The sequence below is a fragment of the Saccostrea echinata genome, unplaced genomic scaffold (genome assembly GCF_033153115.1).
Source record: "Saccostrea echinata isolate AGI-Se365-2 ecotype Australia unplaced genomic scaffold, CSIRO_AGI_Sech_v1 ptg000029l, whole genome shotgun sequence".
Taxonomy (NCBI): Eukaryota; Metazoa; Mollusca; class Bivalvia; order Ostreida; family Ostreidae; genus Saccostrea; species Saccostrea echinata.
This window is the reverse complement of record NW_026889778.1, coordinates 42,955,071-43,027,159: the sequence shown is the minus strand read 5'-3', so window position 1 is coordinate 43,027,159 and position 72,089 is coordinate 42,955,071. Positions and strand designations below refer to the sequence as shown.

General features: G+C 33.6%; 3 protein-coding genes and 1 long non-coding RNA gene across 4 annotated transcripts; 1 reads left to right on the top strand and 3 right to left on the bottom strand.

Annotated features, from left to right (window-relative positions):
* Positions 1-1,201: 1,201 nt before the first annotated feature.
* On the bottom strand, positions 1,202-7,118 carry LOC133194853 (uncharacterized). Its single transcript, XR_009722192.1, has 4 exons — positions 6,947-7,118; positions 6,711-6,821; positions 5,239-5,333; positions 1,202-1,298 (listed from the first exon to the last, which is right to left on the bottom strand). It is a non-coding gene; the product is annotated as an uncharacterized LOC133194853 (long non-coding RNA).
* Positions 7,119-26,129: 19,011 nt separating this feature from the next.
* LOC133195353 (uncharacterized) lies at positions 26,130-37,271 on the bottom strand. The gene is made up of 18 exons (XM_061331196.1): positions 36,435-37,271; positions 34,316-34,395; positions 33,171-33,276; positions 32,730-32,804; positions 32,010-32,098; positions 31,789-31,862; positions 31,460-31,620; positions 31,059-31,117; positions 30,856-30,933; positions 30,485-30,545; positions 30,280-30,367; positions 29,792-29,970; positions 28,450-28,626; positions 28,129-28,183; positions 27,916-28,034; positions 27,752-27,832; positions 26,520-26,654; positions 26,130-26,312 (listed from the first exon to the last, which is right to left on the bottom strand). The coding sequence occupies exons 1-18, from the start codon at positions 37,269-37,271 to the stop codon at positions 26,130-26,132; spliced, it is 2,637 nt and encodes an 878-aa protein (XP_061187180.1).
* A 7,122-nt stretch (positions 37,272-44,393) lies between these two features.
* LOC133195974 (universal stress protein in QAH/OAS sulfhydrylase 3'region-like) lies at positions 44,394-51,770 on the bottom strand. Its single transcript, XM_061331962.1, has 4 exons — positions 51,176-51,770; positions 50,847-50,927; positions 46,861-46,967; positions 44,394-44,686 (listed from the first exon to the last, which is right to left on the bottom strand). Exons 1-4 carry the CDS (start codon positions 51,279-51,281, stop codon positions 44,477-44,479), a joined length of 504 nt encoding a protein of 167 aa, XP_061187946.1. The 5' UTR covers positions 51,282-51,770; the 3' UTR covers positions 44,394-44,476.
* An 8,754-nt stretch (positions 51,771-60,524) lies between these two features.
* LOC133195352 (uncharacterized) lies at positions 60,525-63,566 on the top strand. Its single transcript, XM_061331195.1, has 5 exons — positions 60,525-60,531; positions 60,830-60,913; positions 61,160-61,273; positions 61,560-61,664; positions 62,392-63,566. Exons 1-5 carry the CDS (start codon positions 60,525-60,527, stop codon positions 63,564-63,566), a joined length of 1,485 nt encoding a protein of 494 aa, XP_061187179.1.
* The last annotated feature ends 8,523 nt before the right edge of the window (positions 63,567-72,089 follow it).

The window sequence follows — 72,089 nt, the reverse complement described above, 5'->3', positions numbered from 1 at the left end:
TCTTAAAAATGGCACCATTCAACCACAAATACTATGCCAGTGGAACTGTGATATCAATCAACTGCTTATGACACTGTTAATTGGCAGAGAAATTATTTTTTTTTTATTTGGGACAAGCAATCTGTTTCAAACATTTTATGCCTGCAAATTGGTACATGTACTTCATGAAATGCTTGAAGGATGCTAAAGGCTACTGAAATTCCAAGCCAGATGAAATTCAAAAGGATTGATACAAAAGTCATTTGAAGTTTTCTATTCTTAGTGATGAGTGTTTTTCAGGATGCCCTCTGATATCAAAGCTACAACTGGTCACTGTCCTTTGTTAGTTACACATGCAGACATCTTATTAAGGCAGTGATATAAGTAGCTCGAAGTGGATGCTTTATTGTTTTCCTCAGATTTATAACCTGGATTGATCTCTGACACAGTAATTTAAAGCCTTGTCTTTTCACTGTCACAAAGTACTGAAATAAAAATAATTTTGATTAAAATATTTTTTTTAATTCATATCATTAAATTTTTAAGCTACAGAAATTCAAATTAATTACCTATTAGTAAAGAGAAATCTTTAATTGATTAGCAAGCCTTTGCATTGTCAGATCCTTTTCTGAAAGGACCATTTACCTTTAACAATGTCAGGACAGGTGAGGCAACTGGCTGGTCTTCATGCTGGAAGTGTGTGTTAACTCTGTAATCTTTTTAAACAAAACCATCCAGTGATGTCCTAAGATTGCCAGATGAGCAGACATATACCTGTATTTAAGAAAGATTCTGTAACATGACATAGAATTTTTGCACAGCTTGACACACAACTGATGGTAACTTAGGTGCCTGCAAAATAATAAATCTGGCACATATTTATTTGATACAAATCAGAACAAAATTTGTCCTTTTACAGAACAAATTATTTTCATTATAAAGAAAACAGAAATGCATATGTACTGTGTTAATACATATAACCTGTATTATTGGATATTTTCACCCCATTCTAATTTTTAAAATATTCACTCTTTCACCCTTGAAAACAATTTTGCCCTTTTCAAATTTGATCAGACACATTTGTGTTTAAAAGATATATGCTGCCTTCTTTGAATTTGTCCCGTTTTAAATTCACCTACTTGTAAGGAGGGCAGAATGAGAAAAATAAAACTGGGGCGAAAAATTTCCAGAACAAAGTACCATTACTTGCCTGCCTGTTGTACTATAACTCCTCCAGCCTTACAATATTCTATAATCATTGCTTTCATGCGATACCCCTCAGTGGATTGATGGTCTCTTTTCCAAATTATATGCACTTTCTAAAAAGAATGAATTTGTCAATTTTTTAGTATTACAAGTTAATAAAGACAGTAAAACAATGTTATCAACATTTATATGCAAATGAACCTCTGTATAAATCACTAATAAATGATCGACAACTTGTATGGAATATATTGAATACCCTTAATTTTGCATTTGGAAACTCAGCATTAAGGCCAAACAAAAAAATATGTGTGGTTCCGGTTACACCTCCAAAAAAATAGGGTAGGTAGGGTTTTTTTTTTTTTTTTTTTTTTTTTTTTTGTACAAAATGATTTTCTAAATTTTTCTAAATAATACCTATTTCTTTTCGTTAGCATATGTGAACTATTTTATGTGTAGAGTGTTAGATATGTTTTCTCTTAAGCATATGGATTAGATATGTGCTTTAATGTGTGAATAAAATGTCTTGGGTATTTAAACAGTTGTTTGCTGATTCTATTCATTCAAGTTCATACTCATCTAGAAAATACAATGTTTGAAGAAAATCAGCATGAGCAAATTGAATTATTTAACTGTAATTTGGATATTATATTTTCTTTTTTTAGAATGTTAAGTGTTTACGAAGATGATATGTGCTATCCTTGTTTTTAAAGGATGATATTAATTTCAGAATTGTATATTATAAGTAAAATTAATGGATATCTTAAGCATTATACATTAAATCTTATTATAAATATAGATCATGATTTCTCTATCGGAATCTGCTGCGGAAGTCTTTATACAGGTATATAAAATCTAAAATTGTACATTATAGAATGCGAAAAAACAGAAATATTTTGTGAAGAGCCGAGTATATAACTCATAACTAATACCCCATTCATACGACGAAAATTTGCTTATGTGTGCAAATTTACAGATGAGTAAATTTACACACATAAGTAAAAGTTAATTTGCTATGCGTTCAGACGAGATTTATGTACCATAAGTAAATCCTCAAATTGTCATTTAAAATAAGGAGATGGACCGCTTCAGATTTGTGAATTTTCACAGAAAAAATTACTATTTGGGTATAGGATTAACTTACTATTTAGGTATAGGATTAAATTTTGGATGTTCCTCAAAGAAAGTAGAAGAAAAATCCGATCCAAAAATTGGTACGACAGAACCGTTCTTTATGACTTAAAGGACGAAGATTGGTATAAGAATTTTCGAATGTTTAAGGAAAATTTCATAAAATTTCATAAAATTTTGTGAGAAGTTGTGAAATGCTTTTGACCCGACCCAAAGACTGTAGAAGAGCCGTTGGATGTAAAGAAGAAGGTGGCTGTTACCATCTACTGGTTAGCGTCTTCAGCGGAATAAGGGACGTACGATTGGAAATCATTTGGTGTTGGGAAATCTACCATGTATGATTGCAAACATCAAGTTTACGAGGCCATTATGGAACATATGCTAATAAGATCATTATAATGACCATAGAGTAATTTTCCGTCGGTTGCCATGTTGGGCGCTAACAAGGCCAGATTCCTTCATAATTCAACCAATTTAAACTTCTCATACTGGACAATGAGGCGAAGATAACACAGTTTTTCTTACGAATATATGTTAACAAAGTTCATAGGTTTAGTAATTCAAAGATTTTTGCCCTTATATTTCTGCTCAAATACCAGTTTGATCTCCAAGATGGCGACCAAGGGAAATAACTCGAATTGAAAATGTGTCATATGAAATCTATTTATTTACCAAATGCTGACTTGAAACGAGGTTGTTGAAATCCTTGTAACATAAACTTATCTGTCAGTAGCCTGCCTCAGTTTAAAACTGAGAAAGGATGAAGAAAGTCATCAAGGGCTAAACTATGGTGGAGCGATTGATGGCACGCATATTCCTATCATAGCTCCTAAGCATTCACACGGAGACTACTTGAACAGGAAAGGATTCTACTCATTGAATCTGCAGGGTGTTTGCGACCACAGCTTTATCTTTAGATTTGCCCGCGTTTTTGCATATTCGAAAATTTATTTCAGAGGAGATAATGGTTCCTTGTTTCCAGAGTGGAGAAAGCAGTTTGGAGAAATTACTATGCTAGTAGTACTTCTCGGCGACACAGCGTATACCCTTTGAAGACTTGGCTTTTGAAGCCATACACCAACAGATCTACCCTTACAGTAACTCGGTTCACTTTCAATTTTTGTTTACTTAGCGCAAGACTGACCCTTGAAAATCCGCGTATTTTTAGAGCTTTACTTTCTAGCAGCCATGTTTACCGACTGATATTTTACATGCCAATGCATATACAACCATAACAACACTTAAAACGGAGATTGATGCAATACACATGACGAAAAACTTACATAAGTAAATTTGCTGCATGTTCATAAGACAAATTTTACACACGGGAGCAAATATTTTGCGACAACGTGTATGCAAAAGTTAATTTACACCTTGTCCTGACCAGGTGCAAATTTACTCAAGTGTGCATAATTTGCATATGAGCAAATCAGTTCATACGACAAAAATTGCACATGTAAGTAAATTTACATATGTGTAAAATATACTGAGGTATGCAAATCGTGTCGTATGAATGGGGTATAATAAATGTTTATTTTGAATTCAGTCTTTTCCAACTATGGTTCAGAAAAGAAATGTTTTATTTGTGGATGAACAGAGTGAAGGAGAAAATAAGTGGCATTTCGATGTGGCGTTAAATATACTAGTCAACATTTGCAGGGGGCACCCTAGTTATGAATATGAAACAAATATTTTTATATCAAAAATAATGAAAACACAATCTTTTCTTTTTGTAAAAAATAAAGTCCAAAGTGAACATCCTTTTTTTAAAATCAGTGTTATAAATGAAATTAATTAATTACTTTTATCCAGAACAGTTCTTATTTTACTTAATAATAAATTCTGAACTATAAACTAGAAAACGGACATGAGAGTTCTGCTAAGAGCTGTCGGAGGAAAAGAATGTGACACCTACACTTTGTACAGTAATGTTTAAAACAAAATAAATCACCTAAGCAAGATGACAAAGAATCATTCAAATTTGTCAGAAGTACAAATATTTAATATTATTAAAATTTTAAATCCTTTCATGAAACCTTTTTGCCTCATTGAAGACTTCATACTTCCAAGCTCATTTCTCATATATATTGGTGTTTTGCAAGTTGACTTTATTCATGTAAAATCAGCAGTCTTCTTTTTCACTTTTCCTCATGAACTGTTTTTTTTTCTACTTTCGGTTTAAAAGAAATGATCCTGATATAAATTATTTAATAGTTTACAAGTTAATCTATCTTACACATTGGGCCAATTCTTGCTAATCAATGCAATCAAATAAATGTTATCTCATGTTATCTTCCCCCTAACTCCAAAAAACGTTACCTGGCCAGCTGTCTGTGTGCTTTCAAGCGAGAAGTGATTTCCTATCCTGACTTCACACCTTTCCGTGCATTAAATAATAAAGGGGCTAATCAGCATGCACTTGTTATAAACCAGCTGTAAACAGAGCAACTAACTGAATCTCACCACTCTTGGGCATATTTATTTAATTTTGGCAACCAAAAAACAAATAAACAAAAAAACATGGCGCTGGTAAAAGGTATACTGCCACGCCATGCTAGCTTGCTTTAGATTTAACACCATCAAACACTTGCACTACGTGTTGAAACGATTTTTGCATGGAGGCCGCCATTGCTGGAACTAAAACTAATACCAAAGTGGATGATGGAAATTGCGGAAAATTCCGGAAATAAATATGAATATTGCCGAAAAAAAGTTTAGGGTCGGGGATCTAAAATAGGGACGGTCAGGTAATGGGAACCACACATATTTTTTTATTTGGCCTAATAATATTCCATACATGATTGAGCTGTCACCTGATGAACCTTTAATTCTTTTCTATTTTTATTTTTGATATGCTTTATATGTATATGAATTATAAGAGTAAATGTAAGTCCAAAAACTTATTTTGTGACATCAATTTCATACCTGTATTTGAGTTGCCTTTTTGAGGATACACCGGATAGATTATTCAAAGTCGATGTACATGTAGTCTTAGATGCTGCAGTTCTCTTGTACTTTAGCTATAAAATAAATCTTAATGTATACAATTGTGTAAGATGAAAGAATATTTCAAACACTGCATGAAACAGACCAAAACTTTAACCAAAATATCCTCTATAACATGCTCTCTAAACTGAAGAATATGGTCATATAATTGCAGTCATATGATTTTGTTCAATGATAAATGCAGAGAGAATTTGCAGAATATATAAAGAAAGTTTTATCGTTGGGATTGGGAAATAAGCAGGTCTAGTACAATCTCTTAATTTAGCTATATAGCTTGAAATAGCTATTTAGCTTTATTAAGCTATTCAAAATAGCTTGATTTGGCTATTTATATGCAGTTTTTCACAAATATTATTTTGGTAAGAAATAGACAAAAAGTTGCATGTATTTGACTATTCATATATGTGCTATGGGCTATTGAAACAACAAGCAAAATCAAAGATAGCTCCAACTTTGCAACTTTTGATTACTTTTAAGCAAAAGATAAATTTCTATTATTTGAGTAACTGTCCACTACCTTGTGTGCATTGAGGCATGGATAAGTATGATTGCTTCTCATTGAATGTACTGAATTAATCAATTATCTTGTTGACCATAATTGGCCTCCTTTATAAATTCATTGAAGAAGTACCTGTATCAATTGCATATGTAGCCCAAAAACTTTTAGAACTTTGAGTACAAAGTCTCTTTTGTTTCTATTTTCCTAATTATCTCCCCTTGTTTAAGGGTCACAACCCTAGTTTTAGTATAAACAGAAGCCCTTGGCCCAAGGATACCCTGTGACAAATTTGACAATAATTGGCCGAAGGGTTCTTGAGTTATGGCCCATATTCTAAAAAGTTTACGCACACCGCACAAATGGCCATACATGTAGCATTAGCTCTTTGGGCCTTTGGCTCAGAAGAGCTTAAAAAATGAACCTCTTACATTGACTTTTGGTCAATATTTTTTTTTTTTACAGTTTTTTGTATAGTTTTTTGATGAACAATGTACAGTATTTTCACCCAAATTCCTGTATTTTGAGGACTGCTGTACAGTATTTGGGCCTAAAAATTATCACATGTATGCAAGGAGATTTTAATGAGTGAGTTTTAAATGCATCAATTTCAGAAGAGTTCAACACATGTTCAAGGTTGAGTATCATCACTGCACCAAGGTGCGACTTTTTGTGCATGCTGAGAAAAGTATACACTTAAGAAAAGTGTGATAAAATAGCTAAATTAAGCTATTCTGAACAGCTTAATAAAGCTATATATATAGCTAAATCAAAAGATTGTACTGGACCCGATAAGTGCTTTCAAACATTGAATACTTGAAAAACTAGACCTAACTGACATGCAACAGCTAAATTTTTGTTGATAAATGAAGCGAATTCTGAACAAATTATTTACCCAAACAAAGGTGATGCTGTCACAAGATGACGTTCGTACCCATCTGACACTTACACTACTCCTCCTTAATCAGCTGGTAATAACATCATTATCCTCGAATTCAAGAAAAATCTGTTAATAAATTAGTTGGAATGATGATAACAAAACTATTCTAATCAGATACAAATGTATAATATAAGACTTCTATTTCACCCAAGAATACCCAAGAAGCAGGTGACATTCTCTCACTTGTTTACCTGTACTTCGATCGAAATTCTCCTCCTACTTGCTCGCACCCAAGCTTTTACGACCCTCAATTTATCCATCGTAAGTCGGAGAACCCTTCGGCTTTGTACAACTGCTTAAACTTTCCTTATACGCTTTGTGTAAACCATAAACATGCATAACCCAATACACATCTCCATGTGTGAGGTACCTGGAAGTTAATATTATCGAAAAATTTCGCGAGTCACGTGACGAGACTTACAGACCCTAACCAGCCCGAATTTGCTTGGTTCCAATGAAAATTTGAGGAAGGGAGCATTCATTATTTGTTGTTGTCAGAAATGCGAATAGGTGATATCACCTATTCGAATAGGTGATATCACTCATTCAAATTGAATAGGTGATATCACTTATTCGAATAGGTGATATCACTTATTCGAATAGGTGATATCACCTATTCAGCACGAATAGGTGATATCACCTATTCAAATAGGTGATATCACCTATTCATTTCGAATAGGTGATATCACCTATTCGAATAAGTGATATCACCTATTCGAATAAGTGATATCACCTATTCGAATAAGTGATATCACCTATTCGAATAGGTGATATCACCTATTCAATTTGAATGAGTGATATCACCTATTCGAATAGGTGATATCACCTATTCGAATAGGTGATATCACTTATTCAAATAGGTGATATCACTTTTTGGCAGTAAATACCAAAACGGCGCCTCATAGTTTTCGGCATTTACCACTTTCCTTATGTGACGTCACACATTTCACGGTAAGGTAGTTCTGAACACTGATTTTATAGCACAGTAACCAAGATATCCCTCTGACCAATTTTCCTATTTTTCTGTTATACAATCAAAAATTTTTCCGCATATTATGTTACCCTGCGTTTCTTTTTCCTTTCAGTATATTTAATTTACGTTATACATGTATGTACATGTAGAATCTACATATTGCCTTATGAAAAATTACCTTGCAATTGTAATTATTGACAAACTAAATATCTTTTTCTATTTTGTTTTGTTTGTGGGTTTTTCGATAAAGTTTCCACAGACAGTAAAGCATTTGGGGAAAAAAATCAACAGATAGTGCATGGAAGGGGTTTGGGTGGTGTCATAAATTAAATGTTTCTCTTAGATAAAACAAAGCCTGACTTTTCAATTCAGTCCTTTGTCAAGAACACAGAAAAAAAAATTCATTCAATAAATTTAATTACGTTTAATTGAAAGCAAACTTACTTACAAATACTTTCAATTACTTTGAAAAAAGTATATATAGATACAGTATTACTCATTTCAATTACCCCATCTCTGGGTATAGTCCTGGAGCCTGTTTACCCCTGGTCCTTTTCTATATAAATGGCTGCAGAGGCAGCATCAGTCATTAAGAAGTCTGAACGTAGACAGGTTTGAAAAGAAGTAGAGAACTTCTTTTTTAGAGTACTTTTTTTCTCACGACCCCCAACATGGACGTCGACGGAATGGGAATTTTTAAAATCGACAGTCCAAAACCATTAAGGGCTGTTTGGGACCGTTGAAAGGTAAATAAAGTATTAAGAATAAGAGTAAAATATATTGCAAATTATCTGATACCATTCTTAAAGCGGGGGAAAGCATAAAATACAAGAAATAATAGCCGAGGAGAGCGACAAAAAAGCGGCGGCGTAAATCGAAGGTTTTTACAACGCTTGGATCTGTAGCTCTCTGCTTTATCTGTCCGAATTTTCTGAAGCAGAGAGCTACAGTTCTGCAACTATAATATTCAGAGAAAATAGAGAAGTATAGGGTTGAAGTCATAGCACAAGTGAAATGAAAACAGGGGTATTGGGAGATACGAGGTGCAGTAACCCTGAATACTGGTGAGATACCGAGTACTCTTAGAACTTGGTTTTTGAACACGGTGCAAGGTGCCCAGCCTGCTCTACATTATCCTATTGAGAAGAACCTCAGCTTGTGGCACCGTTGTATAAAAGAAATTAGATCCATGGACAAGTGATATAACCCAGTAGAAGAACAATAATCAACGTAAATGATATTGATTCCAAGTATCAATTAAAAGCACAAGCAGAAGAAGAGAAAAATTTTACACTGTATTTATATTTGTGTCATGTTCTAAAGTTTGAATTTACCGGGTGGGAGTTAATACAAAATTTAGAACAAGATAAAATTTTGTAAATTACTCCCACCCGGTAAATTCAAAATTTAGAACATGACATTTGTCTAAATTGAGACCCTTTATCCCTTGAAAAGCACCCTTAGGATAGTCGCTACATAAATACCCGGGAAAAATGAGAGCATTGATGTCAATAAGTGGCAGGAAGCTAAGGAAAAAAGCAATTCAAGGATACAAAAACTATAGATTGCAAAGACGTAAACTCCAAAAATATATACTACCAGGAGATAGACAATAAGGTCGATCATAACTGCAAGTAAAAAAAAGAGACTTTATAAATGAGCTTGTTTGGGAAGCTGAGTTGGCAGCCCATAGAGATTTGAAGACGTATATAACATCACAAAAATTCTGAGAAAAAGATCTGCATTGCATGGTAAAGCCAACCCGGGCAAAAAGAAAAACATTGAGAAAGTAAGATCTGTAGAGGAACAACTAAGTAGATGAAACGAACCCATCAAAGAGTACTACATAGACCGAACTTTGAGGACCAATGGACTTTTGCGAGAAGCGCTGACTTTTACAATCGACGGCTTACTTTTACACTAGGACAGTATATGGAAGCTCTTTTGCGATATAAATATTAAGCTTAACAGTTAATTAAACGATAATAATGGGTCATTTCAAAGCACATATTACGCTGTCTAGGAAGGGAACGGCAACCACCCTACCCTAAACCCCCTCTCTTCCCACATTGACCAACTCTTGCTTAGTTTTCCTTCCGGAATGCATTTTCTTCCTTATTTGATTCCTTTAGAAAATGAGATTGAAGGAAGATACTAACCCTCACAAATAAATAATTTAAGCTATGTTATTCTGCCTCCCATCATCTCTTGCATTGATTGCATACCAGTTAATCATGTAAGTGCAACAAAATACCTATAACCACTATTAAGGTTTTCTTATCTATTATCAATTCCGTACCTCCGTACATAAGGTAGGTTTAAATGTCATAGTAAGGCGTCGACTGTAAAAGTCAGTGCTTCTTGCAAAAGTCCAATAACAATAAACCAGGGAATTACCTGAATGCATAAATAGAAGGAAGAAGCGAGAAGTAAGTGACAACAGCTACTAGAATATCTTTTCAATATGGAAAACAGCAGGGATTGACAAAATGCTTATTTAGGCATCCAGGGCTTGAGGACAAGAAAAAAAGGAAATACATGTATATATACAAACTATGAGAAGCAGTGAGAATCTAAATAGTGGAGGAAGGGACTGGTTGTCAAACTACATATATCAAACAAGGGAGATCATAATCTCTGCAAAACATGGAGAGGCATCATTTTGCTTTATGGAGCAAGCAAGACATTCAAGAGTGTTATATATGGACAAGAGGTAATAGACAAAGTATTTAGAGACTAACTAACCAGATTTAGATAGATCAGAATCAGAAAAGTTTTATGGAAACCATAAAGACATTATGGAATCTAGTTAAGATCTAAAACTTGATAAAGACATTGTACGAAGTCAAAATTACAAATATTTATAAAAGAGCTCTGACTGACAGAATCATTTATTATACATACTGGAGTTAAGTATTTTCTGCAAGATTACCCGAACAAAAATACTATAGTTAACTATAGTTTACTATAATTAACTATAGTTTGCTAAAGGTAACTATAGTTTGCTATAGTTACATGTAACTATAGTATCAAAGTTTTTTTTCACTATAGTAAATCAAAGTATTTTTACTATGGATTTCTGATTGTTATATTTTTTGTTTTTCTTTTCATACATATTTTATATTAAATAAAACTATTCTTTGTATATTCACATATTATTTTCAAATTTTATATCACTATTACCGAATTTAAGAGTTTAAGAGATTTTAAGCTCTGAAATCTCAAAAAAAAAAGTTCCAGAATAAAGTTTCATAGTAAATCAAAGCATCATAGTTTTTACTTTAGTTTACTTAACTATAGTAAACTATTGTTAACTATAGTTAACTATTGTAATTTTTTTTAGGGTATCCACTTTAACAAACACTATTCCTGATTCATGTAGTTGTCGGCTGGGTAACGAGACAACCCTTTACAAAAGTTCAAGAGAAATTCAGATAACTGCTTCTTCATTAAAAATGGAATTCGGAAATTTTTTTATTGTAATTGGGCATCAAAAATGACTTTAAAATCACTCTGATTCTACACACAAGTACTCTGAAGGTGATATTGAAAGAATGCTGGAGTTCATCATTGACAACATTTATGTGGTCTTCGGAGACCAGGTCTTCCAACAAAATGTTGGAACTCCGATGGACACTAGTTGTGCTCCTTTTTCAGCCGACCTGTTTTTATATTCCTATGAAGCAGAACTTATCAATAAAATAAACACTTGCTGTGGCCTTTTGTGGAGTAAACTTTATCTTTACCTTTAAAGTAATATGTGAAAAAGATAGTGGAGTTTGAGTCCCATATGGGACATCTTTGGTGGCAATGGCAACCTCATGTCAAGAAGTACTTGAAGAGGTGTAGAATTACTTGTTTGGTAACAGCAAAAGTATCTTGTATTGCTCCAGGCAGCTGTAACTGCTTTGAAGATTAGATCCTATGAGTACTATAAAAGATCAACAATCGTATGTCGGACCTTATGTTGATTGAATGCTTCAAATATTTTTAAAATGGTAGATAAAAAATTGAATATGCTTTATATGCAATGTAAGAAATAACGCCATTTTGAAAATCATGGCGGCCATTTTGAAAATGCCCGAAACTTGAATGGCCAACGATATTTTCTATTCAGGTACATGTACTAGATACGGAACCTTCGTGCCAAATTTGTTGCTTGTCTCACGAGTGATTTATTTTTCAAATATCCGCTCCACTATAATTCAGTATGCCTCATATGTCAATGCGGTGTCATTTTTTTTTAAATAGTCAAGTTAAAACCAGTTCAAATATAAACGTTATAAAATTCTTATTAATGAAGGAATATGCCATAAAATTGAATTTTAATTAATTGTATGTGGTTTTACGTCCCATTTGAGAATTTTCACTCATAAAGAAACGTCATCATATGCATATACCGGTGAAGGGCTTCAAATTTAGACCTATGTTCAGCACTTAGGTCCATTGAGCAGCGAAGGTTCTTTATCGTGCCAACGCCTACGTACCGTGACACGGGACCTAGGTTTTTAAGGTCTAATCCGATAGACCCGTGACTTTCATTTATAGTGCCGGGCAGTTGGTGAAGGAACAGTCACTACCTATGTTAACATCTTTGGTTTGACGCGGCGCGGCGAACGAGAATCGAACCCGGCTCTCCCGATTATGACGCGAACGCCCTACCACTAGGCTACCGTGACCGGTCCATAAAATTGGAATAAAAGTAAATTCTAGTCCACATTTCGTGGGATAAAAATGATAGTTTCTCAAATGAAATAAATAACAACTTTTATTCCATAAAATTGGAATAAAAGTTGTTATTTATTTCATTTGAGAAACTATCATTTTTATCCAAACGGAATTTGGACTAGAGTTTACTTTTCACGATATTTTAAATTTAAATTTAAACCGATTAGTGATAGAAAATTTTGGACTGCGCCATCTTTTTACATCAGCCACTGAATTTATTTCATTTAGATAGGATAAATATGTGTAATTCCGCAATGTCTTATCTAAAACTATCTAAAACTGTTGGAAGTTTTATTTACTTCTAAAGTTTTATTAATTTATGGCAGTGGGTTATTACAAAACAACACTTGTCTACGGAGTTTTGGGACAACCCTCGTACATCCCGTTGCAATAAAATGCTTAAACTTTAGTACATATATTTTTACATGTAGAATACAGGCGCGGATCCAGGAATTGAAGTTAGGGGGGCGCAGAAAGTAGGCAGGGGGTCTGGGGGCCGCCTTGAGGCTCCTGGATTCTAGAGATTTTGTAGGGTAAAATGAGATTTACCAAGTAGACATTTTTACATTTTTTTGACGAAACTATGATTTAAGCTAACTTTGACAGTTTTGGGGAGGGGGGGGGGCGCCCCCCCTTAAATCCGCCACTGGGATATATCCGATAACGGGTTACTTTTTTCCTGCAGTTGTCTGTTTTTTACGGAATCTTGTGGATAGAACAAATCCTCAGAAATTGCTATCGCAAATTATTTTTAAACTTTTAATTCAGGCATTCTGAATGCATAGAATTTTTATAAAATTCCTTAGCGTTTTAAGTTGCGTTTATGTCGTGAAAAATTTTCATATGCTGCTTACTTCGGAAGCGTAAAGGTATCTACACTTGTTGTGTTATACTTTTGTACATTGTGTTACTTTTTATTGTCTTATCAACATATAATTTGTTATGGCCTCTTATCTTCATTTATATGTTGTAGATCTATTGTATCTGGGTATATTGAAATAATTGAAAGCGTCTTTTTTATTGCTAAAAGTTCTATCGACTTAACAAAATATTGATTTGAGCAATATTGATTTAAGCATGAGATATAAAGATACCGATGTAGTTATACGACGCACAACAATAAAAAAATATATAATTATGCATAATAGTTGAATTGATATAAATATGCTGGTATTTCTATGGGAAAGGTTTGAAAATTTTGTTCTAGAATTATCTTCGCGAGCACTGGGATTCTAATGAAATGTCATATCACTTGGATTTATATTTAACGGCACATGTACAATGAGTAAAGTGTCAAATATTTGTTAATAACATGGAGAGCTTTTTCAAAAAGCTCGGCCGTCTTTAGCAACAACCTTGAACAGTAAACTGGCATACACTTATTAGGCCGTATTATTCTTGAGCGTTTCTTCATCAACTTTTTACTGACATTAGCCCTACAATGTGAAAGTTCAACCAGATGCTCGGCTTTTTCTACAACTTCGACTCTGCTGCTAGTCAGACTTTACGGAGAAAGCCGGGTGATTAGATAAACAAAGAAAAAGAATAAATACAAGCTGAAAAGCTGACGAGCAATAAAATCATTTCTGTTTACAATAAAAATATAGAAACGCCTTTTGGTAATTGCTATAATAAATTAAAGTGTTATTTAGATTTATTTACATTTATGGCCATTTTCAACTGATCATTTTGTCAATTTTTTTTTTAAGATTGAAAAATCTTGAAAAATTGTTAAGTCGTACGAAAATTATCTCCCTTGCATTGTACAGCAATTTAAGCAATGAAATAATTGGAAATTTTCACAAAATGTAATTTCTACCAACCACAAAAGAGAGGAAGTGCATAGTCCAAAGACTGTAAAATACTTCAACTCTGTAAACCGTCTTCCAAGGAAGACCGTAATCATAGAGAAAAACGTATTGAAGAAGAAGGAGATGAGGGGGGGGGGGTTAATCAATTAGATAATCCCGAATGAAGCAAATATCAATTTACACTACCACGTGTACGCCACCCAAAAATGTAAAAAAAAAAAAAAAAAAAAAAAAAAAAAAAAAAAGACGTGTCCGAGACTATGGACTAACGAGAATTTTTCAGATAATTTGAGAAGAAAGAGGACATAGGTTTGAAGCCAAGAATGTATATATACCAATGTATGCTAAGAACAAGAATGTATACCAAGAACAAGTTGCTGCCCTTCGAAAAGGACTGCAATACGTAGACCATATAGGCATATGTTTCTAACAAAAATGAAAAATAAAAACAGTGTTGAATTGAAAATGTGTTGTAAATTTTTTTTCACCTTGTAACAAGTAATTCTTTGTTATAATTTAACGTAGCTAATTACTAAAACTGGATATCAATTCTATACTTGATCAAGGCATTTAATATAGGTGTAGCATTGATATTAACGTTGGATTGTTGGAATTAAAGGTGGGGGGGGGGGTTATCCATCTTTAACAATTACCCCGTATGTGAAATGTTTAGCTCAGAGTTTAAAATATTGTCCAGTTTTAAGCAGTGTTGTTCTCTTCAGAGGAAAGACATTTCTGTTGAAGACAACATATACACATGTACCAATTAAGCCCATGGGTCCGGAAGTGGTGGGGATTTTGCCAGTACATAATTTACTATATAGAAAAGAAAGGTAATTTATAGTTTTTTCCTTCAATATTTTGCCAGTAAAAACTGTTCAATATAAATATAAGCTAATTTACGATACCCTCTCAAGAAGAGTCAGATAATATTTTTTCTTGTCAAGAATTTCTGTGATTTTGTGCCCCTTCCCCAATCTGAAATTGATTCCTACGGCCCTGGACGCACAAAACTGATGTTGGAAGTATGTCCTATCTTTTAAATCTAAATCGTCAAATGAAGTTGTGAAACCATCTGAAATATTTTTCCATTTTAAAATGCTTGTACCATAGAAACTCCGATATCAAATGGTAAATTTTTTTTTTTTATCATATATATACATAGCTATAGTAGATTATGCTTTTCATTTACATTTTAAGAGAAGATTTTGATTTTGGATACGTTAAGAATAAATACAATTTACAAAATTTTTGCGAGTTTTCAATGATGAGCGAGTTGTCCTAAGGACAATTTGTTCCAGGGGCGAACTGTCTAGTATTCTGAGGCATGCGCAGTCTAACATTTTTGCATAGCATCCGGTTTAATCTCGCTTATGTATTTTCTGCGTGGACCTCAGGGTCCATGCAATGAATGGACCTAACTGGCCTTTTAATGGTTATAATAAACCTTTTGGATTTTTGCATCCATGGTTGTATTAATGCTAACAGTCGAAGATGAATCTAAATTATGGATTTGTGGAAAAATTCTTTTGCAAAGTTTAATTTCTTGAAAGTTGAATTTTATATAATGACATAGATGAAGGTAGTGTCATTTAAATTTTGTGCTCTTCCTAATTAAAACATTAAATACAACAGAAGCATCACTATGCTGATCATTTCCATAATTAATGCTTCCAATCAGTGACATTCGACTCCAACAATGAAAATCTATTATATTGTATTTCAACAGCTTACCATAGTGTGCTAGTAATCTCAGATCTAGAATGAATGAAAATGTTAAGAAAGATCACTGTAAGAAGGTAGGGAATAATGAATTAAAGTTAATTTTATGGATTAAGCAAATACATGTATTATGAAATACATGTACATTTTCATGTATAAAGAGAAAATCAATAGAAGTATGAAAATGCAAAATATGAGCAAAATATCTCTCAGCAGAAGAAATACATGTATCAGTTTACTCGTGAGTAAATTGGAGTCATTCTTGCGTTCCTCTGCGTCATGTCGATGTTCATTCAAAAAGGTCATGTCTCGGGATATATGTCAGTGGAGATTAAATGATGTCCAAAACATCCCAAAGATTAAATATTTACTTATAATTAGGTATTTACTGAGGAACCCATTGGATAAATGTTGAACCTAAAAACAAATAAGATTTTCAAAGATTATAGTTTAATATTGCAAAAATTATCCAGGAGTGGATTATCCTTTTTACAAAATCCAACCACTGAATGTTGACATGTGATACTCGCTGCTGATGATGTTACCTTCATGAGTGCTAGTTGGATGAGTGCGGATGAAGACCACATCGTCTTGATTAAGTTCTAAAACAGAAAGGTCGGTTGTTGATCTAAAATAATCTGCCCCTGCTCCATTACAAAGAGTGGCGTCAATATAATCTGCGTTTTTAATTAGCTGCGAACTGATATGGGCACCTGCAGAACAGAACATCGTCCAGGTAAAGACGTATGTGCCATGACGGGGGGAAGTGAACATACCGGAGTACGTGTTGCTGAATCGAACACAAATATATGAAGAGTGCTAGGTTGAGTTTCTGTATGAGTCAGCTTGGCGAAAAACGCAATTTTACCATCTGTCCCTGAAAGAGACAATAAAAAAAATAAAATTAAATATCAAATGCTATATTAATTAAAAACTTTACTTTAAAAAATTCTAAATTTGTCTGGGTTTTTTTTTTTTGAGTCACTCGTGTGACCTATTGCTACCTGTTTTCGTCTGTCGTCGTCAATCGGTCGTAAACTTTTGAACATTTTTAGCTTCTCCTCTGGAACCACTGAACCAATTTCAACCAATTTTGGCATACAGCATCTATGGGTGAAGCGGAGCAAAAAATGTGAAATTCATGGCCCCTGCACCCCTGGGGCCTGAGGGGTGGGGCTAAAACCATCAAAATGCAATCTTGAAAATCTTCTTGTTCTTTACTCATGGACATCAAGCAGTAAAACTGTTGGCATGATTGTAATAAGCATTGAGCCCTCTACCAGAACTGTGAAATTCATGGCCCCAGGGTCAGGGTTCTGGCGCTAGGGCGGGGCTCTAATGATTATATAATGAAAATGCATTAATTCTTTAAAAATCTTCTTCTCTGCCCTTGGGTATTAATCCGATGAAGTAAGTACATAGTTATGATGAGGAAGAGTGCCTCTTCCAAAATTGTGAATTTCATGGCCCCAGGATCAGGGGTTCTGGTGTTAGGGTGGGGCTGTAATAATTATATAATGAAAATACATTAATTCTTTGAAAATCTTCTCCTCTGCTCCTGGGTATTAATCCGACGAAGTAAGTACATAGTTATGATGAGAAAGAGTGCCTCTTCCAAAATTGTAAATTTCATGACCCCAGGGTCAGGGGTTCCGGTGTTAGGGCAGGGCTCTAATGATTATATAATGGAAATGCATTAATACTTTGAAAATCTCCTCTGTTCCTAGGTATTAAGCCAACTAATTTAGTACATAGTTATGATGACAAAGAGTGCCTTTTCCAAAATTGTAAATTTCATGGCCCCAGGGTCAGGGGTTCTGGTGTTAGGGCGGGACTCGAATGATAATATAGTGAAAATGCATTAATTCTTTGAAAATCTTCTCCTCTGCTCCTGGGTATTAAGCCGATGAACTAAGTACATAGTTATGATGAAGAAGAGTGCCTGAATGCCTCCTCCAAAATTGTGAATTTCATGGGCCCTGGGTCAGGGGTTCCATGTGGAGGGGGGAGGGCTTATTTATTATATACTGAAAATAAATTGACGCTTTGAAAATCTTCTCTGTCCCTTGGTATTAATTAAACAAACTCAATACATAGTTATGATGAGAAAGGTTGCTCTGCCAAAATTGTGAATTTAATGGCCTTGCCCTTGGGTGGGGCTCTATTGATTAATAAGCAAAAATGCATTAATGCTTTGAAAATCTTCTCCTCTGCCCCTGAGTAATAAGCAAACAAACTAAATGCAATAATATCAATGTAAATGTATTAAAATATAATTATAAGTAAATGTGCCTTTTCTATGAGGCGCATTTTTGGTATTTACTGCCAAAAAGTGATATCACCTATACGAATAGGTGATATCACCTATTCAATTCGAATATTCAAATAGGTGATATCACCTTTTTGATTTGAATTGGTGATATCACCTATTCGAACAGATGATATCACTTATTCGAATAGGTGATATCACCCATTCAAATACGTGATATCACTTATTCCTTTTGAATAGGTGATATCACTTATTCGAATAGGTGATATCGCCTATTCAAATTAAATAGGTGATATCATCTACTCAAATAGGTTATATCACTTAATCATTTTGAATAGGTGATATCACTTATTCGAATAAGTGATATCACCTATTCAAATTATTTATGAAATAACAACAGCTCCCAAGACTATAGTCTTTAATCCTCATTTACTTTCACTTTCGTTTTATAACTTAGCGGTCTTGGAGACAATGGATTATAGCTTCGCATTTAGTTTTTAGCACCCCAGTAGAACTTGTAGTTTGTTTGCTCACAAATCACATTTATTACACTTATTCATCATGTATACTATAGGAAAAATTGTGAAAAACGCATAACAACTGTTCCATACAGAAAATACCCCAATTTACTTTATAAAGAGAGAAAGATATGCCACACTGTTGTACCCAGCTTGGTATAATTTATAAAATTTATATAACTTTACAGGGGTCTTTTAAAATGTCTTTTAAAATGTCTCGGGCTCAAATACATGGGAAAACTGAGCAGCCCGAATTTGCTTGGTTCCAATGGAAATCAAGATAGTCTTGAGGAAGGAAGCATTCATTATTTATTGTTGTAAGAAATGCAAATAGGTGATATCACCTATTCGAATTGGTGAGATCACCTATTCAAATTGAATAGGTGATATCACTTATTTGAATTGGTGATATCACTTATTCGAATAGGTGATATCACCTATTCAGCACGAATAGGTGATATCACCTATTCAGCACGAATAGGTGATATCACTTATTCGAATAGGTGATATCACCTTTTCGTATAGGTATAACACTTATTCGAATAGATGATATCACTTAATGGCAATAAATACCAAAACGGCGCCTCATACTTTTCTTTGCTTCTGGGCATCTAGAAGGCAAACAGAGTACACAGTTGTGATAAGTGAAGCAAATGAGAATTACTCCCCTCTGCTAGATGTTGTTAATCAGCAAATCCTTGTATATATTTTAATTAACAGGTTATTTGATTGAATGAGAATACAAGAAAGAATGTTATATATATAGAAACAAAATAAAAATGAATGTTTGGTTAAATGAGCAAAGCATGGTCAAAGTAAGATTCTTGCCTGGAAAGCAATATAAAAGATTGACATAAAGATTATTCATATACTTAGCAAAAGTTGTAATTGTACACAGCATGTTTTCACTGTGGTGATCTAAGTTATTGTCACTGGTAGAAGAGTCATGGTTGACGAGAGAATGGATATAGTTGTTTTATACTTGATCAAAGTGGACAAAGAATCACGGAGAGCCAGGGTGACCTTTTGTAATAAGTGACAAGTGGCAAATAACCATGCTGTATACCCAAGTCTGTGTGTACTGAATTGTAGCACTAGGCAAGTGACAAAAACATATCTGTATATATTGAATACCCTACACAATAGGCAAGTGTTCATTGTATATGTATATTTTGCATTCATTATCATCCCAGTAAGACTTGGGAAACCCAAGTATAATCCCAAGGAGATCACTCGGGTCTAGCACGTTACAATAAGCAAGGGCATTTCCCCCGGATTTTTGAAATTCTTGGGCAACATTGCTTAGTCTATCAGTTAATTTGTTTTATACTTCCATGGATCCTTTACAGTGTTGTATAATACTCAGGTGATCGTTAAGGCCCTTGGACCTCTTGGTTCGTTTGATTTTCAAGTGTCAAAATAATATGTGTAATTACTCAATAGTCTACGTTATGAGCTGGTCTAAGGGGATACGTCTGAGGTTTAAAAGAGCTATCAATTTCATTCGCCCATTTCAAAACCTAAAGTCACATATGAGGTTCATATACTCACCAGACAATCTTCTCCAAAGTTTCTTAGATGCAGATTTTACCGATCCTGACTTAGCTTTTACTATCACTATTTCATCTGGGGTGCTGATATTTTGTTTGGATTCTGGGAAGTCGTTGCTTAAAGTCTTTGATCCGTACACATATTCATCTGTGGTGTGATGTTTTTCACATTGGCATTTCTGTACACTGTCTTCCAGATTATTAATTCGATTCTCCTGGTTTGCAACCTTAGCTTCAAGGATTCTTTGTTTCTCCTGCATTTGAGTGATTATGAGTTTAAGCTGTTCCAGTTGCCTATCCGAAGACATAACATGATGTGACAGACAGAAAAAACACAGAAGGAATGAAAATATATGAACAGAGCACATTGTGTAACTGTATACTATCAATGTGCAAGGAACGTTTTTCTGTTATCGAAATACAATGTACATAAAGTAGCCCTGTATGGTATAAAATCCTTATCTACAAGAATTTTTTACTGTTGGCATTTTGGCATTTATCGGTAAATTCACACTTTTTTTTGGTCACCTGAGTCACTCAGGTAACCTATTGCTATCCATTTTCGTCCGTCGTCATGCGACGTGCGTTAACATTTGAAGATTTTTAGCTTCTTCTCTGAAACCGCTCAACCAATTTCAACCAAATTTGGCATATAGCATTTATGGGTAAATGGAAACAAAAATTGTGAATTTCATGGTCCCTGCCCCCCTGGGGCCTGAGGGGCGGGGCTAAAACCACCAAAATTAATGCAATCTTTAAAAATCTTCTTCTTTACTCCTGGACATCAAGCAGTCAAACTGTTGGCATCATTGTAATAAGCATTGAGCCCTCTACCAAAATTGAGAAATTCATGTCCCCAGGGTCAGGGATTCTGGTGCTAGGGCGGGGCTATATAGATCATATAGTGAAAGTGCATTATTTCTTTGAAAATCATCTTTTCTGCCCCTGGGTATTTAATAAAGTAACTAAGTACATGTATATAGTTATGATGAGCAAGAGGGCTTCTTCCAAAATTGTGAATTTCATGGCCCCAGGGTCAGGGGTTCTGGTGTTAGGGCGGGGCTCTATTGATTATATAGTGAAAATGCATTAATTCTTTGAAAATTTTCTTCTCTGCTCCTGGGTATCAAATAAAGTAAAAAAGTACATAGTTATGATGAGAAAGAGTGCCTCTTCCAAAATTGTGAATTTCATGGCCCCAGGGTCAGGGGTTCTGGTGTTAGGGCGGGGCTCTATTGATTATGTAGTGAAAATGCATTAATTCTTTGAAAATCTTCTTCTCTGCCCCTGGGTTTTATTTAAACAAACTAAGTACATTGTTATGATACTCAAGATTGCCTCTTCCAAATTGTGAATTTCATGGCCCCAGGGTCAAGGGGTTCTGATGAAAAGGGGGGGGGCTCTATCGATTATATAGTGAAAAAGCAAAATTTCTTTGAAAATATTCTTTTCTGCTTCTGGTTAAAAAGGAAAGAAGCTAAGTGTATAGTTATGATGAGCATGATTGCTTCTTCCAGAGTAGTGAATTGCATGACCCCTGGGTCAGATGTGCTGGTGTAAGGGTGGGGCTCTTGATAATATAGTGAAAATGCATTAATTCTGTTAAATAATCCTGTCTGCTCCTTAGTGTTAATCAGATAAACAAAGTGATTACTTATATGTATGATGAGCAAACTTTTTTTTTTATTCACACAACATACATAACATTATATACATACATCAAACATCAAGTTTCAGAAGCAGAGGTGCGTTTTTATTTTATGAGAGAGAGAGAGAGAGAGAGAGAGAGAGAGAGAGAGAGAGAGAGAGAGAGAGAGTTAAGAGAATAGTAGGATCCACGTGCACCTGTTCCACTGGGTATCAAACTTTTCCTTTCCACCATTCTTATAAGAAATAAATTTTTGTGTTTCATAATGAAATTTCATTTGTGATATTGTAGTATGTACATTAATAGGTTTCTGGGTGCATCTTGCAGTATAAATATAATATTTAAGCCAAAGAAGAATAGCATTTTGAACATCAGTGTTTTCATTAATAAACCCTAAAATAAAAGATTTCTTAGTAACTCTAATCTTTAGACCAGTCTTATCTTCAAGTAAATGAACAAATTCTTCTAGAAAAATTTGTGTACTATTGCATTCCCACAAAAGGTGTTCTATTGTTTCCTCCTCAGTGTGGTAAAAACTGCAGAACTTACAGTCATTTTTCTTAATTTTGAATAAGAATGAATTTGTTGCAAAAAATTTTGTTTATAATCCTGTACTGGAACCATTGGAGTTTACAGTCTTTTGTTACTCTGAAGGGTATTATGTGGATTTTTTTCCATTCCTTAATTTCAATTTCTAGAAGCTCACTCCAATGTGTTTTACCTGCTGCAACAGAAGAATTTTGATTAAGGATTTCATAATAGCATTTAGATTTTTTACATTTCATTACTGTGTAGATATTTGACATAATTAATGGGTTAGTGAGCTTTTTTATTGTTTTTTCCTTACCAGAATTTTTCATCCAAGCCTCTATAGCATGAATAATACCATTGTATTCTAAAAAATTAATCTTTATATTTGGATAGGTGTTACAGAAACACTCATAAGTAAAGAGTGAACCATCCTCATTAATGATATCATTAAGTTGTCTAATGTTACTGTCAAACATTTGTTTATCATAAATGGTTTTTCACCGATATGTAAATGTGGATTGTAAAATAATGGTGAGTCATCAGCAACATCAAACTTTTTTCCAAGGTTTTGTAACATTATCCATGACTTAAAAACATCTGTCCAAAATTTATTCTTCAATGTTTTTAAGAAGGTTGTAGTGTATTCAATTCCACAACTTAAAAATTTGTTCAAATTGAATTTTGGAATGAGGTGTTCAATCCCCCTATTTGTAAAGATGAGATGCCTTATCCAAAATAATTTCATGGAAGCTATAAAAGACATCAGATTTAACATTTTCAAACCCCCATCTTCATATTTTTTTTTCTTTTTTTTTTTTTACAATTACTTCTTTTTTTACTCTATGAGTTGAATTATTCCATATAAACGAGAAGACGATACAGTTCAGAAGGATTTGGGATTGACATTAAAATATGATTTAATAAAGGTAAAACTAATGTTTTAATGACTGTAATTTTCCCTATGGGAGTTAAATACCTTTTCTCCCACTGTTTAAGTATTGATTTAATATGTAGTAATTTTGGTTCATAATTTAATTTTTGTACCTTATCCAATTCTACATCAAAATGTATTCCTAGAAGAGTAAATCTGGTAGTTCCCCAGTTAAGTTTGTAATTTGGCAATAAAATTTCATCACTAAACTTTTTAGAACCTATCCACACTATGTGAGTTTTGGCATAGTTAATATGTAATCCAGACATTTCTGAAAATTTCTTTGTTTCCAATGTTTGTGTGAGGGATTCTTTACTACCATCAAGAATGATTGATGTATCATCAGCTAACTGAGAAATCTTTTTTTTCAATATTGTTTACAGTAATACCTTTAATATTTTTGTTTAATCTAATTTGGATTGCTAAAATTTAAGCACATATAATAAATATATATGGTGACAAAGGATCGCCCTGTCTGCAACCCCTCTGAATGTAAATTCTATCAGAGCAAACTTCTGGTACCAGGGTGAGAGGCTCTGGTGTTTCCAGGTGAAGACGGGGGGGGGGGAGCTCTATTGATAATATAGTGATTCTGTAGTAAAAAAAAAAATGCATTATTTCTTTGAAAATCTTCTCTGCACCTGGGCATATCAGAGGCAAAAGGAGTAAAAGTTTTAATAAAGATTTTTGAACATCTGGACCATTTTGTCAAGTGTTCTGGTCCTGGCCAGGGCTCTATTAATGTGTTTTCTACTAAGAGGAGTTATTCCCCTTTGCCATTTACATTTGATAATTAGTCACTGTAAATAATGTACTTGAAAGGTTAATGGAATAAGAGAATTATGCAAGATTTTTTATCGTATAGTATAAAAAGTACTTTCATAGTTTTAATGATCAGGTAGACTTGTAAGTAATAGATAAATAAAAATGAGACAAAAATAACTTATTCAATGTTCATCAAAGACCAAAAGAGTCCAATGTAAGAGATTTTCAACAAGGAATTAAAATACCAGGTAGTACAGAAGCACTAATAGTTTGTTAATAACTGAATGGTGATAGTGATAAATGGGGAACAGATTAGAACCTAATTTATGAACTGTTCATGAACACTAGACTAATTATTTTGTTGATCCTGATCACCCTATTTTTCTTGCTTTTGGGCAACAAAGCTTCACCTTTCAGTTCATTTTATACTCTGTGGATCCTCTAAATTGTTGTATTATACTCAGGTGACCGTTAAGGCCCTTGGGCCTCTTGTGTAAAATGTAACATTGATAAATCAGAAAAGTCATGGATAAAACATTTAATTTTAATTTTATTGCAGCCCGGAGGACCGGGCTGCTCTATACATATAAGTTTAAGTGTTGGTATATGGGGATTGAGGTGGGAGAAGTTATTCAGAATTAAAGGTTTTCTAAACATTAAAAAGATTGTTAATCAGAATGTTCTTTCCCTTTATAAATTACGAGATACACAATATATTTACTTCCATAAAGTGAATCTGTAAAAATATATATGTTTTTCATATTTAATATTTAAAGTTGCTTGTCAATTACTATCGAAAAAACGACAGGTCCCTTTTTTTAGAACATCGAATTTTACTTATCGCATAAAAACGTAAAAACGTACTTTACACAGTTCGTGTTTTATAATCTTAAAGTGAAAGACATTTTTGAAAATAGGTGATGCATGTGTCTGGTTTCAAATTATATTTTATGTACCCAACATTTACTTGAGGAATTGATAAAGTTTAAAAGGGTATCGTTTTTGTTCGATTTCATCCGACTATAAGTTTTCAAAATATTCTCTACTATCGTCTCCATCATTTAGATGCATGCCTTTTTCACACATATCGAAGCGGTTTGATGATCAAGACTCATTCCCATTGTTTACTTTATTTATTTCCCGGGCGACAATTGATGGTTACATCAATGTTTTCTTGTTATCCATTGTATAGACGTCGATGAGTCTTAAGCTAAAAGAAGCAATCCAGTATAACGTCATCATGTGACGTCTATAAATAGAAAAATATGCCTTTAAGAAAGTGAAAAGTTCAACACTATCCCTGGCTAATCCATTCTGTTTGTGAAAATAATTATGTAAAAATATCTCTGGTACATGAAAAGTGCTGCTAAAATTCTAGTCTCCTGTCACAAAAATAATTTTTCCACATTATCGCATAAAACTTTACCAAAATTTAAAAAAAAACGATGAAAATAAATCAGAATACCTGATTATTAAACTTTAATTCCTTATGAAGCACACATGATATTCACTGTATATGTTTTTTAAATCACATTTTCTATATTTGCTTACATGAATTCTCGTTCCGTTTCAATTATTTGATCAACAGCTATGACGTCATGGGTTAGGTATTTAACCCCTGTAACAAATACCTCGTTATTTATACCATCCAAAAATTACAAAATTTAGTTATTACATGTATTTTGTTTTAAGAAATCATTTGTTTTAAGAAATCATTAACTCTGAGTTCACATCACATAGCTTACTATATATTAATATTGTACATGAAAGTCAAAATATCTGGGTGTGTAGTCTCAACATACCCGCAGAATTATTGGCACAATCCAGCATATTATAGTTTGTTTGTTTTTTTTTACAATTATTATACAGATTTTTGATATGTGTAAAGAAAAGAATTTGTAAAGTTCCAACACTGTAAAAGTCAAGATCTAGTAACTGTTTTCCTTTCCTACTTTAGGCACGTTTAAATGAGCCCTGGAGTCACCAATTGGGAGGTTTCGCATGCGAACGTCTCTCAAGGATTTCTTCAAGTTTAGTTTTTTATGGTAGTCCCATCGAATGTGGCTATCCAGTGTGGATTGGAGATCTTCTGTACTCGGATATGGCCAAACCTTAAATATTGGTTTGCAATGTATTTAATCTCGCAGCTTTAAGTTTAACAAAATATCTATTTCTAAATTGTATATAAATTAAGTGCTTGAGGTATAAATCCGTTTTTACTTATTTTTGTTTTTGAATTTTTTATCATTTTGCCTTTTCAGTCGTAAAAAACACCATGGCATAATAGTTAAAAGATAGTTTAATAAATTATAACATACGTGATCCCTCAGCCTAACAAGTTGGTTGTTGGTAAGATTCTCGGTGTAGAATTTCTTGTTAATCATGATCACTTCGACTCCATTACTGACTAGACTAAAACTGGGCTGATTCTCAAAACAAATATCCTGTAAGCCCTAAAAATGTAAAAAAAAAAAAAAAAAAAAAAAAAAAAAAAAAAACTTTGACTTTAGACACGTTAAATATGGTCTTTTTTCCTAAGTATACAGAGTTGATCTTATTGAATCGTTGTATTTAACTTTCAAGAACTTGAATTCCATGGCTTACATTCAGATAAATCGATGACATTTTAGACATTCAGATATATCGATAACATTTCATAAATTAACAATATTTATTTTCATATCATCTGATATATCCCATTGAACTTAAAATAAAAGACACCACGGGGTCTGGCACGTTTGATTCATATTTTGCTATTTTACTAGAAAAAAAGACATTGACGGGAAACTAACAACTATAGAACTTAATCATAAAAACTTGATTTCAATTTTTCTATCGTCAACTTCCCTTATTTATGTTTATTTATGTAGCATAGTATTTATTCAGCAATATAAGTTAGTACCATTATCACCACATCGGGCTTATGTATCCAGGTTGATTCAATACACAGTATGTTCTTGGTAAGAACAATTTCTAAATGAGGCAGACTGCTGACAAATACGTTGGTAATACATGGTATATCTACAATCTTGTTTTAAGTCAACATTTTGCAAATTCTGTGGTCGATACAATGACCTTGTTTGCAAATATAATCTGTCGTTAGGTCGAATGTTGGTTGACGTCTAACAATACAAATCGTTAGGCATTTTTCATGCAGAATTGACTGCAAATTTCAGACGATCATTACAAAAGGTATCCGGCGGGTGTGAAAGGTTGATAAGGGATACTTACTCCTCCATGTCCGGGTTTGCTCTGCTTACAATCTGTAGTGTTTCTTAGAACTTTTGAAAATGATTACTGCTCGTTTTCTTCTCATAGGATTCTACTGAATAACTGTCTTGTTTCATATGTATACAGAGTTACATTTACGTTTCAAGGAGAAATCTCAAAAGCTTGTTGTTTTTTTTTTTTAAAAAATACTGTAAAAAATTATACAGCATATGAATACTGTATTAAGAACTATCAACTTTGAGATATAACATCAAATTCACTGTAATTGTCAACAGCTAGCCAAGATATATGAATAATTTTCTTCAAAATAACAACTTACAAAAATCTGTCCTTTTGTGAGGGTGTGGCAGTTAACAAAAACATAATCCCCTCCATCATTTTCAAAGGTGGAAGGTTCATCCTGTAAAACAAATAAAATCTCTCTTTTGTAGTCAATTTAATTATATTAATAAAGAGTTTCATAGTGGATAAACTCTCACTTACGGCTTTTGTAGAAGGCGGGTGATTAGACATCCTTTCTTGAGTGACGTCACCTCCGGTTAGCGTATAGTCATTGATAGTCTCGTCCTCTACCGTTACCGTCAGTTCGGTCGTTGTGCGGACTACAATTTATAATTAAGAATTGTTTAAGTAGAGGATTATTCTATTGATGACCAAGTTAGTTGAAATAGGTAAACATTGAAATCTAGTTATTACCAGTAGTTGCAGACTTAGACGTGTCTGTTTTCTTTGGTTTTGTCATAAATGGACCCTACAATTTCAAATAAAAACATAAAGCATTACCCCGAATGAAAAAAAAATATCCAATCAAATATTAATTTAAAAAAAAACACTATTCATAGTAATAGAGAATGAAAGTTTTAACAGTTTTATCTTTCGAAAATTTATAGATTTTTTAAAACATTTTTTTCTGACAATGGATTTTAAAACCAAGTTAGAAAACTTCAAAGAGAAAAATATGCCTAGATTTAAGAAAACGACGGTGTCTTATTATAGGAATTCTTTTCTTTTTTTTACTTTTGAGACGAGGTTGGTAAGATCCACTAGCGACATTCGTCGGTATTTCCTCGCTTCTTGGTTTATCTTTTCCTCTTCATCAAGTTCCAGGTCTGTTTCTGTTATTATGGAGCCTTCATTTGCCGCCCGCTGTTTCAAATCCTCAATAGTTCTTTTGATGAAATTATTCTCTATCATCTATATTTGTAAGAGAAAGGATAAGAATTTCGGGGAAAAAGAACATCATATACTGCACTCTGTATGAGAGGATTACATGATAATTTGACAAAGATATTGAAGCATTCATGTGTTTAAAGAGAATATGGCTTAAATACATCAAAATATTATTTGAAAAGGAAAAAGAAAACAATGCACTGCAAAGCTAAATCTTATACAGATGTAAAATTATGATGTTTTATTTTCTTAATATTATAGTATCATTGCAGGAGGAAGAAAACAAGTGGATGGGAGGGAAGGTCATGCGCGCTATTGAGCATGCCCATTCAGACTGAAAATAATACTGACTAATTTTATGATGTAAGTGTTATGTTAACTGGGTTTTTCATGGCCTTCAGGCTCTTTAAGAAGATTATTAGCTCAAATATAAGGAAAACATTTTCACAAGAAGACACAAACTATAGGACACTTCTGTCAGGAAGGAAATACTCTGTAAAGTCGGTTATAATTTTTTTTAAAATAGTACTCACCGTTTGCTTTTCCTATGATAAATATTTGAAGCTTGTATAAGATTTTGAAAGTCTATAAAATGATGTTATTTCATTATTAACAGTAATACTTGTTTTATGTAATGGATAAGATTAAAAAAAATTATATTTCATCAGATTTCTAAGACGAAAAACCTTGCTTTCTTAGTGTAGTACCTCTTAGATTTATGAAAAACACCTTAATTGCTTTTTTTTTTAAATCAATTAAAAAGAATTTTTATTATTGATTAGTACAGTGAATTCTATCAACAACATGATAATTAAACAGAATGAAATACTTGAATAAATGGAAGTGTATGAGGATTTTGGATTGCTTATACATGTGTACATACATGTATCTCTTCTTAAATTTTCTCCCTGGAGTAAATTTTTATTTTATAACAAGACTTTGAGACTATGAAAAATAATCAAAATATTCTCAATTTCTCTATTCTGTTAGAGACAAAAATGTTAAATTGGTTAGAGGGACACAGTAGAGTTAAATATGTTCATTGGAATGTTAACTTGAAATTCTATACCCCTTTTGCAATGTCTCTACGCGATGTCGGAATATTGTGACGTCACACAGACATGTTAGGGTTACATTTATCTATACTAAATCAGAGACAATGATTCGTATAAATTATAATTTTTCAAACCTCATCATGTAGATGACGTAGATCGTTATAAGCCTCATTCGTTGCTATGTTGATTTCAGGAAGAGCATAATATCTTAATGTAACGTTCTGCTGTTCCAGCTTTTTCACTTCCTCATCGAAAAGTAACGTGACCTGATCTTCATGGGACAAGGTTGCACCAATTTTTAAACACTCTTCCACTGAAAAATGTCAGCAATTTAAGAGTGGATTAATGAAAATTATTATAAAAATCATAATTGCTTTCTGGTTTTTGTTTACCACCCGCATACATAATTTATATGATCTAGAATATAAAGATTGCCAAAATGCATAATTGTGTACACCTTTGGTCTTTTTTTCCTCGATAGTCAGAAAAGAACTTATAGATCAATTTCTAGAAGCGATGGGGATTAAAAGAAGTTATTCTGTGATTATGCAATTAAGCTCATCAAGAAAATGGCAATCAAACATCTTTGAAATTTCTTACAACTGATTTCAGTGCACCATACCTTTCTCTCGCCATTCTTTTTTCCTGCTTTTCCGTGGTGTCTTTGTGGGATCAATTAGCTGAAGTCTCTTCAACAAACTGCAACTACCCTATAAAGGAACATAAAATATTCTAAAACATGAATAAGATTTTATTTTTGTGGTCAAATATACCAATTTAATACTGGGATATATCGGTGAACAGAGAAGAAATTAAAAAGAGCTTACCGATTTGACAACAAATATCCAGTCGCTCTGTGATGTATCTTTGATGAGAACTTTTCCTCGTCTGAAAATTAGCCCCACTTTACTTATAGATATAGTGTAAATATCACAGTGTCATGTATTACCATAATATAAATTAAGATTTACTTTGGTACTAAAAACAAAATCAGTTATACATACAGAATTTTGTTTAAGGTCTCTATTCTAAGTTTCTTTAATTAAGGACTCTTGTATAAGTTTATAAACCTCCAAGATTCAATTTCTATGTATATGGGAACTTATTTTTGAAGTGTAACGTGAAAAGGAAAGAGACTTGGGGAAGCATTTGGTTACAATTTTTTCCCCTGAAAGAAATACACTGCACATGTACGTACTTGAAAAAGCTGAAAATTGCTTTCTTTGGGTTATCTGCTAGTTTCTCTACAGGCCATTCCTCTAGAAATTTCAGAGACCTGTATGAAATAAAGAATAACACTTTTATGAACTACTAACATTTCTAAAAATAAAAATGAATGTCTTAAGATGGTTTTCCCTGTTTTATCAAGACTTACAAGTAAATAATATATAGGAAGCTTACTTTATAAAAGGATCGTTGACATTCCTTAGGCCTCCAGACATAAAGATATCTATGAAATCCTAGAATTCAAGAGTGAAGTAAAAAATCAAAATGGCAAGGTGTACAATCCTTTGAAATAAATATGAAATAGAGATTGTTTACGCAAATAATCAAATATTGACTTCAGGAACGTTTTCAATTTTTATTTATGCGAATTAACCATAACTTCTATGTTTTCCTGTTTTAAGAAAATTTTTCGATTCAATGTCATATTATAAATTTTGAATTTACTAGGTAATAGTTAACAAAAAAAATAATTAAAATTTGCGTTTACTATCACCTTGTAGATGACAAAAAAAAAATTTACAATATGACAAAAGTACTTATTAAAGTTAATAAATATCCCAACAGAGCATGCTTACTTCGTCAGACATGACTAGAAGTTCGATTTTTTCGCGGGAAATGACTGTCGTCTGCCGCAATGTTCGTGTCATAATCGCTTGCTCACCAAAGCTGTCACCCCGATGAAGGAAAAGGACAGTTTTATTTGCGTTGGACTGGACATCCAAAAAGGACACTACGGCTACCAAAAGTAATTATTCGTTCAAGTACAAGAATAATCCGATTTTATAAAATAAATATTTTCGCAATGGTTGTTTCCTATTAAAAAACATACAATTAACAATTTAACATTAATAATTTCTCAGTTTTGTATTACATTCATGCACGTCAGGAATACCTATTTATTTACCTGATCCAGTAAGGACGAAGTAGAAACAGATTGGTAAGTGACCCTCTCTAACTATAACTCGTTTTGCATCATATCTGAAATTAATTTCAAAGGTTAACAAAATAGTAACATCCCCTTCCAAAAACCAATCATCAATCTTATGTCTAATTTCAATCAACAGCAAACTGTTGGAGAATTTCAAACCTCATTACATGTATATTCTTCCTTTCAAAGATACATACGTTTCATACCAGCCCCTGGAGGCTATTTTCTTCTGCATGTCAACAGGGTATTCAGCGATCGACTTGTAGTTTCGTAAGGCAATTTGAACCTTAAAGTAATAACGATCATTTTAAAGCAAATTGTAATCCCCTATATGAATTTATATTTTCTGAATATTTTCTGGTAAAAATAATCTCATAAATGAATTAAATTGTGGGTTTTTGACATTACTGTTTATCAATTAAAAAAAATCAAGAATTACTTTGTACGTACGTTTCTTGCTTTCATTTTTATATGAATCGTACTGGTATTATATGTACATGTAAAACATGAAAATGCATTTTGCAATCAAATAGTTGATCTGGAAATTTGCCCGATGTTAAGTGTTATATAAGTTAATTTATAAAATTGAAAAGCTTGGGGTATGCTGAGAAATTAACTGCAGGAATTATGGTAGTAGGAGTTACATTACGCATACGCGGAAAACAGACTGTATAAAGAATTCCTTGTGTCTTAAAAGTGTCAAAAGGTAAATTCTACCAAGATGAAACTTCAAACCAAATGTCAAAATGCTTATACACGTGTTATTAAAAGGCCAAAATTGGTTTATTTGTATGCACAACATGTGTAAAGAACATAGTGACATTTTTCAATCATAAAATAGCTAAGTAAAGAATAAGTCACACAGAAGTGTTTCATTTACGTTGACAAATCTAAGATTATGATCATAATAAACTTACATAATGTATTTCCTCTGCTGTCCGCGTTTTCGGCTTCTTTTCCAGGATTCGCCGTACCTCTGAAGATATCATGCCCTTAACAAACAGATAAGGACATATTGTTCAGTTGTAAGTTGCTTAACTATAATGCATTATTTATGCACGGGAAAGTGTAGGTAATTATGCTAATCTGAGTAAAATTTACAGCTAAATGTTTGAACAAATTTTATACGCATTTTAAACCGAAGTATCCTTGAAAGTCGATTTGTGACTTCCTACTTATAATAATATCAGGTAGATTAAGTTTAATGAGTTTAAATTGATTTAATCTCAAAGTTCATCTTTAGTACAATTATATTCAATTCCCGGTTTACTCGATACTGAATAAGACAAAGCTTTAGGGAAGATGGCATAGATTTCACAATGGACACTTGAATCGCAGATGATAACTGTAACTCTTACCTCTTTTCCTGCCTTGAAATCTGTGACATTGAACATTAAGTCCTTGGTCTCGTACGAGTTTGTCAAAGCGTCCAGGGATTCAAACAATCCCAGAATAGAGTTTACCCTGAAAATCAGTCAAAAAGTAGTCGTCATATATTTACAAAATCAACCCTTCTATTTTTTATTTTAAACTTTGAATATTGGCTCTGCTAAGAGGGATAACTCTGAAACTGTTTCCTTTATCAAATCTTCTGCATACCGGTATTTTGTTTTTTACTGTAAATGTATTACAATATTTTTTGAACTTTATTTTTTATCTCTGTCGCCTGTTTGAAATTCTTCATTAATTCAGAAATATTCAAATTTAGTCAGCAGATAGTTGTAATCTTTTAAAGTTAATGGAAGTTTCTTTTCAACGAAAAAAAAAAAATCAAAAACTGAGCCATCAAACCGTATGAGACAAGAAATTCGATCAATCATTCAAACGAGAGAGAGAGAGAGAGAGAGAGAGAGAGAGAGAGAGAGAGAGATTTACGAAATTAAGATTTTTTTAACTTTGAATTTGTCTTGGATGAATTCAAATTGGAAAAATGAATTTCGTAGAGAAAACTACATTATTTATTACACTTCTGTGCAAGAATAAATGGTAATTTAGTCATTATAAAATTGCAAGCAATTGATTTTTTTTTTGTTTTGTTCACAGCTTACGTACTTGACCGGAGTGCATATGTACATACACTCCGGTAACCCAGTAATACACTAATACACATTAAAATCCGTTCTGAATCTTGCTGGGGGTTTTATTTTTAGATCGAATAATCCTTTAAGCCCTCTTTCTGGAATTAGTTTTCAGTTATATGGTATTGTCTGGCGAGTCAAAATTATTCCAGACTTACAATACATGTACAGTATAGTATCATTTAAATAATTATGAAGGAATTTAGCAAAAGCAAATAAATAAATAAAAATCAAAAAATCAATAACTAACGAAAAGAATTTTGTAAAAGAAAAATGGATAGATATATAAAATAAATGAATAAAAAAAAAATCAACAAGTAATTTTCAAGCTTTTGTAACTTCTAAGCTCTTTTTGTAAATATGTATATATGAATTTCTTCATAATCAGCAGGAAACTATTTACTAATAGCCATAGGGATACTCACGACTGGGAGTGGATCTTCCAGGCGCGGAGTAAAATGACTATGAATTTTGATAGGCGTTTCCACTTCATGTATGGCCGGACCTGAAATTCAAATAATCTTCAATAGCACTTAATTCTATGAATGCCTCAGCCATATTATCTGCTTTATGTATTTTTTTTTTTCAAATTCAAGGACTGTTATAGACCGAAATACTTTTTCTTTTAAAAGTATTATTTATCATTAGTTTTAAGATGTAAATGAAATTCTTGTGTTTTGGATTTTGCGGAGATATATGCACAGGGAAATTTTATCTAATCTAAGAGTGATGTACCATTATTCTAACTTTGTGACTAATTTAAAAAAATTAAATACACAGCATGTGAATGTCACAGAATTTCTCACAACGGTCATTTAATTATGATGAACTCTGACGCTCTATATAGTATAGGTAGTCACTGAGAGTGAAAACTTTAAGTGTTAAACACTTGTTAACGACCTTAAATTAGATTTGTACTAATCCGGCTATCGATACCCTTGTCATGTCAAGATTAAAAAAAATTATTTCATAAAAGATTTAATGATGCGTGGTTCGATGCGCGTGCCTTATATATGGAACAAAATGAAAAAAAATTTTAAGGAAACAATTAAAATTATGAAGAATAAATAATTTCATCTCAGAGACCATATAATCTTTACGGCAAAAAACTTTTTTCTCCTTGAAAATTAACGTCTAGTGATTCCAACGGAAAATGTTTTTCAGTCAAAGAAATTTATTCCATTTGCAGGCCCCTATATTTGTTTTCATCGACATATAAAATAGCCTATTGGTAGAAATATTTTCATTTTGACATGCTCGAGAAAAATGTTGTTGACTTACGAATCATTTAACATGTTATCAAGTCATAATTTGTTTCGGCAAACAAATCAAGTCTCGCACAAATTCCCTTGCCCTAATCTCACAACCTAGAGAAATTTACTTTCGGAAAAATATATATTAATCTTAAGAACTCGATATATCAAACTTAACCACATCTTTAACGCGTTTGACAGACATGAAAATTGAAAGGTATTTCTTCTCTTTCATCTTAAGAGCTTGTTTTACTATGAAGTATTAAACATTATTGCATACAAAATGGCGATAAGTGGCACGCTCGCACTATCCAAACTGACGAAAACATAAACGTTTACAAAACAGCCCTAGATATTAATCTTTCTCTCCTACTTCACAAGTTTGATCAAAAGTGGAATGAACAATTTCAAGTTCATTTTAACTATTTTCTGTCTGTCTCTTCCGAGTTTCCATTTTATGTTTAATTCCTTTATTTCCTTTTTAAAGATTTATGTTGAATTAGGCATATTTTTATATACGTTTTTTAAAGAGATTTTGTCAAAGCATAGATATTCTTATAAAGTTTTCCTTATATTATTTTTTTTAAAATTCCGTCATCTTAATGCAAATGATTCTGAATGAACTTTTAAATTAGTAATTTTTGAATTATTATTGCTCTGCATTTTATCATTTTTGCTTTGTTATAAATTTCAAACACTTTCAAATATTCTTTATAATTTTAATTATTATACGATACATTTACAATTTTGACATTCTTTGTACAGTGTAATTTCAATTTTACAATTTTGGCGTAAGCAATATTTATTTAAAAAAAGAGCATGTTTATATAAACAAACAAACTGGGACAGGTTTGATAAATTTATAGTAATCCGTTTCATTTGAATAAATAAAAATAACTCCCTTGCTTGACAGATTGTATGTTCATGTCAAGTGATATAATTTAAAAAAAAAAAAAAACTGATTGTAGGAGACTGGAAAAAAAATATTAATATCTATAAAGGATATGTGGACATATTTGAAATCTTATACATGTAGAAGGACTTATAAAAGCTGGTTAGAACCATTAGAAATATGAATACATTTTCTGAATATAATAAATTTGAATCGCATTTTCGTTTGATATCAGTATTCAAATCATATATGAAAGAACAATGTTAAAAACAAATTCCGATTTCACAGCTTACTTATCTTATCCCAATGGTATGAGAAAATATTTGAATTTTAATCATTTCTGAGTGTTTTGATTCTTACTAATACCTGTATATATACAAAGGAAATACGACGTCCTACCTTTCTCCTTCGGATTTTCCTTCTGAAAGATCCAAGAACATCATTGCCTAGATCATTCTTCATAAAGTTTAATCCCGTGTTCCCAAACACCACGGAATTTTTAGGATCCACCACTTTCTTTGTTATTGCGTTTAACATATTGTCTACTCTGTCCCTACTTTCATCATCTGTCCCCGTGGAAGCGTCTTCCGGCGATGAACGGACAGTAGCTTCTCTTGATCGAGATCTAGACCGGTGTCTAAACCTAGGCTTTTTGTTTACAGTTTGTAAGAGTCTTGTTGACAAACTTTGACGTTTGGCATACTCCATACTTTGTAAAATCTCTCGCTCGTCCGAAGATTGTATTCTTTTCCTCGGTAGCGTGACTCCCATTGATTCTAAGGATTGCAACATCCGAATTTTCTTCAACTCATATCCAGAAACAACGACGTCCTCAGAGGAGCCCTCTGAGATGCTTCGTCGAGTTGACAAATTCCCGCGCATGAAATCATTGTCTCCAACACTACTAAATCGTCTCCGCTGTGTCCCCCTATCTGTTAAGTAAGCATCTTCATCTTTTTTCTCTTCAGTGTTCATCCACTCGTCCATCACACTTGGTGGCCTATGCGTCTTCAATGCAGGAAGAGATTCCATGTTTTTGAGTTCATCCCTGAGGACGTTCATCATGGAATCGCGCCTGCTCAGACGCTTCTTCAATTTTTTCTTCTTTGGAGATTTTTCATCACCCGGCCTGTCTGTTTCTGGCAGACGATGAGTACTTACTGCTCCTTCCGTCAGTGATTCCAAACGGTTAAACTTCACCGGCGTAAGGGATAACTTAGGTACTAATGCCGACATTGTTTGTTTTTTTTTTTCAAGTTACATATTAAATTCAACCATTCTTATGAAAAATTAACTTAACCTTTCTTTTCATTCCTCTTTTCCAATTTTAAAGTGAAATAAACAAGATCAACAGTTAAATACGTTTTTGGATCAATAAATACCCCCATTTATTTGAATATGCTATAATCTGGATAAGTCGCCGAAGATTTTCAAACAATCGGCAGCGAACAAAAGTGAATTAATTTAATACCTTTACTTCGCGTCATAAAACATTATGTGAAACAAAAAATAAATACCAGGTCAAGATAAGGACGCAACGTTTCAAGTTCACATAAATACCTATTTCAGGTGATGAAATTAATAAGACCGTACTAACTGACACACTGTAGCAAAGTTGACGAAAAATTGCTGGTTTGATCTGAGTTACTACGACTTTTAAAAGTGGTTTTGTTTTGCTTAATGACAACAGGAGATTATTCCACACGTTGCAGGGGATCTTAAACCAACCTTAGATATAAAGAAATTAATTTGTTAAATAAATGTATGTCAGAGAAAAAGAATTCTATTGTGTTTGGGAGGTGACAATTTAAGGTCAATCCCATTTTTTAACTGTTCTTTTCATAGATTGATTAATACAATGTAATATAAACTGAGATTTTGTCTCATTTTCATTCGATTGAGGCCTTTTCTTCACCATTTTAGTTGCCATACTACGTGCAAGATTCAAAATCAAAAGAGGGCTCAAAAAGGCTTCACTTGCCACTCGGTCCCCTATATTGTATATTTATATACTAAAAAATATTATAGTTCAAGTAAGTAAATAAAAACGATAAGCGATTTCTAAATAATTTGCATAAAACATGCTCAGGTTTCTTAATTGTAAAAAAACAAAACAAAAAACAAACAAACAAACAAAAATTCGAGGGGGGGGGGGGAGAGATATAAGGTCGGATCCATCTCTTTCTGCTTACAAGGAACTGAGAAAAAAATAGCATTTGTTAACCAAATAAAAACTGGTTTTAGAAAAAAAAAATAATGGCGATCTTCATAAAACAATACCAGGACAATTTCGATACATGTACTTGACCCTCAATCCAGGTAAATTTGATAAATCACCAATTACGTAGTAATAAAACAATACACACAAGATAAACTTGTGTCAATATCAACTTGGTGCTACAATAACTGGACCCTACACGTAAATACTGCCGAGATATGCCATCTTTCTCTCTCCATCCCTCTCCTTCCTTGACTGCTTATCTCTCCCCCTTTTCTTTCCCCCTCTCCCTCCTATCTCCCCCTCTACCCATTTCTCTCACTCTTTCTCCTCTTCACTCTCTCTCCTTCACCCCTCTCTCTCTCCCCAACTCTCTTCCTCCTCTACCCCTCTCTGTCCAACTCCCCCTCCACACTCCTCTGTCTCTAACCCCTCCCCCTCTCTCTCTCCCTCACTCTCTCTCACCCTACCTCTCCTCTCTTCCCCACCCTCTTTCTCTCTCTCTCCCTCAACTCTTCTCTCTCTTACTCTCCCCCTTCCCTCTCTCACTTTTCTTCTTTCTCTGACTTCCTCCATCTCTTTCACTCCCTCTCTCATTCACTCACCCCCTCTTTTCATGCCTATGTGTGGGTGATGTATGTTATATGCATTACTTTTGTTCACACAAAATAATTATTATGCGTCTCTTGAAAGACTTGATATACCAAAGTGCAGTATAAATCTTTAAGTTTTTTATGTCTGTGAATTACTATTATCTCCAAAAACTACAATAACGGTTGCATAGATACAAAGTAAATCACAACCAACAATTTTTAATAATTATGCTGAATATTCTTGAATAATTTATTTGCCAAAAAATCATATCTGTTTCTTTGTATTAACGATATAAGCAACAGAAATGCCTAACGTATTTCAAACGTTTAAGCCAAGAACAATGCACTGAACCATCGACAGAATGTTCTGTCACAACTTCTAATTAAACCTATACATGTACATGCATGTCCGCTTCACAATGTAAATAAAAATTAACTCTTAGAAATGTCAGTTTAATTATAAAGAATAGACCTGGGACGCAATCTAACATAAATGTTCACATACAGATCAGTGTAGATAAATTAATTTTATTTAGCTTTAGTCTATCGTAATTACACGTAATACATAAATATAAGAGAAGAATCTGGACATCATCGTTTGTACTTTTATCGTGATTTTGATCCTGGCCACACAAAGTTTGATATCACTAGTACCGCATTTACACGGTTGTATTCTACTGACCATAGATTTCGACTTATTTGCCCCTGGGTTAACACTGTACGGTACACTGTTCTTTTTGAATGGAAGTGTAAATTGTTAATTATTGGACCAATCAATTACAACATTTACTTATCCTCAAACCATTTTGATTACGAAAGTTATTGAGAAGACCAATGGCAACATTTTTCTCATTTAAGGTCAGACGAGACGTTCCTCAATACTTTGTATTTTTTCCCAAGAATTCGTGATCGAAATATTGCTACTTGAACAAGTTTTCTCACAAAAAATTGAGGTACATTGTTTGGTTTATGTATATGTTTTCAGACATTTTGAAAACACTTAGATATCGGAAGATAATAATTATCAATATTTCTGGTACATTACAAAGGGATACAAAAACTGTTATTCGAGGAACGTATCGTCAGAACTTTTAAAATGTTTTAGGGGATTATATGAAGCAAAAATAAAATTCAAGTCGGGCGAAGAAGGGGGGAGGGGGATAATACGCAACATATTTAACTCAGTCGACTAAAATAGAGGAAAGACAAGATGTGTTTGTGAAACACTGATGTCCCCGTATGGCAGCTTATGGCGAAGGTTAAAGTTTGTCAAATGCAAGTCAAACTCCAGGTCGAGAAATCAAAAATATTGGTACCCAAAGAAAGGACTTGTCTCGAGGAATATACAAGTGAAATATGAAAGCCCTAGCACCAACCGTTGAAAAGTTATGACGAAGGTTTAAGTTTTTTAAAAGTAAGTAAAACGGCAAGGTCAAGGTCAAATGGTGCCCAAGGGAAGGTCTTGTCACATGTGATACACATGATCGTGAAATGTGAAAGCCCTAAAATCAAACGTTCAAATGTTATGGCCATGGTTAAAATTTTTAAAAGAAGGTCAAACTCCAAGGTTAAGGTCATGGGGCCAAAATTGTTGGTATCCAAAGGAAGGTCCTGTCACAAGGAATATGCATGTGAAGTATGAAAGCCCTTACACAAACTGTTCAAAAGTTATGACCAAGGTTAAAGTTTTTCAAAAGTAAAACAGACTCCAAGGTAAAGGTCAAAGGGTAAAAGTTTTTGGTATCTAAAGGAAGGTCCGATCTCAAGAAATGCATATGTGAAGTATGAAAGTCCTAACACCAACTGTTCAAAAGTTATGGCCAAGGAAAAGTTTTTCATAAAGTAGGTCAAACTCCAAGGTCAAGGTCAAAGGGTCAGGTTATTTGGTATTTAAAGGAAGATCTTGTCACAAGGAATGCATATGTGAAGAATGAAAGCTCAAGCACCAACTTTGTAAAAGTTATGGCCAGGGTTATAGTTTTTAAAAAAGTAGATCAAACTCCAGGGTCAAGGTCAAAGGGTCAATGATGTTGGTATTAAAGGATGGTTCTGTCACAAGGAATACACATGTGAAGTATGAAAACCCTAGCACTAATTGTTCAAAAGTTATGGCCAAGGTTAAAGTTTTTCAAAATTAAAGCAGGTCAAACCCCAAGGCCAAGGTCAAAGTTGTGATATCCAAAGGAAGGTCTTGTCACAAGAAATACACATGTGAAATATGAAAGCTCTAGCACGAACTCTTCGAAAGTTATGGCCAAGGTTAAAGTTTTGCAACAGTGGGTTAAAATCCAAGGTCGAGGTCAAAGGGTCAGAGTTGTTGGTATCCTAAGGAAGGTCTTGTCACAAGAAATACACATGTGAAATATGAAAGCCCAAGTACCAAATGTTTGAATGTTATGGCCAAGGTTAAAGTCTCATAAAATTTTGCAAAAGTGGGTCAAACTCCAAAGTCAAGGTCAAATATGATGGCACCAAAAGAAAGGTCTTGTCACAAGGAATACACATGTGAAGTATTTATGAAAACCATAGCTCCAACTAATCAAAAGTTATGGGCAAGGTTAAAGTTTTTGCGGACAAACAGACAGACAGCTAGACAAACAGACAGACGGACAGGGCAAAAACTATTTGCCCCCGAATCTTGGATTACGGGGGCATTAAAATAAAACCAAGCTAAGACAGTGGGTATTTTGTTTAAAATTTCAGTGAACATTAATATTAACTGTATCTAAAGAGGCTATAAACATTGGAACGCCTTTATTTCTCACTCTCACCAAGAAAAGAAACTTGTGTTTTATGTGTACGGAAGTCGATTTAGAATTTATCAAACATATTTTTGTTCCGATTGCTACATTTCTTAAAACGAATTGTGTCTTGATTAAAATATCCAACGGTAGTTTTATATTGCATCAATCCGGATATTTCAACAATACTGAAATCTTTTTTAAAATTTACATCAACCGAGGATGAAATTTTTTTGATAACCTCCATTTCCATGATTGGTTGACTTTATGTATTTTACGTCCTAGTGAGAATATTAATATAAAATTGAGATTTACCAAAGAATATGGTCGCTTAAGGTTAATTTCGCGGAGAAATATGGCCGATTTAGGTATGAGGAATTTTGTCAGTGCCTTGTTTATATTTTTCCTTCTTCTTATCATCAGTACATGTATTCTTGAAACACTTGGACATGAAACAGGAAGTCTGTTCGACATTTTGCTTTAATTATAGTTGAAATTGAATATAGCTGAAGCGTTCACGTGTGACAAAAATAACAGACTTAAAAATAAATTATTATTTATCTTTAGTTATTGCTTGGTTGAAACTGATTCAGTCATTTCAGAGAAGCTGAAAATGTTTAAAAATTTACGTATTCACACGACACACAATGCAATCGGGGGATGCATGTGAATTATAATTCTTAACTCAATAATCATTTTAAAAAAAAAAAAAAACCTTAAATGTAAGAGAAAGAATAATGCTAATGTGAATCAAAAAATTATGTTCTAATTCCACTCAGTCTCAAACGAACAGAAAATATTTAGTACCCTGACTTAAAATCATAACCACACTGATGATGGGGAAATTCTTGCGCATGCATATACTCATACATTACATAAGGTACATAAACCACGCGAATATCAGTCTCGCTGTGCTCATATGTTTATCTACAGTATAGACATAATTAAGACTTTTAATAATGATACATAATATTAATGTATATGCAGAATGGAGGGGGGGGGGGGGTGTGTGAAGCGTGTGAAACGCGCGAAGTGAATGAAAAATAGAAGACACAGAAAGTGATAGCGACCAAGCTTGCGAGGTCGCTATTATTTTCTGTGTCTGAGGTCAATATCACTTGACATGGGTCCTTAGAACCACATGTTGACCGTTCTCTGAAGTCCATAATAGTTATATTACATAATCACTAAAAGTGAATAATCTGATACAGTCCTAACTGAACGGACTTGACTGTCATTACGTCATAATGGTAAAAAAATGCTTTTTATATTAAGACGTCACTTTCTACGTAAGTTTTTTTGCAGCCGAACGGTGAGTCATGCGATATCATATTCCGCCGACTCGTTTCGTGTCGTTACCACAAAAGGACGAATATCACGTGACGTCCTTTCAGCCAATGAAAATTACAAAAATAAGCATCTTATAATATATATATATATATATATATATATATATATATATATATACATACATACATACATGTATTTACTGAATCATTTCCAATTACCTGTTTTTGATTGAATTGCATAGGGCAAGAAATTTAAAAAGAAAAATATTGTTTTCATATGTCGTTGCCTTTATATATGGTTATTTTCAATATTGAAAATCATACGTGAATTAATTGTTTTTCAACCAAACCCATTGTTTATACTTTAAACAAGAGGCCAAGATTCATTACCATGACCAGACTTTAACAGACATTCCTTGGAGGAAATGCCCTGATTTATAATATTATTGTGACAAATCAAGATGACGCTCTAGGGCTTCTACAGCAGGCAAGATAATGGATCCCAAGGAATTCATTTATTATAGATTTTTTTTCTTTTCAATCAAACTTGCAATAAAAAAAAATTCATAATTTATCTTTGATTGCCTACAGAGTTGGAAAACTAATCACCCACACAGTCGCCATATACACCATGTTAGCGTATTTACATTGTGTCCGACGTCGGCATCAATTTACTGTACCTTAAGTTTGCAACAGTCAGGCTGACTATTTTCTAAGTGTATCCAAGATGTCATATTGAAAGAACTTTTATCCTATAGGAGACTTGTAACACTTTTCTACCATTACCTATGGTTTTCTCGTTAGTAGTTAAACTTCAAACCTAAACATTTTATATTCATATTCCAATTCACTTAGATCAACTGATTTTTTTTCTTAGATAGAAGACAATGTCTAATGACTGTGTTACAAAACGTCCCCAAGGTTTACCTAGCTTCATTTACCCTTTTCATGCAATCTCCCTTGCAGAGTTGTCGTTCGCTCTCTATCAGAAACCTCTGAGATGGGCTCACGTCAAGATTTTTGATATAACGTTAAAAACATAACATTCTAACAATTATTTCAAATTAAACTAGTAGTTCTAGATATACTGAGAAAATATCTACCTTAAAAGAGAAACATTAGTGCAGGCGTTCAATTATAATGAATTAAAACAAACGCACTATTTCTCCATCGTGTTTATCACTTTAATATACGCGAGCCAACGGCAGAGGTGAAGGTATGAGCCGATGGTAGAGAGTACTGTTCATGTTGCCGAAAATATACCACTTTTTTTTTTTCACTCCATGGTTGCAATTTCGTTAGACTCTCTTCCCACCCCCTCCCACGTGAATTTATTAAGGTCTTCCTTTGTCACTTCTACAAGTAAGAGCTTCGCGGGCCGGTTAACATCCCTTCGCTCCTAATTTATTATAGTACCTCGGGTGCCAAGTCAAAATATCTCTCCTTGAACATCTAGCATGCTGGAGTACCTCTGTCTCATGCTTTGCTTTCCTTTTCTTTGATTCAATCACACAGTATGTTATGTACAAAATTTAATGATAGAAAGAATATCGAAAATAAATATAACTCGAACATAATTTGCTGAAAAGTTAAATTGTTATCACTGATTGTCATCATCACGATTTCGGACCACAGTCACTGGTATATGCGCATGGTGCACGATATAATCACTAACACTCCCCATGAATGTCTTGCGTAGAGTACCCAGACCACGTGATCCCATTACGATAAAATCAGCGCCCTCTCCACGCGCTATTTTGATGATAGCTCGTCCAGGTTCCCCGGATGTTCTAACTACACATCCATCGATCTTGAAAAGGAAAAGAAACTACAAGTCATAATTTACTAATAAAATAAGTAATACAAATCTGTCGTCAGAACAATTAGATATAAAAGCCATCTGTTAAATCAAAACAAGATGTGTTTGTGAAACACTGATGCCCCGTATGGCAACTTATAGCAAAGGTTAAACTTTCTCAAATGCAAATCAAAGATGTTGATACCCAAAGTAAGGTCTTGTATCGAGGAATAAACCTGTGAAATATGAAAGGCCTAGCAGCAACCATTGAATAGATATGGAAAAGGTTAATTTTTTTTCAAAAGTATGTCAAACATCAAGGTCAAGGTCAAATGGTCAAAATTAATGGTGCCAAAGGAAAGGCCTTCTCCCAAGAAATACAAGGGTGAAATATGAAAGTCGAAGCACAAATCTTCAAAAGTTATGGCCAAGGTTCAAGTTTTCCAATAGTAGGTCAAACTCCAAGGTCAAAGGGTCAAAGCTGTTGGTATCCAAAAAAAGTTCTTGTCACAAGGATTACATATCTGAAGTATGAAAGCCCAAGCACCAACCGTTCAAAAGTTATGGCCAAGGTTAAAGGTTTCCAAAAGTACGTCAAACTCCAAGGTCAAGGTCAAAGGGTCAAAGTTGTTGGTATCCAAAGGAATGTATTGTCACAAGGATTACACATGTGAAATATAAAAGCCCTAGCACCAACTGTTTAAAAGTCATAGCAAAGATTAAAGTTTTCCAAAAGTAGGTCAAACTCCAAGGTCAAGCTCAAAGGGTCAAAGTTGTTGGTATCCAAAGGAAGGTCTTGTAATGGGATTACACATCTGAAGTATAAAAGCCCTAGCTCCAACCGTTCAAAAGTTATGGCCAAGTTAAATTTTGGTAAATTTTGCAAAACTGGGTCAAACTCCAAGGTCAAAAGGTCATATATGGTGGTACCCAAGGAAAGGTCTTGTCATAATGAACACTCATGTCAAATATTAAAGCCTTATCCTTGACAGCGCAATAGTTATGGGCTATGTTAAAGTTGACAACAGATCTAGACAGACAGACAAACAGACAGACAGGACAAAAACAATATACCCCCGGGATCTTTCGATCCAGGGGCATAAAAATTAGGATAATCCTGCAAACGTGAATTTACCAAGTTCGCATCGTTAAATATGAGACGATTTTTGGTGTGTATGAAGAGGCTGCTTAAATTATTCAATTAATCAAGTGTCAGAGAAGTCTCCAATAAATATTCCATTTTCAAAATGTTCCCTTCAGAACTTTTCTATAGAGGAGGAAAAATAAGTCAACAGGACAGAGAGACAACTCGAAGGAACACTTTTACAGTCAGAGTTTTTTCACTTTGTCTCAAGGGATAAATGATGATAATAACTGCGGAATATACTTTTTGCACATTTAAAGATATTTACTTATAATCTTTAGAGATATAAAAAAAAATCTTACTTACAAGTCTCAACCTCATCTTTTTTATAAACTTTCGGAAAAACATATATTTTACTCTGTTTTGAACTATTATCAATAGTTTCAATATTATAAAAAAAGTATCAATGTTCTTTTTTGAAATTTATATATCATTTTTTATAAGTTATTTTGTATTTTCTGTGCAATTTGAATGTCTTTTCCTCCGAAATGTGGCTTAGGCAGTCCAATTTGTTTTCATTACTTGAGCGTTCAAAAGTTGACGTTTTGGAATGGCCTTAAAATTTGAAACAACAAAATATTTAATTACCTGATATTTTTCGTACGTTATTTAATAAACATATATATATATATACATATAAAATACTTTCATGTAAATCAGTTAAATCTGATTCAACGAGAAACATTTTTTAAACATCATTGCCCTGTGGATGTTGAAACCACGCCAGCGTAATAGAACTTATCAAAAGTCAACACTGACGACGGTTTATATTCCAAAAAAAAGTTGACTGCTCGAAAATTTTGCGCGTACAATTCACCGTAATATATATTTATATGAGACATTCAGTATAATTTAATAAATTTAAATATTGCAAGTAGTTGAGGCTAACATTGAAAATTTTCACACCTCGAAAATCATCATCAAACTCGGCTGCGCCTCAGTCGACAACGGCTTTCTTGGGGTGAAGATTTTCAACGTTACCTTCAACTTCATATTTATGCAATATTGATTCATTTTGATTGACATGAATGTGTGTTATTACCCCTGCTTTTTTAATTTGATCTTTCCAGTCAGCAAACATTTCTTTGATTTTTCTCTCCTCTTCATTCGCCAACTCCGAGGCCTTAGAAGGATCCGTGGTCAAGTATGCTAAAAATATATTAATATTTGTTACATTTATTATTTACAAATCATTCCTAAAACACTGTGATATAATTCACAAATTACTCCATAACTGTGATAATTTTTTTTGGTATTTTTTTGTAACATGTACATTTTATATTTTTCCTTGCGATGACGGAAGGTAAGAACTATCAAAGAGAATGAAATGAAATTTGTTTCTATATATATATATATATATATATATATATATATATATATATATATATATATATATATATATATATATATATATATATATATATATATAAACGAATTTAATATATTTAATATCCACCTGTTATATATGAGATTCTGAGCTACTGAATAAAATGTAAATGTGCATCCTTCATTTTTACACGCAATAAAAATTTTATATATATGTTCGATACTTGTGCGAATCACGGGGGTTCGTCGTTCCAACATTTTGTAACATACTACTTTGTATACCTCCGATTATAATCCACCTCCCTCACTCAAATGTTGATATATCAGTTCATATTTAGTATTACGCATGTGTAATATACTTCCAGTCGTCATGGTTATCCAATCCATTTTCAGTAAAAGGAAGTATATTATTTGCTTTCAAAACTTGTGCTTTTTCAATACTTCTAATGAAGTGTACTCTACTGTACTATGTTCTCTGGCTTTAAATCATTTGCTCCAATCTAAAATAAATATATGTCTCTTTTTTTCAGAATCGCAATTCTGACCTTTTCTTGACCTTTACTCATTTATCCACTCCCAACGACAACTCCCATACCCATACAACATGTAGTTACCCCCATAAGTCTTAATCATACTGGACATTAGTATCTTTATAGGAACAATTAACACAGCTGGCATAACACGAGTGGTGTTAATTTAGTGTCATTCTGTGTAATAACACTTTAAAAAGAATAGTAACTTAATGCAATGAGTTCCTCATCGAGCTATATGTTTTTGTTTTGGAAAAGTGGGTAAATATATAAAAGTTACTGTGACTACTTATTGTAATGTATATAAAACTGTACACTCGAGATTCTCTGTGCTGTCAAGGGATAAGTGATAGCATCATCTTCCTTTCCTTCTCTGTATCACTAAATGACTATGACAGGCATATTCTACTTAACAATACAGCTCACTCTAAACATTGGACACAAACACGCAGTAATTCTACAGTCATAAAGCAGAACGCTTCTCGTAAATATTGTTTTTTTTACCTAAACATTCAGTAAATATTTCAAACGATTTTCATTGCACCATGTAGTACATGGCACCTGTTTTTAGAATTAAGTACATAGGCAACGTACCTTACCTACTGATATTTTTTCAAGATAATCTTAATTTAAGATTATAGTGCCGTCAGATGTTCATAGACAAGAAATCAGCATGCATTACCAGGGGTTTCGAAAAGATATCAATTGATGAAAATTTTTGTATAATTCAAAGAAAAATATACAAAAATTACTAAACATATATTCTAGATGTTTTGTTTATCCAAACTTGTTTTAGAAGAAGTGTACAACAGCATATATATATAGACATTAAAATGTAACACAGTTCCTTTGAGTATTGGAACTCTTCAACTCCAGGGGAAAAGACAATAAAGTTCAAACTACGTTGCGTTAAGCTTTAACCAGAATGTAACTTTACAAAGAATAGACAGGGTGCCACATTGCATAGATAAAGAGTCTTATCGACATCTCAGCTTTGGAAATACTAAAAACGATCTGAAATTCATTCATACATGTACTTCGTGGTGCTGCTTTAAGCGTTAACCTGTCTCCTTTCACCAACGAGCATTGTGTATTTAGGGCAATATTCATTGTGTATTTAGGGCAATATTCATTGTGTATTTAGGGCAACATTCATTGTGTATTTAGGGCAACATTCATTGTGTATTTAGGGCAATATTCATTGTGTATTTAGGGCAATATTTATTGTGTATTTAGGGCAATATTCATTGTGTATTTAGGGCAGTATTCATTGTGTATTTAGGGCAATATTCATTGAATTTGTCGTTTTTTCATTCTCAGTACATGCAGAGACATAAATACAATGTCTCTGGTACATGAGATAATTTCAAGTATTTTAATCTGTATATCTTATTTGTTAAAATAAAGTATACCAGGAAAAACACTATGATAACAATTGGTGCTCTTGTAACAGATAACAAGCACACGTACTAATCATAACAAGTTTTAAAAACCGTTAAAAGTAAAATATAATATACTATTTTTCAATAAATATCAAGGGATTACAATTTGGTTATATCTTCAGCGAGTTTGAAAATCATGTGTACCTTTATATTAAACAGCTCATTCGTGACCTTCTTGTCATTGCATGTGTTTAAAAAAAAAAGATCTGGTTAATTCCAAAGGGTCTTGGACCGAATACAAAGATAAAACTTCATCTATTATTAAAGCAAAACCGACTTAGAAAGCAAATAACGTGATAAGAATCATTTATCATTAGCATTTCCAAGACAATCTCCTTATTCCAAGAATGAAAGACACGTACACCAGGTCATGAGCTTTCCAGAAGAAAAAAAACCTGCTTTCCATTTCACAATTTACAGGTTTGAAATTTAAATTATTGTTTTACCTAGTAAGTTATACCGGGATACCCATGCATCCCCCCCCCCCCCCCCCAATAATAATAATAAAATACCTAAATTACATGTAATTAATAAACTAGTTAATTTCTGTTCAATGAGTATTTAAATATAGAGTGAAATGCTCATGTTAAACATACCGGTATTCTTTGTTTAGCTGTTTTAATTTTGAATCTACTGAGTGGATGAAACGGAAATCAAAAGAAAGGATAGGACGAGAGATGTCATGTTCTATTTTTTTTCAATTGGTCAAATTTCAAAAGAGTTTTGTTTTATAATTTCCAACATGTCAACATGGTCAATATTTATTCTTATGTGTTAATTACTTCATCTATATAATACACACCTCCATGTTTCAATATTATCTATAAATTGGGTTCTGAATGAAAAGTACTGCTTTTATTTCAGTTTGAATGCAGCAATGGCTTACTACAAATCTTTTGATTGAATATTTCAAGTTCGGCATTTACGGTATTTCAATAAACGTGCAAGCCAGCTATGATAACAACGTTCTAAATGTAATTTATCGCATAGTTACAATGGCGAGCAATGGATTTTCTTTCATGAAAATCAATTCGTAAGTCCCATGCTTCATATTTCTTTAACCAGACAATAATGCATCTGTAGCTTCCCTCGTAAACTTGTTTCTGGAAACGTTATATTTATAGATAGGGACTGACTATGAAGAATTGTCCCTGACTCTTCAATGAAATATTCTGAGTCAGATCAGCTATTGACCTACTTATCGCATTTTTACGTTTGTAAATAAAAAACTAATAGCTCCCTACTATATATACATGTACAAGAATTTACTAGTAATCTAAAATATAAGCACGATGCAGAATGTAGGAAAAAACTAGATGTATTTTAATCTCCCTGCAAGGAAACATTTATTTTAAATTACTGTTGCATCCATTTAAACAATACCACAGAGGGTTGAATGATGCTTTGCTGCATGCTTTATTCTCTTTTTTACTTACACTGTTGCTAATGTAGTAAGCCAATTTTAAGTCTTTTCTGGATGTTTAAACATACATCAACTTAACTTTCAGAAAAATGCACCTCTCTAGAGTGCTGTGCAGAAATAAATGTTATTATGTCTCTGAGAGACTCTAACATTGTGAAGAAAAAAGTGGATTTCAGTGGTGATGGACGTAAAATTTATAAAGTTTCAACAGTCTGTTTGCTGAGTATTATGTTTAAAATTGAATATATACAATAGGTAATTTCGAAGTGCTCGCGTTACGTATACATCATTACATCAGTATACTTACGTGAATTGATGAGTGTCTTGTATTCTGGACAGTGAACTAATACAACCTTGTCGCCCTTCTTATACATGTTTTCTACATACCCTGAAAGAGTAAAAATAGTAACGTACACTATTTTACAACTTCTATGATTAACACGAGAACTGGGTTACTTTCATTTGAATACAAATGCTTAAATTTTGTCACTTGGAGAGCGCCATAATATGTAAAAGGTTAAATTAGGTCAAACGTGCCAATGGTAAACAATGATCAAACTACGACTTTGAATGAAATGCATGACAACACATATAAAAACTGCGCAATTTTTATAAAATTTCAAATTTTTAACTTACATTCAAAGGCATGTTGGGAGTGTAAACTACCATCCATAGCGACCACAACAGTACATCCCGGGCGTTTAGAAGGCCCCGAAAGCGCGCCTGGTAGATCCTCAGCCATGGCCAAAGAGTCAGACTTCCGTTAAAACAAGGAATGCTTCCTGATTCTTCACAAACTGTGCAGCAATTACAAGACCGTGAATCACTTAATGATGCTGTAGTTGACAACACGTTATGACAGGTATGGAGGAGGGAAAAAGCCAGTGGGAATGCGTTCTACACTGCTCGATCTCTGCACGTGTACGTGTCTCGAGACAATATAAGGGTGTCTGTTACGTATATAAAACATTAAGCCAGATGCAGTTAGTTTAAACGTGTAGATCAATAGTGTTAATGGATAAAATACAAACCGAGCTTAAAAATATCTCTGGCTACATTCGTTCAAGATTAATGAGAAATTGATTAAGGAGAAAATACGGCTTGGCGGATCCAAGTATAGTTCTCTCTTTCTCATCAAATACACTATAGAATACACCATAGTAAATTCTACGTTATTAGTTTTACAAAAGACCACATTCACGATTTTTTGAAATAAAGATGACGTGCGCCGTTCAGACTAAGACGCCACGAAACAATCCAATATTTCTTTATGATGTAATTAAGCAAGGAACTCAAAAATCCAAGGAATGCATATATACATGCAATCATTCTCCGTCTTCTAGCATTAATCCAAGAAATAACATGCATGCAGAAGGACATACTTTTTTTTGGCGAGGCACCTGGATGCGTTTTAGCTTACGATACAAAGCTTTAGTTATATTCACATCAGACAGTTAAACTCAAATTATATGAACAGTCTAAAAAAGATTAAGATAAGTTTGTGCACTAAAAAGTGGATGTAATTGTTTGAAGAGAAGGCTTTTATCGATTTTCAGGATCGAAGAGAGATATACTTGTGGTGTATTTTTGGAAGCATCTGATACAAAAGTAACAATGCTAATTTTTTTGGTTTGTTTTTTACGTTTTGTTTTTTGTTTTGGTTTTCTTAAACTGCGATCTTTTGTTTACAATGTAAATTAACAATTCCCCATAAGCATAATCTATCATACGACCACTGAGTGATTTTTTTAATTATTTGATTAGCCAAGGACTTGTGTCGAACGCATATTTTTGTGCCCGAATTACAAACAAGTTTAAAAAAAATCGATAATATGTATTTGGTTGATAGAGTGCGCTGCTAAAAAATATCAGATGCATTGTTAGACTGGAATAGCAGTATGAACGTTATAAATGTAACGTGATAATGTCCGTAATTTTGTATATATTTTGACTGATAAGAATGTTTGGTAGGCAATTAAGTCTTTTTTCTTTAAATCTCTTTCCCAAAGTTATGGTGATTCTAAAGACTACACAATTTTGATATATTGCAGGCATAGTATCGAGGAGAGGAGAGACTAACCTTTTACTGTTGAAATGTTCATTGAAAGACTGCATAGGATTTCGTAAACAATTTACTTCTTTTGGCCTGTCAGTTTTTCTGGCTGCCCCACCTCTTTCGAATACGATAAGTAGTGTAAATTGCTGCCTGTTGAAAACTAAGTGGACTTTTAACTGTGATACGATAATTTCATATGTTAATTAAGTTCTTCTAAGATGCAAATATCATGCATGGGAAAAGGAGACCTAAGTTTGACGGCCTCGTAAGCCCTATAGCTTTATAGCTAGTGTAGCAAAAAAGTCTTTTAGCAGTTTTGACTTACATACAAGCGATCGTCGAAATGATATTGAAAGTTTTTCGATAATGAATACTATGGTTTCCAACATGCGATGTGATTGTGTAATCCACTTATCTCGATATATAAGTATACATAGAAATGTCAGTGATAGTTTTAATAAAGCAGAATTTATTCAAAAATTTCTACTTGAAAAGAAGAAGTCTATTGCAGTGACCTTCTGTTCGACATTAAGATATAACGATGACGGTTTGTTTTTTTTTTCAATTTTAAGCAATCCTACGTTGATTTGACGCCACAGAGCCTGACGCATTTGGATGTTTTATTAGAAAAAGTCATTGATGGCAAACTAACAATTAAAATTCATGAAAAACTTTATGACTTTTTCGAAAATATTTTTAAACTGCATCATGATCACGTTGTCAAAAATATGAAAAAGTCGGTTCAAGTATAGTTAGTGCTTCATGATTTGATAACTTCACTGTGTTAATTATAGTATTTAAACTTGTACTGTAAGAATTGTATTCAATAAAATTGATGTCAAAATAGCATTTTATTTATTTATTTTTTGTAACTTTGATCCAGAAATAGAAGATCAACTTCAAAAAGAGATCATGCTGGTACACGGACCATAGTCTTTTAATTTCATGATCATATGCATGAAATATTTCAAAGTCTACTGAATCCGGATGAAACTTTAATCAGCTGACTCAAGAAACTGTAAAAATTCTAGCAGAAGGTTATTTTTTTTTATATTTTCACCATACGGACTTTTAATTGACTGAGTTACTTTGGTTGGCCAAAAATGTGCTTAAACTGCAAGATATAATAACGCAATGTATTCATTCAAGTAAATAAACACTAATGCCAAGGGATTTGCTTTATTTCCTTAATTGTAGTGTTTTGAAGTTTTAACTTCATCAGAAAACATTACTCATTTGGAAAATTATTTTGTTAAAAATATTCTGATTGAATACACAAGAACTCCGAAGTTGATATTCAAAAGATGCTTGAGTTTCTGATTGACAATATCTATTTAGTTTTTGAAGATCAAGTCTTCCAACAATTTTCCAAAAATCTGTCGGGAATTCCTAATGGGTAAAAAATTGAGCCCCGTTATGAACAGACATATTTTTGTATTCATACAGAATTTATTCAAAAACTTCTACATGAAAAGAAGTCTTTTGCTGTGGCCTTCTATTCAATATGTAGATATATCAACGACGTTTTATTAATTAACAATATTTCATTCCTACGATGATTCGATATATCCCTTTGAACTCAAAATAAAAGATACCACAGAATCTGTCACATCATTTTTGGATATTTTACTAGAAAAAGACGTTAATGGTACACATAACCTTACAACAAAACTCTGTGATAAACGTGATGACTTAATTTTTTCTATCCCCAACTTCCTTTATTTATGTAGCAATATACCATTATCACCTGCAGATGAAGTTTATGTCTCCCACTTGATTCGATACGCAAGAGCATGCTCTACGTACGAACAATTTGTGAAACGAGGCAAGCTATTGACAAATAAGTTGATGAAACAAGTATATCAACAGTCTTGTTTAAAGTCAACAATTTTGCAAATACTATGGTCGATGCAATGACCTTGTCAGCAAATACAACCTGTCGTTAAAATTTCAAAATTTAAACATTGAAACTTCAATTGAAAATTATAGCAAATGATTGTAATTTATATTTTCGTCATATGGAATATAATTGACTAAGCTACTTCTTTAGCCAAATATTGTGCTAGTGTATCCTGTTATCAGAATGCATTACGAAGGAATGTTGTGCGATGCAGTTTTGTACACTGGTAATGCAGTTTATTGAATAAATAAATTCTCATTATGCCAATATTCACAAACCTCTACTCTTCTGCTTTATACAGAGTTTTAATATCTACGATTGAATAATATTTTGAACAATAAAGTCATTTATTGTTAAGTTAGACACTCGTGCAACAGTCTTAATCAGGACCAAACTAGCACACTCTTTAATTCTTTAGCATCTTTCACGAAGGTAAGTTGCAATCAATTACTATAATTGATTGAGTATAGTTTAAACGGGTCTTCTGAGAGACCGAGTTTCTCTTACCTAGAAAATAGTCACTAGGCGTTTTTGAGAGACTGTCGTCAGATAAAACCCTAAGCTATGCAATTTGGCACCTCTGTACGTAGAATGAGCCAAAAATCTAAATTGCAATTTTGTCTGCAATACGATTCCTCACACCAGCGAAGATTTTAATCTATCAAGAGAGACAATAAATTTGGTTGCAAAAGTTGATGTAAATAATGCACATTTGATATTCAACATGAATGACTTATGGCTTGCATATTCATTGACTCAAATCCATATACTGACTCCCTTCTTTGTAGTGTTTTGCAGTTTTAACCTCTGTAGAAAATTCCTTCGCAAACCAGAAATCAGTGGTTTGCTGCAAAAATTAACACATTTGATAAATATATTTGTTACAAAGTCTGACGATAATTTTCATCAATTTGGTTGACTGTTCATACAGTGCTGATTCAACTAAATGTCAAGATCACTTATTTTAATACACGTATTTTGCAGTTGTTACTTAGGTCAAATTCATTTGCTAAATCAGAGTTACCGGATATTTATTAGTACATGTACTTTGTATAAACTTTTTTTCTTTTGTTTAATTTATAACATTTTCCGTATTTTACCTTTAAAAAAGACCTTGTACGGAGGAAGAATGGGAGATGTCTTATAAAGAAATTCAAGCCTATGGTGAAATCCTTTTAGTTGAAAAAATGAAAATTGTTTAAATTTAATATACATGTACTATATATGCCTACGAATTTAATTTTCGTTTAGACTTTTGCGATATGATTTTGTTCACTCACAAGAGGATTAAAAGGTTTTTACAATTTAACTACAAACAGTAAAATTCGGTTATTAAGAACTCGGATATAAGGTAATCTCGGTTATAAGGACTTTTTTATGAATCCCCTAGGCGACTTTTCACTGTTTCTTATCCGGTTATAAAGAATCTGGGTTATTAAGGAAGTAAATTTTGAGGTCCCTTTGATTTCCTTATAACCGAGTTATACTGTAGCTCTCCTAAAGAAAGTACAATTGTTCAGAGAGTATTAAAGAGATACATGTTGCAGACTAGATTATAATACATTTAATGGTATAAAGTTTGAATTACAAAAATATAACAATTGGAGTATTCTTGAATTTACTTTGCATTCTTAAACTATTTATCTACAAAAATAATATTCGATTGAAAATAAGATTTCAACCTTTCCTTTGAGCATAAAAATATTATTTCAGTGCATTTCTGGTTATAAATGGTAAAGAACAAGGTACGGTTTCAATACAAATCTTGCCCTGTGTTTTTCTTAAAAATAAAAGTGATGTAAAAAATTATAACTCCTTTTTTCTGAATCATTGAAATTCCATGTAGAAAGATCATACAAATCATTTTTCTCACATGACCTTCTTAATGCTAATTGTGACGTCATAAACTTGTGCATTTTCCCGTATTTTCTTAAAAAGATGCAGAAGACACTCATTTTCAATGGAATTTTCTTTCAGATAATATTGTCCACAGGCATCGCCCACAAAGATTTTGAGATATGTGATTTTTCAAAGAATTTTACACAACATATCCGAAAATAAAAGTGGGCGACGGCTGTGGACAATATTTTCTTAAGGAAAATAACCCTTGAAATGGGGCATTTTGAGGCTTTTTCTGTTTAAAATAGAGAAATGCATAAAAAAAATGACGTCATTTTTCAAGAATGGTACTCCTTCATGCCATATTCTTTCCTGATTTATTGCAGTCATATACTCAACTAATTCCTAAGCCAGTTTCAAAACTTTTTTGAAAACATTAAATTTTTAGGGCACAATAAAGTTAAAACCGTACCTTCTTCTTCAAAATTTATTATAAAGTAGTCCACATGTACATGTATATGGAATATTATACAGTATACATGTACTTCTATTTGCCACGACAATTAAGAGATACATGTATTTTTCGTACCGTGCAGATTTCACCCGGTTTCAAAGTGCATGTTATTTGCATTGAACTATTTACCAAATGCTATTGACTTGAAAAAGAAACATTTTGAAATTAAAGACTTTTTGACAATCCTTCTTTCTTTTAATACACGATGTCTGACTCATCCAGTTCAGTTAGTATTTTTTTTGAAACACGATATATGATCAGGGAGCACTGACAATGAAGCCCTTCTTATAGAACAAACACCATGACATGTTTACAATAGATCAGATTAAAGCCTTTTTTTCATTTCCTTAAGACAAATGGTCGTTTTGTTCTTTTCCTTTTGCTGTCCTTTTAATTATTACGGTAATCTTTGTAACTTTAATTTTCTTTAACGAACCAAAGAGAAATGGTATCATGATTATAGAGAACTAAACATCACTCAGAAAAAAAGCACAGAGAGAAAAACAGCATCATGACATGTACGTATTCATTTACTAGTATATATGATACTATAAAGCACGTTTACTTAAATTAAATAATTTACTTTCATTTCATTGCTAATTAGGAGGCAATGGAATTATTGTCGTTACTTATCTTTATTATTTTCCATCTATTTTTTTTTTTCATTTACAGGCCGCGTTCGATCATCAAAGTCTCGGATGAAACCCCCGAGAATTTCTGTTGGTTCACTGTCCCTAGGTATACACCAACTCTCCGTCAGCCGGCCAAGGACAGGTATGTCTATTACTAATATCAAATTAAGATGTCAATTTAATTGCTACTCTCAGGAAACTGAGTTAAAAAACCCACAAATTTAGGCATTCATCTTAACAATGCCATTTGCAACATTGGAGGGATAAGGTTTGAATGTGTCTTTTTCTGCTGTTATCCGGACAATCACAATAATATATAGCTCTTCCCTATGTTAACTTTCTGAAACCATTTTTGATGAATCTGGGAAAATCTTGATTAGATTCAAGTATTGAGGTGTACCAAAACTATACATATAATATCGATGTGTTTTTAAGGCTCATTATTATAATCGTGTTCTAGAAGAATTTTTGTTTTCATTCTGCGTCTTGAAATTCAACTTTTACTCACAGTTCACTTTCTAAGTATAAAATTCTTCAAAATCACATTTCAGTGAAATACTTTTAACATTCCAGTCAAAGATGAGTTCGATCTACCCTCCCTATAGACCATTTTCCTATGACATATTTTGCCTAGGAGTTATTTCCCTTAGCCGCCATATTGTAGGGTAACATTCCCAGATCCCTTCATTATTCAACCAAGTTCAATTTCTTATACTGGTTACTGAGGTAAAGATAACACTATTTTTCTTATGAATACACATTTGTTATATCCTCTATTAATTCATGATAATAAGATTGTAAATATTTTCCCCCATATTTTTCTTGAATGCATGTTTAAAATTGGTTGCTCAAAGAGGTAAATTCACTGCTTTGCCATACAAGATGGCGGCTAAGGGGAATAACTCCTAAGCAAAATGTGTCATAGGAAAAGGGTCTATACTGGATTCCCAAACGTCATAAAAATTCTTACAAATAAAGATAAATTGCCGGGTCCAGCAAATGCTCTACCAAACCCCTATCTTTACTCCTTAAAACATATTCACTGCTGTAAAGGAGAAACTTCAGACGAACTGTACTACAGTTTATTCTATAAGTGGTGTAAATCTACTAAATCATATGTGGATTCTGCAAAACTCCAAAGAACCTTAGAAAATTTAAAATCATCAAAGTTTTTAAAAGTCAATAATGTCAAAAAGTACATATATACACATATGTGTATACACACGACATTTATACACATTATACAACCATTCCTCAGGATAAATTAAAATTAAGCTTTTTGATATCAAAGACAACTGCTTCTTCAATAAAAATGGAACTCGGAAGTTTTCATATTTTGTGTTTGATCATTAACAAAATAATTTTGTTAAAATCCACTCTGGTTCTATACACAAATACTCTGAAGTTGATATTAAAAGGATGCTGGCGTTCCTCATTGCCAACATTTATGTAGTCTTTGGAGACTATGTCTTCCAATTTCCCCAAAACTGTTGGAATACAGATGGGAACTATTTGTGGTCCTTTATTAGTCGACATGTTTTTGTACTCCAATGAAGCAGAATTTATTCAAAAACTTCTATATGAGAAGAAGAAAACACTCGCTGTGGCCTTCAGCTCCACATTCAGATATATTGACGGCGTTTATTAATTGAAAATAGTCAATTCAATTCATATGCCGACTTGATATATCCCAGTGAACTTGTAATAAAAGACACCACAGAGTCTGCCACATCTCTTTCATATTTGGATGTCTTACTGACTAAAGACAATAAGGGCGAACTTTACAACTAAATTGAATGAAAATTGCAATTAAACGAAATCACTTCACCTCTTCAGTCGCCAACTTTCCTTATTTATGTAGTAATATTCCGCTATCGAGTATATATGGTGTTTGCGTCTCCTAACTTATTTGATACTCAAGAGCATGCTCTGAGTACGATCAAGTTTTAAAGCAATGCAGGCTACTGACAGATAAGTTGATGTTACAGGGATTTCAACAACATCATTTAAAATCAGCATTTGTAAATTCTACGGTCGTTATATATGATGGCCTTGTTAGCAAATATTACCTATCATTGAGCCATATTTTGGCTGACGTGTTGCATACCAACTTGTAAGGCTTTGTTTTTATACTAAATTTGACTATGGAATGTTCCATCTACCTGGTCCATACATAGGGCCTACGGCGGGTGTGTCCGGTCAACAGGGGATGCTTACTCCTCTTAGGCACCTGATCTCACCTGTGGAAATTTCGAGGGTCCGTGTTCTGTGCCCTTTTCACAAATTTGTATTGTTTATAGATCTCTTTGAGATCGATCAATGTTCGTTATCTTTAGCTTTTTCATTACGTAATCATAAATCCAACATAGACCAAAAGTTAGATCTACACTAATATGAAATATCTCCGAAAACTTTTGACAAATGTATTTTAATGTCAATATTTTAATGCCCCCCCCCCCCCCATTCCTACCGTAGAATATATATGTTATAATTTCAAAACTATTGACAGTTGCATAAAATGCTCAATTTTAATTAAACAACAAATCGAGATCAGACTAAACATAAATTCCCGACAAAATCAGAGATGGGATTAGGTGCCGTGAAAGGGTAACTTTCCGCTGTCAAACTCGCCATGAGCCCTTTCTCTTGATCGAGTTAAACATCCAGATATGAGATATGTCACACTCTGTGGTGTGTTTTTTTTTCGAATTAGTGTGATATATCGAATCAACCTGTTAATCAGAATAAATATTGTTTATTGATTGAACATCGTCATTATACCTAAATGTCGAAATAAAGGCCACGAAAAGAGACTTTTCATGTAGCAGTTTTTAAAAAAAAAAAATTAATTCTGCTTCATATGAGTGCAAAAATAGGTCAGCTAATAAAGGAGCACAATTATTACCCAAATTGTTAGAAGACCTGATTTCCAAAGACTGCATAAATAGTAATCGTCAATAAAGAACCCAAGCATCTGTTTAATCAACTTCAAATTACTTTTGTGTAGAATTAGAATGAGTTTAAACAAAGGAAGTTTGTAGATGATGAATCGTAAGATCACAATTGCTAGATATGACATTTTCCGAGTTCTATTTTTATTGAGGAAACTGCTGTCTGTCTTTAAGCCTGGTCTTTAATCTATTGTATAAAAATGGTTGTATGAAGTGTTTACAAGGTTGTATTTTTATGCTATTGATTTTCAACTGACAAAAGTTTGAGCTAAGCTTTTCAATCTAAATTTAATATCGTAGTTTAATTTAGTTTTAAATTAGTTTTTTCTTTATTTATTCATTATTTTATAGATTAAAATGTTTGCTCTTAAGACATACATCAGTATAATGTTTTACAGCTCAGTTTGAAGCTATGGTAACACCAAGGACCTCGAAGGAAAGAGAGAAACATATCAAACTTCCTGCCTGTCGTCCAAAGTCCGGTAAGGTCTATGTATATACGCCAGTGATGTGGGAAATTGTAAGCGGAATAATAAAAAGGAAATAAACAGCTTATCATCAGATTATGAACAGAAATACGCAAAATACAAATATGATGAGTTTGCGAAACACTTTGATAATGCCCTATTAAACGTGCAAATCTAGTAATTATTGGTTTATACATGTAAACCCATATTTATATATATGACAGACATACAGAATGATTTATCGATATGTAATACCCACAGGTTTATTAAGCAGCAGAGATAACGGTAAGAACCACCCCAATCCAATAGAACAAATAGACTGTGAGGAGGAGGTGATCATTCTACCAGAGTGTCCAAACAGCCGTCCTGGTACAGGTATACGCCCTTTTTTGTATACATTTTCTGTACACATACATCATATACAACTGTTTTTTTTTAACCAAATGCTTTTTGTAATTAAATATTCTAACCTTATTGGATAGAATGAATTTTAAAAAATCAGATTTCAACCAACCTATTTGAGAGTACTGCCATATACGTGTACCTCAAGGTAACTATTCTGAAATGATTATTTAAAAAATTGCTTTTCAGCTAGTCGACCTCTATGTGCTCAAGACATAGGTATCTCTTATTGTTAAAATTATTTTTTTCTGTGACCCATCGCCTGTTCCAGCGACAAATGGTTGGACCCGGATGTTTATGTCAACAACCCAGAGAGATGAATTTGAGGTACCTAATCTTGAGGACCTGCGATTGGAGATACCAGGTATTGATTCTTGAGTATTGAGTGTTTTTTAATTGAAAACTCGAAAGTGTTCGGCCAAGGAAATTGACGATATTACATATAAATATAATTATGATTTCAACTTTTTTTTCCAACGAAAAATTCTTATAAGATAGTCAAGTCATAATATACTTCATATCTTCACAAATTTCCTCTTACAAATAAAAATAGAGGTGCGTTATTATATTATATTTTCATCACTTTCTCTCGATTATAATGATAAAGTATCCAGTGAAACTTTTACAAGATGGTCAAAAAAGTGTTTGCCTATCGAAGTTAAGTAATATGTGCATTACGTAACAGGACGCAATTTTTTTTTTTTTTTTTTTTTTTTTTTTTGGTTATTTAACGTCCCTTTCGAGAATTTTTCACTCAAGTGGAGACGCCACCACTTGCCGGTGGAGAGCTGCAAATTTTGACCTATACTCGACACTTAGGGCCGTTGAGCAGTGACGGATCTTTTTCGTGCCAGCATCTACTGCGACACGGGACCTCGGTTTATACGGTCTCATCCAAAGGACCGGTCTCCACGTCCTACACTGGGATTCGAACCCGCGACTTAAGGATCAACTCCTTACTCCGCGACTCTAGAGCAGACGCTCTAACCACTGCGCCACGCGGGCGACTGAACGTTAAGGTAACAGAGATACTAAAAGCAGTGCATGTATAGAACTGATCTTAACTTCTGCCAATTAATATTTTTGTGTAGATGACGTCAGCAGAGCATGGGAGGACATAGCCGAAGAGAATGAAGAAATAAGAATCATTTTGATAGGAAAGAGAAATTCTGGCAAAACAGCCACAGCCAACACTATCCTTGGAAACTCTGGGTTTGATGATTCCTTGAATTCACATATTAAGAAATGTCGTTACGGAACTTGTGAGCGCTTTGATAGACGATTGGTTGTTGTTGATACACCAGATATTTGTAACCGGGATAATGAAGAGGAACTTTTGAATGCTGTTGCTCTCTCATCCCCGGGTCCTCACGTGTTCGTTTTTGTGGTGGGGATTGGAATCATTAATAATGACGATGAACAAACATACTTCAAAATGATTCAAACATTTGGCAGTGAAGTTCCCCATCATCTGATTATTTTATTTACAAGGAAGGATGATTTGATATACGAAGGGGTTACCATATTTGGATACGTCAATGAGGTTCCAGAAAAAATTCAAGAAGCATTGACAGCTTGTAATCGAAGATATATTGCTTTTGATAACAACTGTACGGGAAGAGAGTCTGAGGTCCAAGTGCGAAAACTCTTAGACATGATTGATAACATTTTGCTTTTAAATCGAAATCATTTCTCCAACCAATTTTTTGTTCAAGTAGAAAAACAGCTAGAGAAAAGATCCCAAGCCATACGGGATAAGTTTGAAGACAAGTATAGAGAAAATGTGAGAAACTTGGAGAACGATTTTGCAAAGACAAATGCAAATAATGTAATCGACAAAGACGTGGATGAGCAGAGTTTACTTACATTTCACCAGACAGACTCGGTTTATTTTGCTGATAATAGAATGTCATTGAGTAGCATGGAAACTACTAAATTACCACAGAAACGACCCAATTCTTCAAAGAATCGAAACTGCCAGCAAGTGAAAAGAAAGTACAAACCTTCATTATACCGCAAGAAAACTGCTCGAACACCCTCACTCTCTCCAATTGAGTCCATTGATTGTGATTCAGAGAGTGAACTTATAGATTGTGGAAAACTTAATATTCCAATTTCCCAGTATGAAATCAAACTAAACGAACTTAAGGAAGATTTTGAAAAAGAAACAGAAAGACTCCAACTACGAGAGAAAATTCGAATGGAAGTAGAACATGATGTAGATGAAGTTAACAAGCTTCTTCGGAAAATAAACTTCAAGTCATAAATCTAATTTAATAAAACAAAATCATACGATAATTATGTTGTGTGTTTAAGTTATTCAGGATATACACGTAAAAAATATTTTCTAAACGTCGCAAGTAAAATGTATTTTACTGCACATGTAATTCTACTCTAGGAATCAACCTATTAATTTTAATGTTGGGGGGAAACAGTCTAATAATTTTGATATAAGACCAGACATATCAATATCGGTCCAAAATTAAAATTATTAGATTTTTGACATCACAATTTATAAGAACTTATTTATTTTTGGCGTGACGAAAGTACTCGAATTCGGAGAGAAGACAAAAGTTCCCAATAAGAATGTATATATTAGTTAAGAAAGCGTTCCGATTTGTCAACCATCACGTTGACAAATGGATGTGGTACAATACATTTAGTGACTGAGATTCAATATTTAATTATTTAATTAGCAAGGGACCAAATCGAAATGGCGATAGAAAAGATCCTGAGGGATATACTCGTAAGTCGGTTTGTGAAATCTTAAGTATTCCTTGGTAAACTCTTCCCGAGTACCACCGTGAGGTTTGTTGCCGGGCAAAGCAAGGGACCAAATCGAATGGCGAGTGGAAAAGTTTAACAACATACTTAGTACATGTTTCACACGAGAAATTAAACTCTTTGTGTTTGTATCTATTTCATCACAACTCTAGTGTTTTTCTTGTTATTTTAATCAAGATAGTGATGATAAAATAGTGACTGGTGCAATTTTGTACATGCCCAGAAAGGAATCTTTTCAAGAATAGCAAGACTAATCATATTTATGAAACAAACCATTCCCAAGTGGAATCATTTTTTTGTTTAAATTACGAGGGCTAGGGTTAATGGGCCGAAAGGACAAAAATTTTCTCTAGAACAGCAGGGCCATGTTCATCGTGTTGACATTAAAATTAACATTCCAATGTTGTATAGACTCAACTTTGATTAAATCATCGTTCCTTTAGGGATAAATTTCGATCTACAATATGGTGTCAAAATTCTAATGAAATTAAAGTGGAAAATTAAAAAAAAATCTGCTGATGAAGAACAGCAGGGCCGAAATTGACTTAAGTGAGCGTTTTGGTCCTTGGGCCTCTTGTTTATTTATTGCGAATCATATTGATAAAATGTAATATTTTAACTGGATCAATTTCAATGTAAAATTGATCCAGTTTGAATATTACATTTTATCAATATGATTCGCAATAAATAAACAAGAGGCCCAAGGACCAAAACGCTCACTTAAGTCAATTTCGGCCCTGATTTGAATTTTGAATTTGAATACAGAAATGAATTCTTTGGAATAAATCTGCCATTAATTTGTATCACAAGCAACACATTTAGTAATTGTGTACATGTAATCAGATTTAAGGAGGTTGGATCCTGCCATCAAAAGTAATGAGAATTTTTTATCAAGTATATTTTTAGAATTTATACACATAGCTTAATTAAAAATCAAAACAAAAAATGAGGGTTAATGCGCTTCTTTTGGCGCTATAGAGCATTTAGTTTGACCTATTTGCACTGTAAATACGTCTTACACATAAATCAATTTTTAAAGTTTTTCCTCCAATATTTTTTATTCAAATAAATTATGGGAACAAACACAGCCTTATTTCATCTTGAATAGACACATTAAAATTTGTGACAACAAAAAAAATTTCAAATTACTCCGCATGTTCAATTATTTGACCTTTTTGCACTCAAAAAATTTCATTTTTCTGGCATTAAAATTTAACTAGCAAAAAAATCATTTGAAAGTAATGACATTTTACTGAATTTAAGAAGAATGGTTAAAAGTATCTTATATATTCAGAAAATAAAATAAAAAGTGGGGGTCCGTGATGTTAATTTTTAGATATTACTAAAATAGTGCTAATTTTAAGCTTAGAATAGGGATTTTTTTTCTTGATTTTCACAATATATTTGCTATATTTATGAAATATGATGATAGAATTCATGACAGTTTATTTGATATATAATTTAGGACCAGTATAAAACAGTTCACTGCACAAAATAACTCTGTGTGCAGGCTGCATGGAAAAATAGGAATCCAAACTTAACATACTTTAAATACTTCTAAAGAGAAAAAATGATCATTTTCTTCTAAAAAAAACCTTCCGCCACAAAATATAGTTCCTCACTTAATGCTTTTGGTATGGAATTTAATCATGGAGTTTTAACTGAATATAGTTTAATTGACATTGTAGAATCCAAATTTATTGTAAGAATTAAAACTTTATGCAGAATTTTTGAGATATAGGTTAAGATATAAATCTGCTCCAAAGCTCAGGAGCGAACCTCGTTAAAAAGAATACAATATACTTGTATAAAATGTGACAAAATGTTGTCACTTTTGAAAGTGCATAATTACTACCTAGCAAAAATGATCTAAAATTGAATCGGTTAGGGATATTCCATTGAAGTGCTTTGTCTAGGCAACCCAAGTCTCTGTATATTGTTACACGAGGTTGAAGCTTACGACCTTTGTCACAAGTATATACATGTGGGGTTAGGTGATAGACATGTGAAATTAATTTGCGTTAATTTGGCGTCTAATATGTAAATCTGCAGTGGATTACATGTCACAAAAGATCGACACATTTAATAAAGCAAAGGTTGTTTCATTAAAAAAGTGATACTTTCTTTTGACTGCTCAGCAATTAACATAGCTCACTCGAGTGGGTTAGTTCAGTCCATTAGATCAAACATAGGAAATAAGAAACGAAGATAATTTTATTTTGATTTTTCCTTGGATTAGCAGCAGCTAGTAACTATAGAGCTATACAATGAAACAAAATCTGTCCTCTTCGAATGAGAATCTAAATGTGCAATCAAGCATGTACAGACAGAATCTTTTAGAAGTACCGTCACTGCCTGAAGAAGACCGTTTTCTCCGTACATTTCGTCCACCAGAAACTCATACAGGCAAACAGACAACAGAAGAAAGTGCGCGGGAAAAGTGGAATGGAAAGATAGAGTTCGTTTTGTCTTGTGTTGGACAATGTATAGGGCTGGGAAACGTGGTCAGATTTCCTTACCTTTGTTACAAGAATGGTGGAGGTAGGATATCGTATTACTTTAAGCAAAAAATGTAAACTCTTTTCAAAATTAAATAATTTCAAAATATTTTATCCTTCTTCCTCAGGTAACATGTTTTTTCCAAGTACAAAGTTCCTATCTCCTAGCTTATTTTGTTCTTTTAATTTTAGAAAAGCATGGTATGTAGGCTTTTTTCTTACATTCCCTTCATATAATAATATTTTTGCTTGCATCATTAATATATGCTCTTTTTTTTTTTTATTTCGCCCTTAATCTATTAGTATATCTTTTAACAATTCTCTTTTGTATTTTTCATGAAAAATGGTAGAAGCTTCTCTATAATTATGATATACTTTTCAACTCAGATATTAAATATAAAATTATGTGAAAATTTTGTCCGATTTTCATCTGCAGATATGGGCAATAGAACCAGACTCTGGGATAAACTTAGAGGAAATTGTAAGATGCATAAATTGAAGACCGAAGAATTTCTACTTATATATTATATTATACTTATATAAGTTTTAGCTTATTTAGCAGAGTACATTTTTTAACCCCTGGATTAATCTAAGGAATATACTGTAAAATATTATAAATATTTGTATATATGCTTATCTTTATACAATTATGTTGTTTACGAACGTAAAGCTTCCAAGTAAGGAATATAAATAGTAAAAAGGCTGTTTTAGAAATGACTAGACTGAAGCTAGCAGCCAATAACAGCAGCCATTAAGCCCGTAGAAGCTAGCAGCCACTAAGGAAATTCATCAAAGGACTGAGAGTACTCTGACGCAATACTGTTTAATGCCTCATTTTCGACAATTTATAATTAATAATTAGATAATTAATGCAACACTTAATTATTAATTAATAATTCAAACACTTGGAGGCAGTTAAGCTCACCTGCATAAGGAAAATTATGCGGTTTCACAACAAACAAACAAACAAACAAAAAGAAGAAAATGTCACCATCTTTGACCGCTTAAGAATAAAACAGCATTGGATAGGTTAAGTACTTCCGAGAGAATCCCTTTTAGGCTCTTTTACCGGTCTCAGGAACATGATGGTGCCAAAAGGCTAACCTGAAATTTGCTTACTCCTAATATTTACATTGATAAGGGTTTGAAGGTAATTTAATCTATTTTAAGTTATGATCCTTGAAGTGTGCTTCGAACAATTACTGGCTCAAGGTAAAAGGGTCCACAGGGCTCTTATATACGGCCATAAAATTTAGGCTGAAGTGGTACCACCAAGTGGTGCCAAGGGCGGGTTACATATTTCAAGCAGCTATTATACCTCTTATCTTATAAGTGTGCTTTAAATCATTACTGTGCAAGATAGAAGATTTCTAGGACTATCTCTCCCGCAATCGGTTTGAGGCTGTAACTAACGGCACCACCAAGTGGTGCCAACGGTGGGGAACATCTTTCATGCTTTCATTTTTCAACCATCATTGACCACTAGAACAAACTAACACTAAACTGGAAAAAAGTTAAGGGCCTTAGGGAGTATCCTTTGTCAACTTTTTGACAGGTTCCAATGACTAGAAAAGGCTAGTTAGGTAACCTGAACTTTGTTGTTTTTCACATTGTCTATTGATAAACAGATTAAAAGTCAGATGTTATACTCCTTATCTTTGAAGTGTGCTTCAAATCATTACTGGGGCAAGGTAGAGGGCCCCTAGGACTATCATTTCCCGCTATCAGAATGTTGCGGTATTGGTACCACCAAGTGGTGCCATGGGTGGGGCACGTATTTCAAGCATTCATTTTGAAAGCATCTTTGACTACTAGAACAAAGTAACACTAGTGAAAGGTTAAGGACCTTAGGGAGAACCACTTGCCAGGTTTTGGAAGTGTCCCTAGGAAAGGAAGGGGCCAGTAAGCTAACCTGAAATTTGTTGTTTTTTCACTTTGTGTTTTAATATACGGGTTAAAGGTCAGCTATTATACCTCTTATCTTTGAAGTGTGCTTCAAATCATTATTGGGGCAAGGTAGAGGGTCCCTTGGACTATCATTTCCCGCTATCAGAATGTTGCTGTAGTGGTACCACCAAGTGGTGCCATGGGTGGGGCACGTATTTCAAGCATTCATTTTGAAAGAATCTTTGGCTACCAGAACAAAGTAACACTAGTGAAAGGTTAAGGACCTTAGGGAGAACCACTTGCCAGGTTTTCGAAGGGTCGTGTTGAAGAAAAAGGGCCAGTAAGCTAACCTGAACTTTGTTGTTTTTCACATTGTGTTTTAATATACGGGTTAAAGGTCAGCTATTATACCCCCTTAACTTTGAAGTGTGCTTCACATCATTACTGGGACAAGGTAGAGGGCCCCTAGGACTATCATTTCCCGCTATCAGAATGTTGCTGTAGTGGTACCACCAAGTGGTGCCACGGGTGGGGCACGTATTTCAAGCATTCATTTTGAAAGCATCTTTGGCTACTAGAACAAAGTAACACTAGTGAAAGGTTGAGGACTTTAGGGAGAACCATTTGCCAGGTTTTCGAAGGGTCCTGTTGAAGAAAAAGGGCCAGTAAACTAGCCTGAACTTTGTTGTTTTTCACTTTGTGTTTTAATATACGGGTTAAAGGTCAGCTATTATACCCCTTATCTTTGAAGTGTGCTTCAAATCATAACTGGGACAAGGTAGAGGGCTCCTAGGACTATCATTTCCCGCTATCAGAATGTTGCTGTAGTGGTACCACCAAGTGGTGCCATGGGTGGGGCACGTATTTCAAGCATTCATTTTGAATGCATCTTTGGTTACTAGAACAAAGTAACACTAGTGAAAGGTTAAGGACCTTAGGGAGAATCACTTGCCAGGTTTTGGAAGGGTCCCGGGGAAGTAAAAGGGCCAGTTAGCTAACCTGAACTTTGTTGTTTTTCACATTGTGTTTTAATATACGGGTTAAAGGTCAGCTATTATACCCCTTTTCTTTGAAGTGTGCTTCAAATCATTACTAGGGCAAGGTAGAGGGCCCCTAGGACTATCATTTCCCGCTATCAGAATGTTGCTGTAGTGGTACCACCAAGTGGTGCCATGGGTGGGGCACGTATTTCAAGCATTCATTTTGAATGCATCTTTGGCTACTAGAACAAAGTAACACTAGTGAAAGGTTAAGGACCTTAGGGAGAACCACTTGCCAGGTTTTGGAAGGGTCCCGGGGATGTAAAAGGGCCAGTAAGCTAACCTGAACTTTGTTGTTTTTCACTTTGTGTTTTAATATACGGGTTAAAGGTCAGTTAATATACCCTTTATCTTTGAAGTGTGCTTCAAATCATTACTAGGGCAAGGTAGAGGGCCCCTAGGACTATCATTTCCTGCTATCAGATTGTTGCTGTAGTGGTACCACCAAGTGGTGCCATGGGTGGGGGACGTGTTTCAAGCATTCATTTTGAAAGCATCTTTGACTTCTAGAACAAAGTAACACTAGTGCATGAAAGGTTAAGGACCTTAGGGAGAACCACTTGCCAGGTTTTCGAAGGGTCCTGTTGAAGAAAAAGGGCCAGTAAGCTAACCTGAACCTTGTTGTTTTTCACTTTGTGTTTTAATATACGGGTTAAAGGTCAGCTATTATACCTCTTATCTTTGAAGTGTGCTTCAAATCATTATTGGGGCAAAGTAGAGGGCCCCTAGGACTATCATTTCCTGCTATCAAAATGTTGCTGTAGTGGTACCACCAAGTGGTGCCATGGGTGGGGCACGTATTTCAAGCATTCATTTTGAAAGCATCTTTGGTTACTAGAACAAAGTAACACTAGTGAAAGGTTAAGGACCTTAGGGAGAACCACTTGCCAGGTTTTGGAAGGGTCCCGGGGATGTAAAAGGGCCAGTAAGCTAACCTGAACTTTGTTGTTTTTCACTGTGTTTTAATATACGGGTTAAAGGACAGTAATTACACCCCTTATCTTTGAAGTGTGCTTCAAATCATTACTAGGGCAAGGTAGAGGGCCCCTAGGACTATCATTTCCCGCTATCAGAATGTTGCTGTAGTGGTACCACAAAGTGGTGCCATGGGTGGGACATGAATTTCAAGCATTCATTTTGAAAGCATCTTTGGCTACTAGAACAAAGTAACACTAGTGAAAGGTTAAGGACCTTAGGGAGAACCACTTGCCAGGTTTTGGAAGTGTCCCTAGGAAAGGAAGGGGCCAGTAAGCTAACCTGAAATTTGTTGTTTTTCACATTGTGTTTTAATATACGGGTTAAAGGTCAGCTATTATACCTCTTATCTTTGAAGTGTGCTTCAAATCATTATTGGGGCAAGGTAGAGGGCCCCTAGGACTATCATTTCCTGCTATCAAAATGTTGCTGTAGTGGTACCACCAAGTGGTGCCATGGGTGGGGCACGTATTTCAAGCATTCATTTTGAAAGCATCTTTGGTTACTAGAACAAAGTAACACTAGTGAAAGGTTAAGGACCTTAGGGAGAACCACTTGCCAGGTTTTGGAAGGGTCCCGGGGATGTAAAAGGGCCAGTAAGCTAACCTGAACTTTGTTGTTTTTCACTTTGTGTTTTAATATACGGGTTAAGGGACAGTAATTACACCCCTTATCTTTGAAGTGTGCTTCAAATCATTACTAGGGCAAGGTAGAGGGCCCCTAGGACTATCATTTCCTGCTATCAGAATGTTGCTGTAGTGGTACCACCAAGTGGTGCCATGGGTGGGACATGTATTTCAAGCATTCATTTTGAAAGCATCTTTGGCTACTAGAACAAAGTAACACTAGTGAAAGGTTAAGGACCTTAGGGAGAACCACTTGCCAGGTTTTCGAAGGGTCCTGTTGAAGAAAAAGGGCCAGTAAGCTAACCTGAACCTTGTTGTTTTTCACTTTGTGTTTTAATATACGGGTTAAAGGTCAGTTAATATACCCTTTATCTTTGAAGTGTGCTTCAAATCATTACTGGGGCAAGGTAGAGGGCCCCTAGGACTATCATTTCCCGCTATCAGAATGTTGCTGTAGTGGTACCACCAAGTGGTGCCATGGGTGGGGCACGTATTTCAAGCATTCATTTTGAATGCATCTTTGACTACTAGAACAAAGTAACACTAGTGAAAGGTTAAGGACCTTAGGGAGAACCACTTGCCAGGTTTTGGAAGTGTCCCTGGGAAAAGAAGGGGCCAGTTAGCTAACCTGAACCTTGTTGTTTTTCACTTTGTGTTTTAATATACAGGTTAAAGGTCAGTTAATATACCCTTAATCTTTGAAGTGTGCTTCAAATCATTACTGGGGCAATGTAGAGGGCCCCTAGGACTATCATTTCCTGCTATCAGAATGTTGCTGTAGTGGTACCACCAAGTGGTGCCATGGGTGGGGTACGTATTTCAAGCATTCATTTTGAAAGCATCTTTGGCTACTAGAACAAAGTAACACTAGTGAAAGGTTAAGGACCTTAGGGAAAACCACTTGCCAGGTTTTGGAAGTGTCCTGTTGAAGGAAAAGGGCCAGTAAGCTAACCTGAACTTTGTTGTTTTTACACTTCAA

Bases quoted from the DNA above. Each gene is read 5' to 3' on its own strand.
- LOC133195353 (XM_061331196.1), bottom strand. From the start codon at position 37,271: ATGTCGGCATTAGTACCTAAGTTATCCCTTACGCCGGTGAAGTTTAAC. The intron at 30,368-30,484 runs GTAAGCTCTTTT...GTTCCTTTATAG, and splicing joins GGATATTTGTTGTCAAATCG to GGTAGTTGCAGTTTGTTGAA. The intron at 26,655-27,751 runs GTAAGTTGTTAT...TTACATTTTTAG, and splicing joins TCACAAAAGGACAGATTTTT to GGCTTACAGGATATTTGTTT.
- LOC133195974 (XM_061331962.1), bottom strand. From the start codon at position 51,281: ATGGCTGAGGATCTACCAGGCGCGCTTTCGGGGCCTTCTAAACGCCCG. The intron at 50,928-51,175 runs GTAAGTTAAAAA...TTACTCTTTCAG, and splicing joins CTCCCAACATGCCTTTGAAT to GGTATGTAGAAAACATGTAT. The intron at 44,687-46,860 runs GTAATAACACAC...TTCCTTTTCAAG, and splicing joins ATCAAATTAAAAAAGCAGGG to ATCGATGGATGTGTAGTTAG.
- LOC133195352 (XM_061331195.1), top strand. The intron at 61,274-61,559 runs GTATACGCCCTT...TCTGTGACCCAT, and splicing joins AAACAGCCGTCCTGGTACAG to CGCCTGTTCCAGCGACAAAT. The intron at 61,665-62,391 runs GTATTGATTCTT...ATTTTTGTGTAG, and splicing joins CCTGCGATTGGAGATACCAG to ATGACGTCAGCAGAGCATGG.